The sequence below is a fragment of the Panicum virgatum genome, chromosome 8N (genome assembly GCF_016808335.1).
Source record: "Panicum virgatum strain AP13 chromosome 8N, P.virgatum_v5, whole genome shotgun sequence".
Classification (NCBI taxonomy): domain Eukaryota; kingdom Viridiplantae; phylum Streptophyta; class Magnoliopsida; order Poales; family Poaceae; genus Panicum; species Panicum virgatum.
Genome location: NC_053152.1, coordinates 9,245,891 through 9,316,905, shown reverse-complemented (window position 1 = coordinate 9,316,905; position 71,015 = coordinate 9,245,891). Strand labels below are relative to the sequence as shown.

Here is a 71,015-nt window from a genome sequence, read left to right as displayed (position 1 = left end):
TAAGGAGATTTGTTTTACTACATTTTGTTCCACAGGCTCAACTTATTTTGAAGTAGTTGGCCAGGTCTAAGATTTGGGTTTTCCTTCTGTACCTGCCGGTCCACTTATATCTGACAGCTTTCTAGTATGGAGATCTTATTCTTCGGCAGTAGCAAACTTTTCTCAAGACATTCTTGCTCAAGATGATTTAATGGAGTTGGTACATGTTTTGAGATAAATGCACACTAGTTCAATGTCATGATGTATGGTGGAGATGCCAACATGTCATGAGATTGATGATACACATTGACAACTTAAGATGCAGATAGGTTGCTCGCATTTAGTTTATACACTCATGGTATGGATGGGATGATGCAATGCAGGACGAGATGACCATACTTGAGATAGCGATGCATATGCTTGATGCATTTGTCCAATGCTAGTTGGTTGATGTGCGGGTCATGGTGTGTAACTGTTGATGCACATGGTTTAGATGCATGATGTGGCATATCTGTTTGGTAGGATGATCATGCATATGGGCATGGGGTGCTCAGGTTGTAATGTAGGTTAGCTACTGGAAGGTCAGGCAAGTACTCTTAATTTTTGTTGAACCAAAATAGAACTCAACAAATCAACACATTATTCAGGTTGCGAGAAAATAGATTGCCACGGAGTCGCTATCACAGACCAAGATACCAGCACGCACCTAGTAGCACAATCGTGTTGCGGTAGCACACACGAGGCCCTAGGTTCCGTCGCGGCACCTTAGGTTAGTGACGAACACCACGACAAGGTAAAAACATAGCAACCCAACTAATGCTCGTGGCAAGAAAGGGAGATGAAGAGCCAGATAATATTCACAATTCCTTCCCAGATGCATAAGTGGTTTAACCATGGAAATGCACTAACAATGCATCGGTAGTACTTTTGCTACAAGTATTGCATGAATGTTGCAGTCATGATTATGCATGAGATTCTAGCATTTTTGTGCACCTATTTTTAGTCTTCAAAAGACCCATTTGAGCAAGAAGAGAAATGAGAATTCCTTCAACTCGTCCAAGTAAATTCAGTCATCCCTTATGTCATTCTTCTTTTTGTTGAGCTATTGATAACCAGCATCCTGAGGTTGGAGAACATTGCGCTTCAACAATATGGAAGGGTTAACACCAGCAATATGGTCCCTAACAATGGTATGATTCAAAGGATAGATGGGCAGATGAGTAGAACTCGAAAGGCATGGTTAACTGAACATGCAGGAAGCTGCAGGTTACGAGAAAACTCATAACTCGCATTCCGTTCATCAAAATGCCTTGAAATTTTGAAAGGAGTTAGATAATTTCATGTGCTACAGCTTTGGTAGTCAACTCAGAGGCTAATTCTAAGAGTAAGATTGTCGAAAAAATTCCATTACTACACCTCTGGTTTTCTGAACAGAGTCTCTGTATTTAGGCCATAACTCCTACTATATAGATCTAATGAAGTTGAACTTTTGTAGGCATGTAGCTTAGGAAATTTGGAGCAACTTTGGTATTCAACCCCAAGGCTAAAACAATGGTTAAGATGGTTGAAATATTCAGTCTTTGTTTCTCTGTTCTGGCTGTTTTCAGCAGGCCGGGTGATAGTGTTTTCTTCACCAGGGACAATCTACTTGGTCAAAAATTCTCAATTTTTTTTCAGAAGATGCCCAAGGTAGTGAGGAACATTTCATCTAGTCAACACTAAGGCCAGTTAAGATCCTAACAACGTGATATGCTCAAGGTTTTGAAGTGATGTCAAACCCGAAAACAGATTGTCCAGAGAAAGAGTAATTTGACCATATCTACCAAACAACTGAACAAAGATAATTCAAAATTTTACAGTGAGTTCTTCATCAAGTTCCCTACGACTTTCGTGTTGAATGATTTTTCAGATAAACATCTAAAGGTGGTCGAAAAAAATTCAGTTTAGGCAGACTGCTCCGAGTGGACAGATTTGCAGAAGGCTATTATAAATTTAAAAACACTAAGGTGGGAAGCTTCAAAAATTCTTAAATTTTTACAGCAGTTTGGAATTTTGCGTAGCTACATTTTACCTTACAGACCAAACTCATTTTGAGGTAATCTTCATATTTTCAAAATTTGAGAAAACCAGAATTTCATATTTTTACAGATTACCTAGATGATCCTTAATGATGGATTTGTAACCTTTTTTATTGGGATTTCTTTTAAACATTTCTTTGCTAAAGGTTTAGGGATGAATGCAGATCCTAATCGTCCTCACCAAAGAAAATAATTGCCAAGTAATCTTGGTCTTACGCAATTGACTTTGGTGGCATACATATTACGTCTCTCACTATGTAGCTACTCGATATAGCTAGATAGCCTAAGATTCGATTTCGAGTTAGCGTACCTGCAGAAAATTGACAGTATATAAAATGAACCTTTCGTGCCAACACTCACGAAAGCATTTCGATACATTACCGATCACTATAGAACCGGCACCCATACAATTACCGCCGTATGGACAACGTTAAACATACGTTATCGAAACAACGTATTGACTGAGTACCGTCTTTGACGGGGAATTGAATTCCAATTTCGAACCATTACTCCCCATATAATCAACCGAAGTTGGTATATGGGCAGCAGCTCAAGTAGGCCACTGCTTGAGCTCCAGCGTTCGGCTCGCATCACCGACGAGAAGGTCAGACTCCCTCAGCTGTCTGAGTAAGCATACCTCTGCGGCGACGATGTAGTTGCAGAATTTAAATTACAGAATTTAAATACTGAAAAGTAATGTGCTGGAAGTTAGCCATACAAAATAAGCCACCTGATTATACCCATAAGATCCCCTAGGGCTTTAAGTCTAGACTTGTCCTTGGAGATCCTAAACTCTTTCAAAACTTTAGTAGTTTTGAAGTCAAGTTTTAATTTGTTGTTTTGAAAACCGAGGCTATCATCTCTGGTAGGCTGTCTGCGAGCTCTGATGCCAGCTGTGGCGGAACCACCCAAAACTACTGGGCCCGGGTGCACTGATCTTTGTTGCTAAGCAACTCTGACCCAAATTGGCACTCACCGGTAGTTCCTCGAGTGAAGCCTCGATAAAAGCCACGCTCTTCCAGGATCAGCAGACAACACTCACGCAAAGGTGAGCCCAGAGATTACAACACAGAACATTTCATACATCTCAGAGTGATTGCAGCGGAAAGTAAATTTATTACAAAACATGTTCAGAGTAGCGAAGCACTACAGAGTTCCAAACTACACAAATTATTCAAGTGTCATAGTCTCAGCGGAAGCAATAAAACATCTAACGAAAGGAAATGACGTATCGATAAAGCCCATACGAAACACGTCACTCAGCGGGAGGGTGGTCAGCACCAGCTGAAGGGCCATCCCACTCAACAGACCAGCCCGGAGGCAAGGTACACGGCCAAGTAAGACTTGCAAACAGGTCTTCTAAGTTAGTACCTGAAAAACAGTGCCACAAGCAAGGCTGAGTATACTAATACTCAGCAAGACTGACCCGTCACCGGATATAACATAGTCCGATAACTAGACATGCAAGGCTTTTTGGTTGGGGGGTTTGTTTTGCCAAAAACGCCACTAAATGTTGATCCTTATTTTCAGATTTTATTTAGCCATCTTCCAGTTGGATTAACCATTCTAAGTTTACATCTAACTCTACACAAACATGGTAGAGCAATCATTTAATCAACCAGCAGTATTATCATCATCATGTTCCACTTGTTACTCTGTGTGACCGAAAACATTAAGCAGTCTCATGCTGTGAGAGGCGAACGATTCTGAATCGAATTTCAACCTGGCCAGGGGAACCTAGACCACACGTATGGGAACCAAGTCACCCACACAACATTTCCCCTTTCTTTCCAGTCCGTGGATCCGGAACACCCTCCCCGACTACAGAGTCCGACCACTCTGCACCCGTATGTCGCGACAAAAATATAAACCCTACTTCTACCAGGAGGGTGCGAGATCGTTCCACTCGCCGGTCCAATCAGGTACTTAAGCTTACCGATTACCATATTTCTCGGTATGTAGCTAGTACTTTCAAACGCTTAACGAAATGAGCCACACACCGCGACCTTAGCCATTTTTGACTACACCAGCGGGGTATCACAACTACACAACCCCGCCCGTTGTCCTTATATTTTAGCAGGAATTAAAGGCAGTACAATTCCTATTTGCTCGCGAGAGGCAGGAAACCACTCGACTTCTACCGTACCTATTTAGCATGGCAACTAGGCGGTAAAAAGATCCGGTAGCATACATAGGTTCCTAGGGATCATGCGTCTAAGGTTTTCGATCAACGCCTAGAAAACTTAAATGCAGAAAGAAACTATTACAATACATCATAAATAGATAAATGAATAATAACTCGGAAAATAAGACATAATGCACCGGGGCTTGCCTTCTTGGGCACTGTTCAAAAGCAGCCTTGGGCTCTTCCGAACATTGGTTCGGGTCTTGATTCAAGTCAGTAATATTAAGAGAGACACTCTCCGGAGTGGTAGTATTCGCGGGCACCAACTTGTAATCACCGTCGAGTAGATTTACCGTTTCTATATGCGTGCAGAAATGATATTGTTACAATATGATATAAACATATTTCTTTCCTTCACTATAAAGTTGTAGTCCAGTATAGCATGTGTTTGTTGTGGTGGTCTTAGTCAACTTTATTTTCTGGGCAATCGTTTATAGAGTATTTCTTAAATTCACTTTACTTCATAAAAGAGCTGTGTGTTTTGGTTTTCATTTTTATCATTAAAATATAGCATGCTTTCACTATTTCATAACAACAAATCTACTCATGAGCTAGTGATGAAAAATTAAAGTAACACAGATCCCAAACTTTAACATCTATGGTATAAAATTCAGCATCTAACCATAAAACAATTTACCCCAACTATTCATGTAAGTAGATTACCCTAGTTGCTTCACCTTTTTGCACAGAACGTTTGACATGGGTTCTGGTGCTACAAATTTTACGGGAGCATCTACAAAGCATCTAATCAGTACTGTAATTTTTCCAGATTTTATATACTTATACATCAGAGGTGATAAAATGAACAAATTTGGTAAACCATTAACTAAGATTAATTCTACAGAGTGTTATACTAGAGATATAGCTCTCAAAATTTCATCAGAGCCTAACCATGGACTAAACATGCTTCAGTAAATTTTTCAGGCATTATTTCTAGAAGATGAATTACTCATGCATTAAACTAGATATGAACATGCATATTCATTTGGACTTCAATATAACCAGTACTGCATGTGAAACTTTTAGAATATCTAGTTCTCATTCTAACTAGTAACATATCCAAAGATGAAGACCAGATATGACAGATTTCTTCCATAACAAAAATAGCAAAACTAAGCATGATATCACAAGTATGATTTATAACTGTAGAAATATTCAGTAATTGGTGCTCAAACTTTGCAGACATATTTATATGACTAAATCAAGGTTTCAGAAATAAACCTAGATTTTTCTAAGCAAAGGAACTATATCACAAATAAAGCCTACTTATCAAACATTAACTCAAATATATAGTTAATTAGTTCAATAATTTCTCAAACTTGTACAACATTAATGATTTAGTAGCATTCATACACAGAAAAAGTTTCATACACATATCACTAACATTTCTACCAGAATTAATACATGAACAATACCAGTAGATTTAGGAATCTTGATCATTTGGGCAAGAAAACGATTTCAAACAGAGCTCATATTTTTACCAGGTTCTTCTAGAAGTAATAAGTTCAACATATCCAAAAATCAAGCATAGTTAATGAACCAAACTCCTAGAACATTTATGTGCCATTTAAACTAGTCTTTTTCTTAGATTAAAATAAATGAAAAATATGAACATGTGAATGTAACAAAAGTTGTAGTTCTTATTTCAAGGATTCCAAAACATTTTAGTTTGCATTTTTCTGATTTTTATACAATTTTCTAGGCATTTTTGAAGTTTGCTGTTTTGAGGTTCATTTGCAACTTTTCATTTGGACCCCTGAAACTTTTGTTTCTTCTCCAGGGAGGTCCCTGGCAGAAGTCAGGAACAGAGGAGGGTTTGGCGCGGCGGTTCCCGGCGAGGAGAGTCGCCAGCGGTGAGGGGAAAGTGGGGGAAAAGGGAGAGGGGTTCACGCCGCACCTAATGGTGGTCTTGGCTCTCCGGGAGGTGGACGGAGGAGGCGGGTCCGCGGAGAGGGGCGGCCGGCGGTGGCTCTGCTCGCCGGCGTCCATGCTCCGGTGGGGGAATGAGGGAGAGGATGGGTCGGAGAGCTTCAGGAGGGCGATGGGGTTCCATTTCAGGGGTTGGTTCGGGGCGTGGATGGCCAGAGTAAGGAGCTCCACGGTGAGCTGCGGCTCGCCGGAGTTACTGAACGGAGCGGCGGCGGTTTCTGCGCGCGAGGAGGGTCGTGTTGGCCTTTTATAGGCAAGGGAGGAGGGGGAGATCGAGTTGGGGGCGAATTTGCCGGGGAGGATGGTGCTGGGGGAGGCGCGCACGGCCGTGGCAGCTCGGCCGGCCATGGTGGTCGCCGTGGCGAGCACAGGAAGGGTGGGGGCGCGTGGCGAGCTCTTGTGGCGCCAGGAAGGTGGGTTGGGGCAATACCAGGGGCGCGGGAGCGGTTTGGAGCTGGGGCGCGATGCGTGGGCGGCCAGGTGGCGTCTGCGCCGGCGTACGGCGCCGCCGTGGGCGTGGTGCAGGGAGGCGAGAGGTAGGAGAAACGGTCAGTGGCAATTTCGTAATTAGACCAAAGTTCCAAAACTCAGTTCTGTAATTTCAATTTTTCTCCCTCTTTTTGGCCTCAGATGAAAAAGTGTTGAATACCACTTTTGCTCAGTTTTTCGAGATCTACAACTTTCGTTTTATGCACTTTTACATTCGAGCAATGGTTTGAGAGTTATTTAATTATTTCAAAAACTGCCATTTTAAGGTACTTATCATTTCATGTGAATTTTGGCACTTTTACTCCTAGGCTTCAACTAGGTTTTTGTTTAACATGACATGGTGAATATGCCTATTCATTTTCATATGCATGCTTGCATTGTTTTGAAAGTCATTTGAACTCCCATTTATTTGATTTGTTTAAATCTTGAATTTGCCAAAAAGTCTTTTTAAATTAAACTATGTGTCACAAAAAAAAATATGAGTGTGTTTTTATTCTATATTTTTGTGACAAGTTAAGCACAAATGTTTTAGGAAATTAAATGAACAAGGTTTATATCCTCACATACTCATATAGAAGGATGCATTCTTGTTTTCTATAATTCTTTGTTATCATGAGCCAATGAAATGTTTAACCTCTTGTTCACATTTTTATTTCATTTAAACTAGTAACTCTTCATAAATCAAATAATGGTTCCATTAATCATTTCCAAGCACATTATGAAATAAAAGTTTATAGCTCATTATGAAAGGTTTATTTTATTGCCTTATTACCACACATGTTAAGTCAAGTTTAAAAGTGTACCAAATATTGTTTTTCAAGCATTGCACTCCAACACATGCACACATACATTTACACACCAGTTTGCAAAAACTAGATATAGGGTTCTTATTTAAGTTTTCTTAGCTCATTTGTGTGTGAAGTTATGTTAATTGCCGGGCTTTGGTTAAACTGACACCAGAGGTGTCACACTATTCGGCTCGTACTGCTACGTTACTATGCCGTTCGGGCTTAAGAACGTGGGCACAACGTACCAACGTTGCATGCAAGCCTGTTTCTCCGACCAGAACAACCCGCCAATCGACCCCGACCGAGCGGATCCGCCTCGGGCAACGGTCGCGGTCTATGTCAATGACATCGTCGTCCAGACGCCGCGTGCGGACGACCTGCTCGCCACCCTGAGCGCCACATTCACCAATCTCAGAAGGTTTAACATCAAGTTAAACCCTGAGAAGTGTACGTTCGGGGTCCCCAAGGGCAAACTCCTCGGATATATGGTGTCCGAGCGTGGCATCGAGGCCAACCGCGACAAAATCGCGGCCATTACCAACATGGGTCCAATCCGCGGAGTCATGGGCGTCCAGAGGCTAACCGGGTGTCTAACAGCCCTTGGTCAGTTCATCGCTCGACTGGGTGAATGAGGATTGCCGCTGTACAAACTCCTCAAGAAGTCGGACACCTTCGTCTGGACAGAGGAGGCGTAGGCAGCCCTCGACCGACTAAAGAGTCTCCTGTCCTCTGCTCTGGTGCTCGTCACGCTGAATCCCTGTGAGCCCCTTTTGCTCTACCTGGCCGCCACCAACCACGTTGTCAGCGTCGCCTTGGTAGTAGAAAGGGAGCAGCCGGGACACGCCCACAAAGTCCAACGACCCATATACTTCGTCAGCGAGGTACTAACCGACACCAAGTCGCGGTACCCGCAAACACAAAAACTGCTCTACGCCGTCGTCATGGCGACCAAGAAGCTACAACACTACTTCACCAAGCATGGGGTATCGGTCGTCACCTTATTCCCGCTCGGCGAGGTGGTCCGCAATCGCGATGCCGTGGGACGAATCTCCAAGTGGGTGATCGAGCTAATGGGCTACGACACCAAGTTCATGCCACGCACGGCCCTGGCTCTGGCCGACTTCATCGCCGAGTGGACGGAAGTCCAAGCCCCGATGCCAGAAATCGCACATGAGTACTAGACCCTCTATTTCGATGGGTCGGTCATGGGACCCGGCGCGGGGGCCGGATGTCTTGGTCTCCCCGGAGGGAGGCAAGTTCTAGTATGCAGTTCACCTCCACTTCCCCGCTCCAACAACATCGCCGAATACGAGGCGCTCATCTGCGGCCTTCGTATAGCCATCGACATCGGGGCGACTCGTCTCAACGCCTACAGCGACTCAAAGCTGGTAGCCGACCAAGTCATGAAGAACTCTAAATGCGAGAGTCCTCTCATGGACGCGTATTGCCAGGAAGTCTGAAAGCTAGAAGGGAAGTTCCGGGGTTTGGAGCTTCACCACATCCCACGAAAGCAAAACCCCGATGCGGACGCTCTCGCAAAGATGGCCGCCGAGTGCCAGCCAGTGCCCAGTGGTGTTTTTGTCAACGACTTGAACACACCATCACTGCGAGTGATGCCGCCGGCCGCGGGCACTTCCCCAGCAGAAAAAACAGAGCATGTGGAGAAAGCAGAGCACGCCCCCACCAACCCAGCCCCCAACCCAGCACTAGGGGGCTCGCAATGCTTGGCCACTGGTCAGCCTGACCCTGACCAAGCAGACAACACAGACTGGAGAGCCGACCTACTGGCCTATCTCCTCCGGGAAGTCCTCCCCGAGAATCGCAACGCAGCTCTTCGGGTAGCCCGATGAGCCAAAACGTTCGTCGTAACCGACGGCGAGCTCTACAAGCGTAGCCCCTCTGAAACCGGCATTCTCATGAAGTGCATCTCTATTGCCCAAGGCAAAGAGCTTCTTCTTGAGATACATGCTGGGATCTGTGGACACCATGCTGCACCACGCTCCTTGGTTGGAAAAGCCTTCCGACAAGGCTTCTATTGGCCCACGGCCCTACGCAACATGGAAGAAATCATTCACGCATGCAAAGGCTGCCAGTTCTACGCGAAACAAACCCACCTGCCAGCCCAGGCCCTGCAAACTATCCCCATCACATGGCTGTTCGCGGTATGGGGCTTGGACATGGTCGGGCCGTTGCAAAAGGCACCAGGAGGGTTCACGCACCTACTTGTCGTAATCGACAAGTTCATCAAATGGATAGAGGCAAAACCAATCACTACGATCGATTCCAAGGAAGTCGTCATGTTCTTCTTGGACATCATCCACCGATTCGGTGTGCTCAATTCCATCATAACCGATAACGGAACCAACTTCACGGGCAAATACTTTCAAGACTTTGCGGAGGGTTACGGGATCCGGATCGATTGGGCATTGGTCGGACACCCGCGCACAAATGGGCAAGTAGAAAGAGCTAACAGCTTAATCCTCCAAGGGCTCAAACCGCGAATTTTTGACCAGCTCAAAAAATTTGCGGGTCGTTGAGTGGAAGAACTGTCGGCAGTGCTCTAGAGCTAGCGCACCACACCTAACCGCTCTACAGGTTTGGCCACCTTCTTCCTAACATACGATTCTGAGGCTGTACTCCCTTCCGACCTAGATTACGGCACGCCGAGAGTCAAAGCATTTGACTCAGAAACGGCAACCGCAGCCCAAAGGGATGCCATGGAGCTTTTAGAGGAAGCCTGGTTAGAGACACTAATCCGATCGGCCCGTTACCAACAAACTTTGAGCAGGTACCAAGAGAGAAGGATACGGGAGAGGATGTTATAGGTCGGAATTCTAGTCTTGCGACGAGTCATGTCGACGAAGGACAAGCACAAGCTCTCGCCGCCATGGGAGGGACCCTACACGATTGCAGAGATCATACGCCAAGGCACCTACAGACTAAAAGACTCCGACGGTAACACTCTGACCAACACTTGGAACATAGAGCAGTTCCGTTGTTTCTTTCCGTAAGAGCACAACGGATCGCTGTAGCGCCCCGACCCGGCCACTTCCGGCTCGGAGCGCTCGGGGGCCCAACACCTGTCGATTTTATCTCCCTGCACAGCACAACGGCCTCTTTCGGAGCCCCGACTCGGTCACTCCCGGTTCGGAAGCGCTCGGGGGCCGGTACATGTCTTTTACTTTTCGCAGCACACACGCCCTCTGGTTTCCAGCACCCCGACCCAACCGCACTTGGCTCGGAGCACTCGGGGGGCCAGACCATGGTCTTCGACCATCCTACTTCTCGTTGTTTCTGCCTCTGTAGCCCCTTGACCTGAGCATTCTCAGGCCAAGGCGCTCGCGGGCCCCACTGGGATGGACTGCGCAGCGCATGCGCATCGTTCCTCTTGTCACACGACACACAATTTTTTCCACCGCCTCGCGTTTCTATCCCACTCAAATGTTTTTCCCGAACTACCCGATCAATCGAATCCGTGTAAAGGTCTACGGTGACTAGCGACTGACGCCTCTGGGACAGCTCCCGGCTACATGTCGCAGCCTACGATCAGCACGCTATTTCGAGAGAAAGGATGCAGAGGGCAGGAGCATTAACGAGCAAATAGAAAAGCGAATGGAGGAACTCGTTTGGAAAAACAAAAACAGCGTAAGATAGGAAATAGAAATCAAACAAAAACCGAACGAGGATGAAAAATGGGGCGAGAATGAAGTAGCAAGCAAAATATTAACATAAGAAGGGCACCGCACACACGGCAAACTCCCTGATTGTCCATCCATGCCGCACGAACGGCTTGGGGCCCAACATTGACAATATTTATACAAAATAAAAGACGATCGCTGGCCGGCCTTGTGCTCCGCCTTCGCTCCATCAGGCCGGGCCATCCAGGGCGGGGTCCGCGGCATGCTACAGGATGTCGTCGACATCCATCTCCGCCACGACGACCCTCCCAAACCCGGCAAAGTTCAGCATGGCCGCCCGACGAACCGCCTCACTGGATATCACCGGGAAGCCGAGATCGAGCCCCCCCGAGGTGCATCCCGGTGCGAAGCTGGACAGAGGCCAACGCGGCGGCGGCACCGCGCCGAGCCCCCAGCCACGTGGACGACGTGGGGGAGGGCGTGGAGATGGTCGACCTGCATAGGCGCCCGCGGCTTCACCACGTGGAAGATGGCGACCGCACCATCCTCCAGCGCCTCGCGTTGGTCCTCGACATCGTCGAGGCGGCGCTGTAGATCCGTCACCTCGCGGCACACCATGCCCAGCTCCTCCTCCAACCCTACGAACAAAAATTATGAAATGCAGGAAAAATAGAGGATTGGAAACATGATCAAGAACAAAACTCACCGAAGGCGCGGGCCTGGGCGTCCGTGGTGGCAGCTCTCGCTGCATCCGCCTCCTCTTCGGCAGCGGCGTGAGCCACGTCAACCGACCGTAGGCTCTCCTGCAGGCGCTCGACTTCGACCGAGGTGGCCGAGAAGTGGCCACGCGCAAGGTCGCACTCACGTTGCAGGTCCACCACATCTGGATGAACCTCCGGAGGATTGGACTCCGAGAATGTGGCAGACGACGCGGTCGAGCCTGGCGTGATGGCGGCAGTAGGCGGTGCGGTGTCAACCTGTGCTGGAGGCGCAACGGATGACGAGACGGAGCCGCTAGCGGCAGCGGCAGATGGCCCGGCACCACCCGGTGCTGGGGGCGCGCCGGACGAAGAAGAGGAGCCGGAAGCAACGGCGGCACCCGACGGCCCGACGCCGCCTCGCGCCGCGATCCACTCACAGGGACCCGTCGACGCCACCCTATCATAACCGTCATGCAGGGACCATAAAGAATATGGCAGGCCCCGCGGCGAAGCACTGGACTCCTCGTCACGCGGATGCTTGCCGTCGGCCATCGGGAGAGCGCAGCAACGATGACAAAGGCGGTTAGCCCTTCCTTCTCTCCTTCCTCCTCTCGCGCCTTGCTCTCTTCCTCTTGCTTTCCTTCTACGAACTGGCAGGCGGCGGCATCGATGGAGATGAAGCGGCGAAAAGGGGGATAAATAGGCGCGCATCATCACTCTGCGGCGGTTCCCGAGCGAAGCGACGCCTCGGAGCACGAGCCAGGACACGGGACCCACTATGCGGCAACCGGCGTGACGCTTCATTTTACGGGTGCGTTGGGCTCTGAAATGTTCTGCATGACTTTTCTTAGATTTCTATCAGTTACCTGATCTCATAATGCCCTTGTGCTACATTGTCAAACAAGGATGCGACAAATCTGAAACTGAGTTTAACTAATGGCACCTATACGAATGCAGGTCAGACCGTTGATCAGATGGATAGCACCAAGATCTTGTTATGCCCCTGCCCGGAAGTGAAACCCGGGACCTTCTGCAGTTCGGATATAGAGCATGACAGTTTTCCATCAAGGGAAAAATGCAAACAACACTGCTGCAACAAGAAGGCATTCTCCCTTTCTGCCCCTTGAAACAATGTACCTTCCTGATATGGGGAAAGAACTAATGCGCTTAGAACTTCTTGGAATAAACTAATGGCCATGTGGCTTCATGTCTTGGTTGTTTTTATAATTGTTTTATATTTTGGAACTACTATGAACAGATTGTCGATAGCATACGGGTGAATGTACGCACTTACGTGACGTGTTTCAAAAAGAATAAAATATTTAGTAGAGCACAACACAATTGGTGGAAACATGAACAATGTTAAACTGCCACGATAACTTTTATCCACCGTAGGAAGGCACTATAACCCAAACCTCTACCTAGTGCTTCCTATCAAACTCCCTACTCCAACTTGGAAATCTCCACTGTTCATACTGCTATAAAAACACTAACTGCGAGAGTTTTTTTTTCCATGCGATCGTTGCCCCTTCCACCATCGTCAATCTACCGTGCGACACACCCCTCCGTCCTATCCGCTCGATCCCTCCGTTCTCATCAATCAGATGGTAGAAATCGCCCGCTACCCACGAGCCGCCATTCCGTGCCCCCACCACCACAACCACCACCTCCATCATCGATTTCTCATCCCCAAATGCTTGAAATTTGTTAGAGATAACTTAGTATAACTGGCAGCTACTCTAGACAAAGCACTATGGCTAGACCTACATGTGGATCACATGTCAAAAGCCAGACTCTGAAATTAAAACCTCACGTTCACACTATAAAATATTATCAAAATTGATTGAGATTTGTTACTATGAGATGCAAATCTACATTTCTAGAGAAGGAAAAGGTAGCTGTTATTATGAGATGGATACTGCATGATTTTTCTTTCTGTTATGATGGCATCGCTCTCTTCATTCTGAATTAAGATGTAATCTCTCCTGGGATCACTGCTTGGAACATAATTTGCCGACTTCAATAAAAAGGTTTCATCTTCGAAATGCACTCGTGTTCTGTCATTCAAGATGGAAGTCCATCCCTAACTAAGATTCGTGACCTCTTGGAAAAATAGATGGCCCCTCTACGATTCGCATCGAGTAAAAATAGTGTTAAATTCAGCTGGCTAGCTAGGCAACCCACAAGCATGTGAGCTTACTCTTTATCATACCGATGAACAAACAAGGGCATGTGGCCATCCACTAACTCTAATCCATTCATTTACTTCCGCTCCATCGGTCTACCACCGCTACACCGCGCTACCGGTCAATCCCTTGCATTTCTCAACTTTATTATGTATAGTTTTTCTATTATATGATTTGGGGAGAATATATATTCATTTCCTTGCAAAATGAGAGCGGTGGAGGATCTCGGTGGGCAGGGTCGGCAGGTGGCGCGAAGGGCCGTTGAGATTAGCGGAGGGCGGGGTAGTGGAGGTGGAAAAGAAGATGGGTTACCGGTGAGGTGATGCTGTAGTCACTGGCAGGGGTGGTGGTTCAATGTGCACGGGCAGGATGGGTGGATGCAAGGAATTAAGATGAAGAATATGAAGAGCATAACTCTTCGGTCATCGTGATCCCTAGCGGCGAACACGTGCCAACTAAGGTCAGGCTTAATATATGTTTTGTGGAGAGTTTCATGGCATTAAATTATATGACACATCATCAATTTTGCTGACATGGTGAGGAGAGAGAAGGATGAAATTTCATCCCCATGAAACTCAGCCGTTACGGTTACTTTTTTTTAGAATCACAGTTATCTACTCCCTCCGTCCCTAAATAACTGTGCTTTCGCTTCCCGAGAAATAACTTTGATTAATTTTATATAAAAAATATTAATATTTATGATACATAATTGATATCATTAGATAGATCTTTTAATCTAGTTTTTTAATAAATTTATTTGGAGATACAAATGTTGATCGTATTTTCTACAAATCAAGTCAAACTTGTGGCACGCACACCGTGGACGACACTTAAAAAGGGACAGAGGGAGTAGTTCTCAGTCTTGGTAGCTGTGTCATGAAACTGTGCATTAAGATTGGCCTAATGGGCCAGCTTCCAATCGAACCAGACGCAGCTGCACCAACACGCTGACCGCCGGATGAATGGATGATGCCCCATTTGTTTCATCTCCATTATTCCTAAATCAGGCATCAAAGAACATTGTTTGAAGCGCCTCCAGAAACCAGGTGTGGTGGTCTCCCCACATGGCGAACTCCATCTTCCTCCAATCCACTACTAGAAAACGGGCCTTGGGCACCGGCTGAGAAGGGCCAAAGGCACCGGTTTCCCAACCGGTGCCCCGCAACCGCAACCAATGGCCTCGCCTTAAGACACCGGGTTTTTCAACCGGTGCCTTAGGCTTCCATTGGTACCGGTTGTAAATATCAGCCGGTACCAAAGAGGCTGCCACGCTGACGTAAGGTGGCAGCCCCTTTAGTACCGGTTGGTATTTCCAACCGGTACCAATGACCTTTTCCTTTTTTTCCCAAATCCAGTTTTATTTGTTATATTTATTACTGTTTATTCTTTTATAATTGCTAAACGCACTCAAGCTCTACAGTACTCAAGCTCTACGCACTCATTGATCGTTCGTGTTTGTTTTCAGAGAATATTTGAAACTAACTAAAAGTGAAATGCGAGCATATAATTAAGCTAATTAGATGAACTAATATATTTACAAATTTACAAACATCAAGGCATAATATTTAAAAATATTTACAAATGTACAAGTCATGTTAGCAGTCCAACTACTAGTCCCCTCAGGAGGTCGATGGAAGTCCTCTATAGATGTGACCGTCGTGGTAGAACTCGCCTCTAGGATCCAAGATCTCGTTCAAAATGAATCTGGCCAGCTGCTCGCACACGGCGTTGATCCGATCAGTAGAGTAACATTCATCCCCCATTTGAGATATCTATCATTTAGGAAAAAAGGATTAATATCATGTGCGTTAGTACAATTATGAAAATATACTAGTGAACGGTTTGGACGTACTCTCGTTTCTTCATCAGTAGCCTTCCCGCATGGAGTCATGATGTGCAAGTAGTCGCATACGTAGTACCCGCACCAATCAGTTCCTTGTTGTTGTCTCGCACACTTAAGGAGAAACAAATAAATTAATCAATTTAGAACAATTTGGGATTATATACATAACTAGACAAATCTTTATGAATGAACATACCGGATAATCCGTATTAACATTCAGTTCGGGCCTCCATTGACCACGTCCTTTGTTATTTTTCACAATTTTTTTCCAAACCCTACGCTCAAAGTTAAGTTTGATATTCAGGAATTGTTATTAACAGAAAAAGGATTTGATTGTGCAAACTGAACTTACCTGTTCAAGGGGTCTATGATATGTTGGATTCCGGACTTTGAATTTCTCATTGAGTCAAAGACTATAAGATTGCCGGTCTCTACGAAAAGTATGAGCAAAATCCAATGATAACTGCAGATATAGATAGGATATATACATAAATGTATTAGACAACTTAGTATTTATTTAGTAATATAACAGAGGATTGAGTCGACCAAGGCTTACCCAAAGTTGTATGGTATGAATATATAGGATTTGTAATTTTGCCTAGTCAATGAATCATACATGTTTTGGCACGTTTCCTTGTAACTTTCATTGATCAATTTCTGGTTGACTAGCAAAGGAGACATGAAGCCGATCTGATGGTGCCACCCATGTTTTCGGCTTCTTTGGGTCTCCTGACTAAACGATGTAATAGAAATTTTATAATGCACACATATAATTATGTTCTTGTTAACAAAAAGTATTAATGTAGAGGTAAGTGATACTTACAAAACCCAAATGGTGATGATAGAGGCGTCGAGGGCTTGTCGATGGTAAATGTGATATAAATTTTGGAAGTACACCCAAAAGTCGTCCTCCCCGCGGAAGAAATCATGGTCATGATACTTGACTCCAAACATTTTCCCTTCCCATTCGCCATTCGCAGGTACAATCTATGCAAATTGAACATCTGCGTGCCTAGACTTTTCTCCTCTTCCTCAGTGACAAAAGGTTTTCCATGCTGGAATAGAGTAATAGCGCAAGCGACAGGGATTTTTTCCTCCACATGCCCCGTTGCCTCCTCTAGCGTTAATCCAGTTTCAGAAAGAAATATTGCGGCCTATAGGTCCACCTGGAGTTGTACGTCCGTCGGGTGTAGGAGTGGCAACCCTGGCACCCGGAGGGGCTCGAGTTCTTTTTGTTGTGTGCCAAGCTGAGGCATGGTCTTGCCACATTTTTTCTTCAGATTTCTCACCTTGTGTGCCTTTGTCAAAGTACGATCATAGTCCGAGGGTAAGCTTTTCGGTTTTGGTGGGTTGTCTAGGTTTGCGAGAAGCTTTTTCTCTAGTTCTAGAGGTACCTTTTCCCTCGGCGGGGGGACTTTAGGCTTCAATTGTTCTTTTATATATCGAGCAATCTCCTCTTCCAACTCCTCAGCGGTTTTCTCGTAGATTAATTGTCTTTCGACCATTTTCTGCTTCTTCTTTGAGGGTCCAGCCGCTGGGTGGGATGCTGTCTTTTTCTTTCCCTTTTCTGGTGCAGGAGGAGTTGGAGTACTCGTGGCCCTTTGCGCCGGCAGAGACGGTGGTGAAGGAGGTGGTAGTGGGGACGGCGGTGAGGTAGGCCGCGGAGACGGACGATCAGTCTGCATGGGAGCCGTTGTGCTTGCAGTAAGTTTGATGTCGGCCTTGCGCCATAGAACGACCCCGTGCAGTGCATCTCCCAATGTCTTCTCTCCATCCCCTCCAACGAAGTCGAGCTCAAGATCCTCATTGTTTCCAACTATCTGCTCAACTGTGACAGAGGTGTAGCCAGGGGGTATCGGCCTTCCATGAATTGTAGTAGAAGGATTCAGGGGCAGGGCTGACCCATATGCGACATGAATGGATATATTTCTTGCTCGCACATGAAGCTCGCACGGTGTCGGCATGGTGACATCATCCACTGGATACCTCTGGTCATCTACCGCCGTTGGCTCAATCTGGGGTTGCTGTTCCGCTTGTACGTCGGGCGACGCCGTGGATGCACAGCTACTGCGTCGCTGAGAGGCCGAGCTTATCACAACATCCGAGTGCGACCCAGCAGTGCCCCTTTGGCTCAGAGCTAGCTGCACCGCCTCATTGACCCTGGCGTCCATCTGAGATTCCAAGGACGCAACCTTCTTGTTCATCTTTTCTTCTATGATACAAAGTTTCTCTTCCTGTTCGGCTTTGCTCTTTCGGTGAGTCTTGTAAGAAGGATCTCTGGCCCAAGCAACTTTCCATGGGACCACGCCGATGCCGCGGGCTCGTCCAGGGTGTTTCGGATTCTTTAATGCCCTTGTCAGCTGATCATTCTCCCTTTGAGGATGGAATGTTCCTTGTTGAGTCTCATCTATTGCAGCGACTAGATCGCGGGACACTTCTTGCATATGCTCGGGCACGACCAAACTTCCATCCAACTGGTTTAGTGTCACGCCTTTAGCAAATAACCACCACTTGGATCTATCCGGCCAATCCCAAGTCGTCGGCCTGATGCCTCTATCCATAAGGTCCTACTCCATCTACTGCCATTTTTTAACTGACTTCTTGTACTCGGTAGCCCCAAGGTGGTGGCTGTACTTCTTATTTGCTGCATTCACCTTGGCTTGTTCGGATTTTTTTGGGCTTCCTCTGATAGTTTGTATTGTTTGAACTCCTCCCAGTATGGTTTAACCTGAGGAAGATCGTCCCAGTTCGGCTCCTTATCCTTCTTGATATAATTGGTGTACAACTTCTTCTTGAAAGTTGCAAAGGCAAGGGCCATCTTTCTCAAGGCACATTTCTTCACAAGTTCTTGGTCAACTCCTTTAGAAAGAGTGAACATATCCTTGAGTTCTGCCCATAGCATTTCCTTCTGATGTGCAGGCACAGCGTGTTGCTGTTCTTCGGGTTTGGTTGTTTTCCATAGTCTTGTGGTGATCGGAATTCTTGCCCGAACAATAACCCCACATTGGTTGACAAATTTTGTGCTAGCATCCTCTGGAGCACTTGGACAGCCCTCTGCGTCCACTTCTGTGACGACCTGTCTTCCCTCCATTTTCTTGGTTGGCCGGCGTCTCCCTTTTGACTAGCTCAACGAAGTCGATGCGGAGGTCGACTAAATTACAGAAAAGATATGTTAATCGCAAAACTAATCTACCGAAGTCACCATGCATATAGTTTTAAGATTCATACTGGAACATGCTGCTGTTGATTGGGCGGCGGCGCAAAGTCATCATCTTCTTCATCGGCATCTCCAGATATATTTAGGAATGAATCAGCTGTCCGAGAATCTTCTTCAGCGATTGGCTGGGTGGTGTTGGCCCTCGTATCTTCGTTTATTGCGTCCAACATGTATTGCCTGGCGGCCTGCTCATCACCGAAGGGGTCCATCCTTAACTGAAACCGTAAAAATGTGTTAGAGTATGTGTCCATCCTTAAATGAAGCAGGAGAATTCAATTCTTTGAATGAATATGCGTGTTTGAGAGAGAGTGTGTGTGTGTATGTTAGAGGGACAGAGAAAGAGAGAGAGTTAGGGAGTGTGTGTGTGAGTCAGTTTGTGTGTGTGTGTGTGTGTTAGTGTGAGTGTGTGTGTGTGTCTCGAGGGTCGATACTTTATACAATTGTGTTAGAGTGTGTTAGAGAGAGAGAGAGAGAGAGTGTGTGTGTGTGTGTGTTAGAGTGTATTAGACTGTGTGTGTGTGTGTGTCGTGGAACGGGGTCGAGGAACGGGGTTGAGGGTTGAGGGTCGAGGTCTAGAGTTGAGGGTCGAGGTCGAGAGTCGAGGGACGGGGTTGAGAGTCGGGGTCGAGGGTCGAGGGATGGCGAATGCGTGAGTTAGAGAGCGAATACGAAATTACTCGTCGTCGTTACTCATCGTTACTCGTCATCGTTACTCGTCGTTACTCGTCGTCGTTACACGAGTTACATGATAAATACATGAGTTACAGAAATACATGATAAATACATAAATACAAGCATTATTCACTCTCTATTTAAATACATGATTAAATAAAGTCTCTCTAATAACTAAATTCTATAACTAAATTATACACTATATATAATGAAAACATTGTACATTATTTGCAAGATGAAACATGGGTCAAAATGTTAAAGATATGGCTAAATACAAGTCTCTCTAATAAAGTCTCTCTAATAACTAAATACATGAGTCAAAATGTTAAAGATATGGCTAAAACAAGGTTCTAAGGGCTTATTTGTAAGAAACCAGGGGCTAGATCATAATTAAACCTTAGATTTGAGGACTAGATTGAAAAAAAGAGGGCTGGACGGCGGGTTCAAAACCTAGAAAGCTTAGGGTCCTAAACAGAAGAAAAAGAGCCTCTATGGAATTTTTGAACTGCAGTGTGGACCGCGGGTTAATTCGGGAAAAACCCGAGGGCTCTTTAGCAAAAAGACCGGTGAAGCGTTACGCTGGGTCTAATCTGGCGCGTCCGTTGCCGATCGGACGGCCCGGACCTACTCCGCGCGCGGGAGCAGCGGAGCTCTCCCGCCGGCGGCTCTGTCCGCGGCGGCGCGGAGCGGGGCTCGCCGGAGATGGCCGAACTCGGCCCTCCGGGGGTCTAGATGAGCGGGGCTTGGCATGGGAGTGAGTTCGTGCGACGGCGAACTCGTCTAGGCAAACGGGGTGGTGGATTAGGGTTTGGCCGAGGCTTGCCACGGCGAGGGGCGGCTCTGCTTGACGGGGCTCGCCGGCGCGCACGGGTTCCGGCGGTTCTGGGCAAGAGCGTGGGTTCAAACGTATACGTGAGCGCGCACGGTGCTAAGGCAGATCGGAGCGGGGTGCGAGCGTGGCCATGCGGTGCTGCTGGGCATCTGCCATGGCGAAGCTTTGGCGGCGGAACGCCGGCGAAGGTGTTCCGTCCTAGGTGAGGGTTCCCGTGCCAAGATAACTAGCGCAGGGGGCAGAGAGGGTTGCGTGAATGCTCACTGAGACTTGGATTCAAGCGGGGAGGCTGTGCAGGGTCGACGGCGTCGAGGTCCGGCGGCGGCGTGCGCGACGGAGCTCGCGGAGGTGGCGTTGCGGGGGAGAAGCGGGCGGACGACGCAACGGGCCGAGCGCACAGGAGAAGCGGTGGTGCGCGCGGACTATGCGACGGTGCGCGCGCGGAGAATGGAGGAAGAAGGTAACAGATTTATACCCTTGGCCAAGGGTACCGGGTCAAAAACTCAACCGGTACCTATGTAGGCCTTAGGTACTGGTTGTATCTCCAACCGGTGCCTTAGGCGAGGCCTTAGGTACCGGGTCTCCGCACAATCGGTGCCTAAGGGCCCAACGGGCGGGAAATGAAAAGACCCTATGGTACCGGGTGGATATCCAAAACCGGTACCTTAGGCCATTTAAAGTTCACTTTTCACGACTCTTTGACCCAGTTTGAACGGAATTCTTCAGTATCTCAATGGTAACGCTCGGTAATTTGGGCTCCGCGGCCACGGTTTGACTCCCGCGCAACGCCCCACTTTTTTTTTTTTACACAAATAGGACCCTAAGGTACCGGTTGGATTTTCCAATCGGTACCAAAGGTTCTCTTTTCTTTTCCCTTTTCTTTTTCTCTTGTAAATCTATTAATTGCCTCATAATTCATAATAAATCTGATATTTGCATTATAAATCTGATAATTGCCTAGAAAATCTAATAATTATCTAATAATTTAAATAATTGTTTAATAGTTAAAATAATTGTCTAATAAATTTGTTATTTGCTCAATAAATTTATTAACTGCCTAGTAAATCATTCAACTAAGAAAATATTAACTATGGTTTTAGGTGCACAATAATAAATCATTTAAATGCACAATAATTTTAATTACTACATAATAAATCATTTAGGTGCATAACTAATTATTTTAATTTCATAATAAATCAAATAATTGCATAATAAATTATTTAAATGCAAAATAATTCTAAATACTACTTGATAAATCATTTAGGTGCATAACTAATCATTTTAATTGCATAATAAATCATAATAAATCATAATAAATCAAATAATTGCATAATAAATCATTTAATTGTCCAATAAATCAATTCATTGCATAAGAAATCTAATAATGTTCACAGAAAATATTACAAGACATAATCATTCAACTAAGGGAATATTAACGATGGTTCACTTTACAATCGTCCCTTCATTATGATCATGACGTGCGTATGAAGCCTCCTCTTCGGCTAAAAGAATACTTGTGTCAACCTCCACTGCGAACGGAGTCATATCTTCAACCTTATTGTATTCTTCTTCATCTGTGACATCGTTGACTCCCACAATTTTTCTTTTTCCTGCAAGAACAATATGGCGCTTTGCCTCATCTCCGGCACCTACAAAACTTGATTTATTCCTAGACTTGTCGTTTCTCGGTTTGCTAGACATGTCCTGCACGTAGAAAACTTGAGTGATATCTTTAGCTAGGACGAATGGTTCGTCTCGATAGCCAAGCTCTTTGAGGTCTACCGTTGTCATTCCGTACTCGTCGATATTGACACCTTTTCCTGTGAGTTTAACCCATTGACAACGAAATAGAGGTATCTTCAACGGCCCATAGTCGAGTTCCCAGATCTCTTCAATGTAACCAAATATGAGTTCATTTGGCCACTAGAGTCGGTGGCATCTATACGGACACCACTATTTTGATTGGTGCTCTTGTTATCTTGGGCTCTTGTATAAAATGTGTAACCATTAATTTCATATCCTTGATACATCAGGATTGAATTTGCTGGACCCCTGGCCAGCCAAGCTAGCTACTCATGAATTTGATCGTTGGCCATGACTTCCTTCTGCAACCAGGTGGCGAATGTATCATTATGATGTTTTGTAATCCATGTCTCAGACTTCAAAGGGTATATACTTCGCACAATTTGCATGTGCTCCTCCATGTATGGAGCCACCAAGGCTGATTGTTGCAGAACTGTGAGATGTGCTTTGCTCAACGTGGCATGATCTGTGGCATTTACTGATTTTCTTCCAAGTGTGCCCTTTCCAATTAGCCGCCCCTCATGACGTGATACTGGAATCCCAATTGGGCAGAGTTCTTCCACATAGTCAACACAAAATTCAATGACCTCCTCTGTGACGTAACTCTTCGCAATGCTTCCTTCTGGACAAGCCCGATTACGAACGTATTTCTTTAGGACTGCAAAGTATCGTTCAAAAGGGAACATATTATGAAGGAAAACGGGACCGAGAATACCAATCTCTTTGACCAGGTGAACTAGTAGATGCGTCATAATATTGAAGAATGATGGAGGAAATATCATTTCAAGACTGACTAAACTTTGGACAACATCCTCTTGTAGCCTGCTTAAACTCGATGGATCGATTGCCTTCTGAGAAATTGTGTTGAGAAATGCGCATAGCTTTATGATTGTTGCTCGAACATTAGCTGGTAGAATACCTCTAAGTGCAACTGGAATCAATTGCGTCATCAACACGTGACAGTCATGGGACTTTACGTGTGCGAATTTCTTCTCTTTCAAATTCAGTAGCCTCTTTATATTCGAAGAGTAGCCTGATGGGACCTTGATACTGTTCAAACAGTCGAGCATACTTTGCTTCTCTTCCTTACTAAGAGTGTAGCACGCATGACCTAGATAATGACATCCTTTATCCCTTTTTTTTGGATGTAGGGCGGCCCGTTGTTTCATACGTTGAAGATCTTGCCGCGCTTCCAATGTATCCTTTGGCTTACCATAGACACCAAGGAAGCCTAGAAGGTTCACACAAAGATTTTTTGTTAGGTGCATCACATCAATTCTAAGACTTCCCAATAAGATAACTCCCAAAAAATACTCTTCTTCTTCCACATAGGTGCACGTCTGTCATCACTCTGCACTGATCTGCTGTTGGGTACTTTTCCGAATACTACTTTTATATCTTTGACCATTTCAAACACCATTTTCCCGCAACGGTGCCTAGGCTTGGTACGATGATCTACCTTTCCATCGTAGTGAGCATGCCTCCTCCTTAATGGGTGCTTGATCGGAAGAAATCGACAATGACCCATATACACGATCTTCCTACAGTGCTTGAGGTACATGCTGTCGGTTTCTTCTAAACAATGGGTGCATGCCCTATAACCCTTATTGGATTGTCCGGAGAGGTTACTTAGTGCTGGCCAATCGTTGGTGGTTACGAAAAGCAATGCACGCAGGTTAAAATGATCCTCTGTGTGCGCATCCCACATACGAACACCCTCATCTTTCCACAACAATAGAAGATCCTCAATCAGTGGTTTCAGATACACATCTATATCGTTACCGGGTTGCTTCGGGCCGGGGATAAGCACTGGCATCATAATGAATTTCCGCTTCATACACAACCAGGGAGGAATGTTGTATATACAGAGTGTCACAGGCCAGGTACTATGGCCACTGCTCTGCTCACCGAAAGGATTCATGCGATCCGTACTTAAGCCGAACCTTATATTCCTCCCATCATTTGCAAATGTTGGGAATGTTCTGTCCACTTTTCTCCACTGCGACCCATCAGCGGGGTGTCTCAACATATTGTCTTGCTTATGTTCTTCTTTGTGCCATCGCATCAATTTAGCATTCGTTTTGTTCATGAACAAACGTTTCAGACGTGGTATTAGAGGAAAATACCACATCACCTTGGCAGGCACCCTCTTCTTGACACGCATCCCCTCAACGTCGCCTGGATCATCTCGAGGGATCTTATACCGGCATGCGTTGCATACAGGGCATGAATCCAAATTTTCATACTCACCTCGATATAGGATGCAGTCATTAGGATAAGCATGTATCTTCTGTGCCTCTAATCCTAAAGGACAAACAACTTTTTTTGCCTCGTATGTTGTCTCCGGCAAGGTGTTACCCTCAGGGAGTAAGTTTTTTATAAGTTTCAGTAACTCCTCAAATCCCTTGTCAGACAAACCATTTGATGCCTTCCATTGCAATAATTCCAATGTGGTACCCAACTTCTTTTGGTTTTGTTTACAATCAGGGTACAACAATGTTATGTAGTCCTCCAACATACGCTTCAGATCTCTCGATTCCTTTTCTGTTTCGCAACCTTCCTCAGCTTCGCGCAGCATCTGACCAAGATCATCTTCTACAACGTATCCTTCAGTATCTTCTTCAGGCTCACCCATTGCAGTGTCATTGAAAAAAGGAATTATAATTGGCTGCAAAGTCAGGAATCCTGTCCTCTTCTTCTACATTATTATCCAGCACAATTCCTCTTTCGCCATGCTTGGTCCAAACATAGTAGTTCGGCGTGAAACCACTAATGAACAAGTGACTATGGATGGTTCTTGATGATGAGTAATCCTTCTCATTCTTACAGAATTTGCATGGACAACGAACGAAACCGCCATACTTGTGTTTCTCGGCCGCTTCTATGAATTCATGCACGCCATCCATGAACTTCTTTGAACGCCGGTCGGCAATGTACATCCATTGACAACTCATCTGGGTCTACAATACATTTATATACATCATTGTACTGTACAAATAGTTCATTCATACTACCAATTTATAACAATATATTTATATAATTGATAATGCATATAACTATAATAAATAGATACTATTCACTTATCAAATAAATTGAAAAAACATATAAATACAATAATTTGATAGTATTCAAATATCAAATAAATTGATAACGTATATAACTACAACAAGATGCTACAAATAAAAATAATTATCACATATATAAACTAAATCAAGTAATAATTGTTTCTAAAAATTAATTGCTAAGTTATAAAGAAAAATAACTAACCTTTTTTTCAAAAAAAACAAAAATTCGCCTCCCCTCACCCCACTCAGCTGCCATGAACAGTGAGTTCACGGCAGCTTGAGAGGGGGAGGGGCTGGGGTATTTATAGGCTCAGGCCAAAGTCACCGGTTGATTTCAATGACCCGGTGCTAAAATTAATTCAATAGCACCGGGTCAAGGCACCAACCGGTGCCTTAGGCCCGAGCTCCTGGCAGCTGCCACATTTCATTACCATAGGAACCGGTTATTCCTATAAACCGGTGCCTTTAGCTCCGCCTTCATTTGGTACCGGGTGGTGGTTCAGACCGGTTCCTATGGTGACGCATTGGAACCGGTTGGAACCACCACCCGGTGCCAATTGCCCTCCACTAGGTCGGTCGATGGCCAAAGGTACCAGCTGCTGTTGCAGCCGGTACCGATGGGTACCATCGGTACCGGCTACAACAGCAGCTGGTACCTTTGGCCAGGACTGATGGCCCGTTTTCTAGTAGTGATCTGATCTGCTGGGTTTATACCTCCCTCTAGTTGTCTGCTGTGAGACGTCCGGTTAGACATGTGGCAGCATCGGTTCCCTCCACTAGTTGATAGAATGAACGTGTGCAAGGCCTCTCCAAATTTTGAAATATTTTTAAAAAAAATTATTTGGAAATCCTGCTTTTGGTACCATTTGGTAATATTAGACGGTACTTAAGATATTTTTAGTAATGGGTCATGAATCTGAAACTGATGCGGCCTTACGACTTGATACTGATGGTCCATTCTCGTAGTGGCAGCCTCTCGGTACTGAAAATCCTTGCATTTGGGGTGGTTCATGTTTTGGTCCACCCATAAACATCATGGTGATTTACATTCTGTGGTCCGCCCTAGAAACCTATTTACAAGGGCGGTTCAGCCACACTGTCCGCCTCTAATTAAAAAGCTATTTTGAGAGACGAGATGTGTGCTACAGTGCCATTATTAATATTAGGCCAGTCTCACTGGAAGATTCATGAAGAATTTCATGGAATTATATATCATCAATTTTGCTGACATGGTAAGCAGAGAGAAGATGGAGTTTCATAGGATGTGAGGAGAGTTTCATCACCATGAAACTCATCTGGCAGTTACCTAGTTTCTAGTCTAGATAACTGTGTCATGAAACTGTGCACTGAGACTTGTCTTAGGTGTGGATCAACTTCTTAACCGCTCCTAAAAGAGCTGAACGCTAGCTCCTAATCATTTCTATAGTAGTGCATGAAACATGCTTTGATTTGGGCTTGAAAGGAACTGCCCGTTCTTTTGTCGTCATTTGTGAAACTGAGTGTGATTGTATTGTGTTTTTCTTTGTGTCCACAGGATGGTGACTGTGTTGTTGAAATATCATGTGTGAAACACACCTTCACAAATATAAATTTAACAGAACAGCTTTAGTAGAGGCATTATTTGGAGATCCCTCACATCTTCGCTATCTATTATCGTAATATCTGAGTGTTAGAGAAGCCAGCTCATTCACTCTGAAAGGACAAAAAAGCACAATGTCTAACAGAGAGGGAAAAATGATCTATACAATTTATTGTTGTGGCCATTAGATAGTAGATTACTCATAAGATCTATTATCAAATATAACTAATAATAAAACTAGAATAAACAATATATGCAATTGACTATTGTCATGTCCATATCCAGTCTTCTAGATTAATCTGAATATTTTATAATAGAATATAACCAAGAATGAAAAAGAAACATCTACAATGATCATATAATGGTCTGGCACCATCCAATAATACAACTAAAAAGTATTACAATTTGGAGAAAAATATGTATAATAGCAAGCATAAGTAAAGATGAATGAGGTCATTACACATTAGGTTTTCTCTAAAGGGCCATGTTAGTTAAGAAAAAAAGATCTACACCGTTGACTATTATGATTGAATAGTCTATATCAATTGAAGTATTTCATATGAACTACAAGTCTACAACTAATAGAAACAGAAAAAAATCAACATTGTTTACTATTATAAGATTAAGTTGCATAATTCATCTGCAAATTATTCTTAGGCTGAGTCTTGTAGTAAGACTGGGTGATGCATCCTATTCAAGCCCGGGTGATGCATCCTATTCAAAGAAAATGATCAATTCACCTGTCATTTTACGAGGAACTGTCATTTTCTCAATGAAAGTGATTTTTCAGAAGTGCCAAAAGACCGGGTGATGCATCCTATTCAAGCCCAAATCAAGTCATGCTTCACGTGCGCAAATGAGACAATCCACCTGGTATTGATGTGCAGTAAGATGGCAAGCACTCATTTTGAATTTTGTGGCAAAGGACCACAAACCATAACAAACGTGCACAAGATTCATACGAGGTAGTTTTCATATTTTGTTGCTTGTATGAGGTGGTCGGTCAGTAGATGTACCGGAGATCCAGAATATAATTCAGGATCGATGTTCTGTGGACAAAACAAAAGCTGGAATTGGAAGAACTGATTTACTAATAACTCCTCTAACCATGGCAAAGATTTACCACGAGTGCCACGCACGGCCAGGAGCAGGAGCCTATTTATAGCAACGACTTCATAGATGGGCCAGCAACACAAACAGCTACCCAGATAGAGAGCAACTAGCTAGCACATCCATCCAGCCAATGGCATCCCTCACAGCGAACGCATTGTGCGTCGTCCCCACCATGGCGGCGGCAGCTGCACCGCGCCGCCACCGCAGCCTCGTCGTGGCCAGAGCTTCTGCTGCCAAGGTTGATGACGCCGCCGGTGGGCGGCGCCAAGCCATGGTGTTGCTCGCCGCCGTGGCGGCCACCACTGCCTCGACAGCAGCCGCCGGCCGGTCCGCGAGAGCCGCTGTGTCCACGAAGACCGGGCAGTGGGCGGAAATAGAGAACGTGACGGACCCTTACGTGCAGGATCTCGGCAAATGGGCTGTTACGGAGCACAACAAGCAGTCTGGGGAGGGTTTGGAGTTTGGTAAGGTCGTCAGAGGCAGGCAGCAAGTCGTCGCGGGCATGAACTACAGTCTCGAGATCGAAACGAAGGGACCGGCCTCCCGTTTCTACGAGGCGGGTCTGTTTGTTTCCCTGCCGCCGGAGAAGCGTCAGCTCAAGTCCTTCACGCCCTTGCTTGGGTGATGGGAACAGGTTGCTGCAAGCTGAGGACGGCCATTGCATGCTCTGAGTCTCTCTGATGTGTGTGTTTGGGACTTGCTACTGCTCCCCAATGTGCGAGTCGTATGTGGTGTTCTCCTAATAATTTGGTTTTGCAGAATGAAGGGAACAAATTACAGGTGGTTCGTGTTTTTCTTTTTCAAATAACTGTCTATGTTTTCGTGCATGCATGCAAGCACATGGCGCCGAGAAAGGTTTCATGAAAATAAGGTCAAGTACCAATAATTGAACATGCCAAGTACAGATTTCGAATTATTTAGACTAATTCAGTTAAATTGTCGATAGATGTTCATAACGGCTTAATAAAAAGTATACAGGACTGTCAGCTACTCCCTTTGGCTTAAAAAGAGTGCAATTCTAGCTTTTTCTTCGAACAGATCATTGTTGGTTTGAAACAACCTCCATGCCTTTATTCTTTTTACTGCATGCAATAACTAACCAAACTTCTAAAACTTATGGATATGAGACATTTCGACATGCAAAAAAGATTTAACCACTAAATTAGGTAAGTTGTTGTTCAATTTCTAGGATTTCACTCTTTGGTGTGACTTTTTTTTCCAAATACTATGATTGTACTTTTCATAGAACGGATGGACTAGGAGTGAATATACATCTTCATGTTGATACGGAGGAAAACAAATTAACACCTGTCTAAACAAATTTTCTGAAAATTACTAGTTCAACGACGGTCTCAGCCTTGTTTAGATGGTGTAAAGTTTTGGCGTAAAGTATCACATCGGATATTCCAGCACACATTTGAAGTATTAAATGCGGACTAATTACAAAATAAATTACATAATCCATCTATAAACTACGAGACAAATTTATTAAGCCTAATTAATCCATCATTAGAGTATGTGTTATGGTAACAGTTTAGTACCTAATCACGGCCTAATTAGGCTCATTGATTCGGGAGCTTGAATTTGGAGAAGGGGCCCAACTGGTTCTTACTGGTGAGGAGAAGGCGGATGGGGTGCAGCACCCTAGCTGCTCCTGGCCATGCTAGGCCAGCCAGCAGTTTTCGTGGTGCCACCACCCCCGCTGCCATATCCATGGGCGAGCAGGCATGGGAGAAGGGGAAGGTGGGGCTGACATGCAGGCCTAGGCGAGGGGAAGGGGAAATGGTGGTTCAAATTCAAAATTTGAAAACAAAATCTTCTCAAGCTTCAAAAACCACCAAACTTTTATAGGACCAAGATCACTCTGCAATAATAAGCACTCAAAAATCTATTTTAGAATATTCACATCAAAACAAACAATATTGTTGTTTTTGAAACTTCCAAGCATTTTATGACTCGGGTTAGCTGACACAAAAAATCTGCAAAAATATTGCAAAATCATAATTTAGGTCTAGTATTGTAACACTACATCAAAACAGTGCCTTGGCAGCAAAAAACCGCCAAGGAAAATACCAAAACCGCCAAGAAAATAATCCTTGGCGGCCAGTCCGCCTAGAATAGAGAGCCAAGGAAATCAAATTACCTTGGCTGCCAGCCGCCAAGGATCATTGTCTTGGCAGTTTGGCCGCCAAGTAAAATAGGCACGCATCAAAATTGCAAACAAGCCAAGAAAATGTTACAGCCGCCAAGGATACAACTTTCCTTGGCGGGCGTTGACAGCCACGGAAAGCTATTTACTTGGCGGGCGCCAACCGCCAAGAAATATTCTTTACTTGGCAGGCATCTACCGCCAAGTAAATGTATACTGCCAACAAAGAAAATTAATAAATCATCAGCTTACATAATAACATTTACACCCACAGGTAATCGAAATTGCATCCAACAAGCATACAATCTATGACAGGTTCCACTTAGCAACTTGTCATTATTCTTCCGGTCCAAAAATGTTACAGGAACAAAATATGGCAAACAAAATAAATGGATTGCATCTGATATGCAGCAACTTTACTAAGGAGCAAATATTTATTGATATTCCAATAGCATTGCAACAAATCCTGTAATACATGAAATGACTGAAAAATCCAGCACCAGATTAGCCTTATAGATCAACTTGCTCGAATGACTTAGCACTAGCTGAAGTTTTGCATCCATCACAACTGATTATTTGCAGACCTGCACATGGTATAGCACATGGTGAGTTCAACTGGTACAATGCTTCGCATGTGTAACATAGACTAGAAGATATGTGCAAACTGTAAACACTACATGTATGCAATTTCACGTGTAATACAAGCTCGAGCATATCATGTTAGTACTGTTTGCATGATTGCTGACATACTATTGTACTTGAAAGCATAGAGCTGCATAAAAACAAGGAGCTCCCCAATTCATAGATGTAGCAATGCAAAGTTATATATTAAGGAGCAATTTCCTTATCATATATTAAGGATTTATACAACAAATTGCACATGAGTTCTTTGCATTGTACAGCATAGCAAATTAGCTATATTGCAATCAGTTAACTAATCTGTACAAGGAGCAAATAGCCATAGCCATATACCATTCAGAGCTTAAAAGATGGAACTTGCAGCTCAATTTACATACTCATTTTAATGTAAGTTGAATTGTCCTAGTTACCATATCTGGGTGGACCATCATAGGCACAGAGCCGCAAACAAAAAGGAACGGTTAGAGGCTTCAAGGGACAGGGTCAACTCAAATTAGAATACCCACAGGGTAGTATCTTCTATCAATATGCATTGTGCATCATTTTGTTATAACAAAATTCAAATCCTACATAATTCTGCTTTGCTCAAAGGCTTATTTAATTTCATATTTGACAGATAAAGTTTGGCATTAGAAACCTGTAAACCTATCTAAATTATCTGCAGAAACATGCACAAGATTCTTTGGGGCAAAACATTCTAACCTCAAATGCTTTCACAAAAGCAAGATGGCATTCATCCAACACAAAACGTGCTGCAGGCTCCCACGACAACAACCTTGTCCAAAGCTAGCTCCCCCTCCAACCCATGCACATTCAGAACAATAATCCTGAAAAATAGGAGGGCATCTGTTGCACAAACTTATTAGTATCTCAGCCAGCCAACCAACCAATGCACAGGAGGGCGCCAATACTAACAAATCTGATAGGTGTATTTTGTCAAACACGTGATAAGCGTTCTGCAGTCAAAAATTTCTAGCTCGGCTACCCATGTTAATTGGAAAAGATAGCAATTGCAACTACAATGACATAGTGTAATCTAGAGATCCACAAAGCATAGTGCACGGAGACAAAACGCTGCAGATCTAGATCTCGTGGCAGGCTTACCTAGCCATGGTGGTCGGCGTCCTCGATGCATCGTTGCCGCCGGAAGACGAGCAACTTGTGGCCGTCGTGGAGCTCGTGGTCGTCGCCGTCTCTATTTCCATGGAGCTCAAGGCTGCCGCCGCCGCCGCTACAGGGAAGCCATCCCCGCGTTGCCGCAAGAGAGCAAAGCTCTAGAGAAGCCGGTTCTCGCGTTGTCGCATGCCGGCGCCGCCCCATCTGAGCCCGTCCTCTCTCTCTCTCTCTCTCTCTCTCTCTCTCTCTCTCTCTCTCTCTCTCTCTCGTGTGGGAAGTGTAGCCACCGCAGCCAACGGAGGTGGGAGAGAAGGGGGCTTAGGGTTTCACGAGTGGTCAACCAGATATATATTTATTCAACATCGGCGCGATCCGAACCGTTAGATTAGGAATGGATGATCAGAAAAAGTTGGGCTATCCCGGGGCGCCAAAAACAATGGCCCAGGCCTAGCTTTTCGGCCCATTTAACAAAATTTAACACGTTTTATTAATACTTATAAGTATCAATATAATCAAATTCTGAATAAGGTTTACTATTCCATAAAGATTATATTTAGATTACTTTCATGAGCAAACATACGAGATCATTGTTACATTAGATTTTTATATGCAAAAGATAAACTAGACATCGATTGCCTTCAAACTTGCTAGAGAGGGGAGATTTGCCAATAAACATATAGGCTAAAATGAACTTGAGATGAAGCAAACCGTTAACTCCATTTGAGTTTCTTGGCTAAACTTTTTTTAGGATGCAACATGGATGTATTTTTGGTCCCCATCCAAATTTTGAAATCTTCTAAAAAATAAAACTAAATCAAAAAAAGTATATTATTGCGTAAAATGTAGTTAAATTATTTTCTTACTGAAACTTTATTTGGAATGTTACTTTGATGATGTATTTTAATCCCCAAAATTCTAAGGATGGTATGTGTGTGTGCATACACACGTGCTATTCTACACTCTAGGTGTAACTACACACACCCACACCAAAAAGGATGTATATGGAAACAAGCGTCATATAAGTCTTAAGTTGATATGTGCATAATTGAACTTAACAAATCAAAGTGTCATATGCGGGTGAGTGAACTTAACAGGATACAAATATTTACCATATATGTTTAAGTAAAAACAAGCAACATAACATGTGTTCTTGATATGCATTTTCTTGGCTACCAACCACCAAGAAAACATATCATTTCCTTGGCTGCCCAATAAAACGGCCAAGGAAATGCTCATTTCCTTGGCGGTCTATCAAAATAACCAAGGAAATGAGCAAATTCCTTGGCGGTTCTTATCATCCGCCAAAAAATATATATTTCCTTGGCTGTTAAACACTACCACCAAGAAAATCATATTTTTCTTGGCGGCTTCATTTTAGCCGCCAAGGAAAGTCATGGCCGCCAAGGTAATTCCAGTTTGGTGTAGTGTAACAAAATTTTTGGGGCATAGTTGCATAACAAAATTTCAACTTGCTTCACAAGCATCCATTTAAACAAGGCACAAACATTAAATAAATCATGCAAACACATGTACATGATGCTCCATTATGCTTTTATGATGCTCATGATGATTTCGCTTAGGTGTTAAATATGTTTATGACATTTGGGTCCTGACATCTGTGATACGCTTGCATGCAGTCCTGCACATGGCTGCTACCAGCCCCACTTCCTCCTCGTCGATCTACTGGCACCAGTGGCTCCTTTGGTGAATATGTGAGAGAAGAAAGCGCACTTTGGTGTTAAGGTCTCAAAGGCCGGCGTGGTGTCCTATTGCGCTGGCATTAGGGCAGACGGGGGCATCTATTTTTTGTTTCGCGAGTGCGAGCCGAGCCATCACAAGCGCCCCTCTCCCCACTACCGGACATCTTCTCCTTCTCTGGTGGCTCCCGCCGTTGGATCCACCAGCCTGTGCAGCCACTGTGACACCCCATCTAATTTGGATGTGGCCCTGTAGTGGCCTATGAATGCTATGAGCACACGTTTAGTACCACCTTGCTAGTTAAATAAGGGTGGAGCCAACTAATAAGCTTTTCTCCTCCAGCCATAGCACATTCAGGTTGACCTTTTCACCTGAAGCGAGGACGAAAGAGTGAGCAGGATGCTATGTGTATGCGAGCCCTTCCCTCGGAAGCGCTGGGCGGTGTGGCTTTGGAGGATAGGCTTTGATAAACTTGGTGGTCAGCGGTGTCGATGAACTCGCACTACTACAGAACTGGCCTTTGATCCAAGCCAATTGTCCCGGGTCCAACGGCTAGCCGGGCCAGCGGGGGGAGGGGCCTTTTGTCCCGGTTAGTGGCTCCATCCGGGACAAAAGGCCCAACCCTTTAGTCCCGGTTGGTAACACCAACCCGGACTAAAGGGTGACCCTTTTGTCCCGGACTAAAGGGTGACCCTTTTGTCCCGGTTGGTGGCACCAACCCGGACTAAAGGCCCCTCCACGTGATAGTTCAAAAGAAAGTTATTCTATAGTAAGTCACATGTACTACTTAGGTGAGTTGGTAAGGAAACCATGTGTTAGGCAAGAGGTCTTGGGATCGAATCCCGCGGGGCGCAAAAATTATTTTAGCGTCAAGGACATTTGGTCCCGGTTCTGCCACCCGAGACTAAAGCCTCGAGGCTTTTGTCCTGGAAGCCGAGTCCCGGTTCCAAAACCGGATGGCCCGTCTTTTAGTGGCAAGTCATCATTGTCTAGTTGGTGGCTTAATGGCTCAGCTTCCCATACTCAGTAACAGATTAGGACTCGACTGATTAAAAATTAAAATAGTCACTAAAATGTCTAAGAATACATCGTGAGAAGCATGAACAATTAATTAGCACCTCTAATTAGACACCGCCTTACATAAGAATTTGTTGGACCTTTTTATGGAATTTAATAAGTAAAGATCTTAAATTAATAATTTATTCTTACTAAAGATATGCCATCAACACCAAAATCTACACTATAAAAGTTATTCAATTTTAAAATATATGCCAGCATGCACCTGCAAATCAAATCGTCGTCCTTCTAAAAGTAGATGCTCTTGCTCCTCTATATAAGCCACCTACGAATTCTGGTGTCAGACGCACATACAGAGCAAGGAATACGAGAAAGCGCACGATGGAGACAAGCAAGGTGGCCATGTTTTCGATCCGCATCCTTGGGTGCTTCATGTTTACTTCAAACTGTAAGTACATCGTAGGCAAACAGGTGAATTCAATCTTGAAGAAGCCATTGCGTTGGGCTCTGAAATGTTCTGCATGACTTTTCTTAGATTTCTATCAGTTACGTGATCTCATAATGCCCTTGTGCTACATTGTCAAACAAGAATGCGACAAATCTGAAACTGAGTTCAACTAATGGCACCTATACTACGAATGCATGTCAAACCGTTGATCAGATATGGATAGCACTAAGATCTTGTTATGCCCCTGCCCGGAAGTGAAACCCGGGACCTTCTGCTGTTCGGATATAGAGCATGACTGTTTTCCATCAAGGGCAAAATGCAAACAAAACTGCTGCAAGAAGAAGGCATTCTCCCTTTCTGCCCCTTGAAACAATGTACCTTCCTGATATGGGAAAAAAAATTATGAGATGGATACTGCATGATTTTTCTTTCTGCTATGATGGCATCACTCTCTTCATTCTGAATTAAGATGTAATCTCTCCAGGAATCAATGCATGGAACTTAATTTGCCGACTTCAATAAAAAGGTCTCATGCACTCGTGTTCTGTCATTCAAGATGGAAGTCCATCCCTAACTAAGACTCGCGACCTCTTGGAAAAATAGCTGGCCCCTCTACGGTTTACATTGAGTAAAAATATCAGTGTTGAATTCAGCTGGGCTAGCTAGGCAACCCACAAGCATGTGAGCATACTCTTTAGCATACCGATGAACAAACAAGGGCATGTGGCCATCCACTAACTCTAATCCATTCATGTACTTCCTCTCCATCGGTCTATCCGGACACATCCAAGCTAGCTAGGATGAACATCACCACGGCTGCACCGCGCTACCGGTCAATCCCTTGCATTTCTCAACCTTATTATGTATAGTTTTTCTGTTATATGATTTGGGGAGAATATATATTCATTTCCTTGCAAAATGAGAGCGGTGGAGGATCTTGGTGGGTAGTTTCGGCAGGTGGCGCGAAGGGCCGTTGAGATTAGCTTAGGGTGGGGTAGTGGAGGTGGAAAAGGAGATGGGTTATCGGTGAGGTGACGCTGTAGTCACTAGCAGGGGTGGTTGGTTGAATCTGCACGGGCAAGATGGGTGGATGCAAGGAATTATGATGAAGAATATGAAGAGCATAACTCTTCGGTCATCATGATCCCTAGCGGCGAACACGTGCCAATTAAGGTCAATCTCAATGTATGTTTTATGGAGAGTTTTATAGCGTTAAAATATATGACACATCATCAGTTTTGCTGACATGGTGAGGAGAGAGAAGGGTGGAGTTTCATCCCCATGAAACTCAGCCGATACGGTTACTTTTTTTTAAAATCACAGTCACCTAGTTCTCAATCTTGGTAGCTTTACCATGAAACTATGCACTGAGATTGGCCTAATGGGTCAGCTTCCAATCGAACCAGTCGTAGCTGAACCTACACGCTGACCACCGGATGAATGGATGATGCCCCATTTGTTTCATCTCCGTTCCTAAATCAGGCATCAAAGAACATTGTTTGAAGCGCCTCCGGCAACCAGGTGAGGTGGTCTCCCCACATGGCGAAGTCGATCTTCCTCCAATCTGATCTGCTGGGTTTATACCTCCCTCTAGTTGTCTGCTGTGAGACGTGCAGCTAGACATGTGGCATCAACGGTTCCCTCCACTAGTTGATAGAATGCACGTGTGCAGGGCCTCTCCAAATTTTGAAATATTTTTTTAAAATTTATTTGGAAATCCTGCTTTTGGTACCGTTTGGTAATATTAGACGGTACTTAAGATTTTTTTTAGTACTGATGGTCCATTCTCGTAGTGGCAGCCTCTCGGTACTGAAAATCCTTGCATTAGGGGTGTGGTTCATGTTTTGGTCCACCCATAAACATCATTGTGACTTACGGTCTGTGGTCCGCCCTAGAAACCTATTTACAAGGGCGGTTCAGCCACACTGTCCGCTTCTAATTTAAAAGCTATTTTGAGAGATGGGATGGGTGCTACAGTGCCATTGTTAATATTAGGTGTGGATCAACTTCTTAACCGCTCCTAAAAGAACATAATGCTAGCTCCTAATCATTTCTATAGTAGTGCATGAAACATGCCTTGATTTGGGCTTGAAAAGAACTGCCCGTTCTTTTGTCGTCATTTGTGAAACTGAATGTGATTGTATTGTGTTTTTCTTTGTGTCCACAGGATGGTGACTGTGTTGTTGAAATATCATGTGTGAAACACGCCTTCACAAATATAAATTTAACAAAACAGCTTTAGTAGAGGCATTATTTGGAGATCCACCACATCTTCGCTATCTATTATCGTAATATCTGAGTGTTAGAAGAAGCCAGCTCATTCACTATGAAAGGACAAAAGCACAATGTCTAACAGAGAGGGGACAAAATGATCTATACAATTTATTGTTATGGCCATTAGATAGTAGATTAGTCATAACATCTCATATCAAATATAACTAATAATAATAGAATGAACAACATATACAATTGATTATCGTCATGTCCATATCCAACCTTCTAGATTAATTTGAATATTTTGTTATAGAGTATAACCAATAATAAAAAGAAACATCTACAATGATCGTATAATAATAGTCTATATCAATTATATTGAAGTATTTCATATGAACTACAAGTCAACAACTAATAGAAACAGAAAAAAAATCAACATTGTTTACTATTATAAGATTAAGTTGCACAATTCATCTGCAAATTATTCTTAGGCTGAGTCTTGTAGTAAGACTGGGTGATGCATCCTATTCAAAGAAAATGATCGATTCACCTGTCATTTTATGAGGAACTGTCATTTTCTCAAAGAAAATGATTTTTCAGAAGTGCCAAAAGACCGGGTGATGCATCCTATTCAAGTCCAAATCAAGTCATGTTTCACGTGTGCAAAAGGAAACAATCCACCAGGTATTGACGTGCAGCAAGATGGCAAGCCCTCATTTTGAATTTTGTGGCAAAGGAGCAGAAACCATAACAAACGTGCACAAGATTCATACAAGGTAGTTTTCATATTTTGTTGCTTGTATGAGGTGGTCGGTCAGTTGATGTACGGGAGATCCAGAATATGATTCAGGCTCGATGTTCTGTGGACAAAACAAAAGTTGCCAAGTACAGGTTTCGAATTATTTAGACTAGTTCAGTTAAATTGTCGATAGATGTTCATATCGGCTTAATAAAAAGTATATAGGACTGTCAGCTACTCCCTTCGGTCTATAACGAGTGCAATTCTAACTTTTTCTTCGAAGAGATCATTGTTGGTTTGAAACGACTTTCATGTCTTTATTGTTTTTAAGGAAAAAAATCTGGTTTACACCCTTGAACTATCGCAAAAATCTGATTTTCAACCTTAAACAACAAAACTAGATAAGATAGGCCATTAAACTACCGAAACTGGGCAAATTGGGCACTTAGGGTGGTTTTGAAGATGGTTTTGTATTTTAAAAAAATCAAAAATTCTAATGAGATCTATAAAATCAAAGCTAATTTATTTTAAAATAGAAAATATCAAACTAGTATCAAATTTTTTCTTAAAATGTAATCTATCTATTATTGCTCTATTTGAATCTTATTTATTAGAAAATAATAGGCATAACTATAAGCAACCAAATACTATGAACATAAAAAAATAAATTCGAATAAATGACAAGTACAATGCCAATAGATAGGTTAAATTTTTAGAAAACTTTTTTAAATATGATTTCTTACTTTTATTTAAAATGAATAATTATGATTTTTTAGTTTAAATTTAAATATTTTAATTTTTTCATAAAATGAACCCCCCCTCCCCCCCAAGGGTCAAAAATGTGCCCGATTTCGATAGTTGGATGATCTATCTTATTCGATTTTATAGTTTAAGGTTGAAAGATTTTTAGATAGTTAAAATGTGTAAATTGGACTTTTCTCTTTTTCTATTGCATGCAATAACTAACCAAACTTTTAAAAGTTATGGATAGAAGACATTTCGACATGAAAAAAGATCTAACCATTAAATTAGGTAGTTGTTCAATTTCTAGGATTGCACTATTTGGTGTGACTTTTTTTTTACCAAATACTATGATTGTACTTTTCGTAGAACGGATGGACTAGTAGTGAATATACACCTTCATGTTGATACGGAGGAAAACAAATTAGATACCTGTCTAAACAAAATTTCTGAAAATTACTAGTTCAACAACAGTCTCAGCCTTGTTTAGATTGTGCAAAGTTTTGGTGTAATGTATCACATCGGATATTTCAGCACATATTTAAAGTAATAAACGTGGATTAATTACAAGAAAATCACATATTTCGTCTGTAAACTATGAGACAAATTTATTAAGCCTAATTAGTCCATTATTAGAGCATATGTTACTGTAGCAGTTTAGTATCTAATCTAGACTCATTAGATTCGTCTTGCAATTTACAACCAAACTGTGCAATTAGTTTTATATTTATCTATATTTAATTCTCCGTACATGTGTGTACCTCGATATTCGATGTGAGACTTTTATAAATTTGAATTTTGAATCTAAACAATACTTGCATGTACGGACGGCTTCGACGGCCTAAGCACGAGTCCGCGGGCCCATTTTTGTGCCGGGCCGACCCGAAAAGCACGCAAACTCCACGTGTCGTGTCGTCCGCCGCCGCGCGCTCTCGATGGAGGCCACCGCCCGCCGGCTCCTGCGCCTGCTGCCACGGTCAACCGCCACCGCTTGCGCGTGCCGACGCCACCACGCCCGCCGGGCGCCGGCCATGCCTAAGCACAGCCCGCGCCCACTGCCGTCGCTGGCGCTCTGCCCGCCGACCTTCCCTACCGCAATGCCCGCGACCGCCGGCCGTTGCTCTGGCCGCCGGCCATGCCTGGAGCGCTTCCCGCGCTGTGCACGGTCGCAGGCCTTGCCACTTTGCCTGTCGCGCTGGCCATCGGCCTTGCAGCGACACTTTCCGCGCCCGCCAGCCGCCGCGCGGGCCGCTTGCCGCGCTCCCAGCACCGGCCGGCCGCCCGCCTTGCTTCTCGCGTGCTCCATGGGCCGACCGGCCTTGCTGCTCACGCCGGTGCTCTGCAAGCACGGAGTACCGGGCCGTGCTGACCCGAGCACGATGAATATCGGGCTAAAAAAAACCATGGCTCGTGCCGGGCTGTTCGGCCTTATATATATATATATATATATATATCGGGAGTGTTATTTCTTCTTAAAAAAAGTGCCGGGAGAATCTATGTACGAGAAAACCTACACCTCGCCCAGAGGCCCACTGTCATCCAAACACACTGCCACTTCACTCCTTCCGGATCACCTTCACCCCTGCCGCTCTGAGCGCGCCGGAGCTCCCCGCCTCCACCAGCCCGCCCGCGGGCCGCGGCTGCCGGATCTCCCGCGGTATGGCGATTCGCCCACTCCACCGCTCCCCCCTAGCTTCCTTCCCTCCATAGCGAGGCCGAGCTTGAACTCCGGCCACGGGCGCCCCGCCCGTCATCTCAGATCTGTGCCTGGCCGGCGTCACCGGGCCACCCACCGCCGGTCTTCTCCGGCCCTGACTGGCCGCGGGAGACCCCGAAACTGACCGCGTCCGGGTTGCGAAGCTGAGGCGAAGGTAAGCAGGCTCGGCCTCCCTAATTTCCCCTTCCGCTGTTCCACGTTCCTCAGAATCGCGTTTGTTCCAAATTTCCAATCCCGCAGCATTCGGTACCCGACGCGTGACGCGTGCTCGACGAAATGTCGGGCCGCCGGAGCAAGAAAGCGTCGAGTGCGGACGGCGGCGACCGGATCAGCGGCCTGCCGGACGAGGTCCTCCACCGCGTGCTGTCGCACCTGCCGGCGCCCGAGGCCGCGCGGACGAGCGTGCTAGCCAGGCGCTGGCGGGACCTCTGGAAGTCGAACCGTCGCCTGAGCGTCGTTTTTCCTTGGACGTCCATGACTGTCAGCAGGACCGAGAGGCTCGCGAGGTTAATATCCCAGCACGGGCTCCGCCGCAGCCGCAGCCTCCGCCGGCCTCGGTTGAGTATTGCACGCCTGCTGAGTGTCACTGGGGATAGGACTGCGCTGGCTGTTGACAGGCTGAACAGGATGGTGAACCGCCTGCTTCTGCTCCGCGACCCCGTGCCGCTCGATGTCTGCAGCTTCAGCTTTGATGGTTTTCCGCGTGTGGACGGTGCCGAAGTCGACGTCTGGATCCGCCACGTGCTGTCCTGGCAAGTTCCGGTGCTCATAGCCCGGCTTGGCACCAACGTTCACACGCAACTTGGGAACCATTCTCTTGCCTCAGAGCACCTGAAGAGGCTAGAGCTTAGTGAGGTGAAGTTGAAAGGGAGTTTTCTTGATTTCTCATCATGTACGGCGTTGGTGTATCTGAGGATGCATGCTTGCATTATTGGTGTTGAGAAGATCATCTCCGAATCACTCATAAGCCTCAAAATCACACACTGCAACTTCGACTTTGTTGCCGTAACGACTATTTCTGTCCCAAGTCTTCTTTTTCTTGTCTTAGCTTATTGTGAAGGTCAAACTCCTATGCTTGAAGTCATGCCACAGTTGATAAACGCATCGATCAAGCTTGGATGGTTTGATGAGGATCGGTGTGGTAAAGATACCAACGAGGATCACTGTGGTGAAGGTACTGATGAGGTTCATTATGGTGAAGGTACCGATGAGGATTATCATAAGCTTTGCAGGAACTGCTGCGGTGTATGTGCAAACTGTTGTGGTAATGACAGCAACCGTGACTGTGTGCTTCTAGGGGGTTTGTCAAATGTTAAATGCTTAAGGTTGGATCCTTCCTATCAAATGGTATGTCTATTCAATCATATACTCTTGTTCACTTGACTACCATCGTAAACTATACTCCAAAGTAACCTTTAACTGCCTTCTTGCACTTTCTACAGTTCACTATCAAAAGGGATTTGCAATGCTGCCCCAAGTTTTTCAATTTAAGGACTTTGGTACTTGATAACTGGCGTTTGAACATTGGCTTGGAAGCACTACTCTGTTTTCTTCAACACACACCACTCCTGGAGAAGCTTATTATTCATGTGCCAAAGGTGCGGAAACACACACACACACACACACACACACACACACACACACACACACACACACACACACACACACACACACACACACACACACATCCCATCCACCCACCCACCCACACCATCAAGATATGAAATTTATCATGCATGTTTGACCTCTGGGGTTTTGCTTGCTCAGGAACGTGATCAGTGCAATATCGTGGACAATGAATTTTGCAATTTCATTGAAAAATACGTTCATCTGCCATATCTTAGTGTTGTTGAAGTTAGATACAGAAAGGATGGTTACAAGATTTGCCATTGGGAACTTTTGAAAATCTTGGAAGTCTCTGCAGAAAATCTGAAGCAATTCAATATCATCAGAGATTGGTACGTACCAAACTACTGATATAATTAATGAAGAAAGTTCCTCCTCTTCCCATGAAGTATGTTTCAAAAATCTGACTAAAATATGTGTTAGGACATAGTTTAGGTTTGCATTGGCAAGTGCATACATGAACCAATCGTAGATACGCACACCTTCTTTGTTGCAGACTTGCAGTATGCTGCAAATGCTCATGCAGACCTAAGTTTAGTGAAGAATATTTAACAAGAATCCTGGACAAATATTTCTAACAAGAATCCTTGGTTAGGTCATTAGCCAAATACCCATCCAAATTTGCAATAATTACACCAATTTTGTGGTTGATTGATCAGCTGCATAGAGTAACACTGATTCTTGTATTGCATTCGAGATCTGTAACCAAGGGGCTAGAATTTGTTCATGTTTGTACTGGTTCAATCATGCAGAGAACCGTTGGAGTGTTGAAGTCTCGAGGATGGTGGGACTGGTGGCAACTATCCGGGGAGGTGTGTGGATGAAGTTTGTGGCCTTGGTGTTTGTGTCACCATGTTTTGTAGTTCTCAGATGAACCTTTACCTGGTTTAAATGGCCCCTCACCCCCCTTGCAATTTGGTTCATGTATAGCTTTGCAAAGACTAGGGTACGTTACTCAAGTATGTGGTCACCAAATTTCTAATGTTTGAAATTTGAAGAACCAACTGTTAGGATATATAATGTTTGGTATATGGTGCTCATAGCTTAGAAAAGGATCTGTGAAGGCTTTTGCCCCTCAGCTCCAAGCACTTGACGAGGCTTCATCTTAATGATGTGTTCTTAAATCTTAAAGGACGAGTACCGTAGCTTCTCGAGCTGTCTGGCATTGGAAATGCTGGAGATATTACTGACCGTTACATCCTTTAATTTTGTGGCAATTATAAGCAATTATCTCGTGTCGGTCCTTAAAACACCAGTCACCAGAGCATTACCACCATGTCGCCAAGGGGGGCATGGTGGATATATAGTCGAAGCTTCTTGGCTGACCGTGTCCTGTTCCTGAGGCGCCCTAGCTGCTTGGCAGTGGATGCACCACAGCTTGGCATGGATGGCGGCTGCGCCTACTTTGTCGACAAGAGGCTGCTCTGCCTCTATGGGAGCAAGTTACCACTTTCAGGTATAGCTTCGAATAGTTGCGACAAGTCTGAGTTTGTGGAGCGCCTGTCTGATGACGATTGGAATAACGATGGCTATATGTGGAACACGCCACAACCTGCCATTTCTCTCCAACTGAGGTAACAGTAGATCATGCCCCTTACTTCCATTTCTCCAACAGAGCTAAATATTTGTTTATGGCAAACCCAAACATATTATTGCGCATTCAATATACCTTATAGATTCTGTAATTGATACATTTACTTTAATTAATGTCGGTACATATATACACTTGATCAGCAACTCATAATAAGTTCAGGGAGCTTAGGAGCAACTTTATTATTTTCCCACACTATATTGCACTATTGCTAGCCATCCTTTTCAAAATGATCCAACTTTATTTTCGAACAAGTAACAGTCAAAGCCTGAAAGGTACGCTGCGGTTGACAACTCAAATTGCCCTGTTTGCAAGAGAAATGAAAAATCTCGCAATACAATGTACTTTTCACTAGTTGGTAGTTAATCGCACTATATTCTCCAAGAGATGTTCCTCAAATTCCTATCTTCTATTAATTGGAATATCATCCACCTTATTAAACAACCTTCCTTTCAATACATATGCAGAAAATTCAGGGGAACACTTGAGGCTTCAAACTGAAAAAGCCTGCAGGGCTTCCACCACAGTTTGGGGCATATTTCAAGATCTATGTGGTGGAAATCTACCACAAAACATAGATAGCTACTGACTGCATTAAGGGTGCAAATTGGTGACTCTTAGGTGTACCTCCAACCCTCTTTAGTTTAAAATTTTATACTAATTAACTCTCCAAAATGAGATCTCAATTTGAAAAATTAGTACAAAATTTTGAATTAAAAAGGGTTGAAGGGGCCCCTAAGGGTCAGCAATTGACACTTCTAGACTGCATGCATGCAGCAACTCATCATCTAGCTTGGCAAGGTTGCAGATGCGAGGGTTATGTGCCACAGAGGAACTGGCCGTTCACAAGGGTTCGGGTTCGTTACCACAGCAGCCACAGACCACAGTGAGTGATGAACCTGCTCAGCTCCATGGACTCTATAGTACTTGATACTAGACTGCAAATAGTTGTTGTATAGTTCTAATAAAATTTAATCAATCACATCCCTGAGTTTGATTGGGCAAAAGTGCTCCAGTTGATGGCCACAGCCGCTGTCTCGCAGTCGACCACAGTAGGAACACGGATCCGCCGCCGAGGCTTGGAGGCACTTCGAAATGGTCTTCTCTGACTTGGGTCTTGGGTAAAATTGCTGATGAATGTAATTCAATAATTACCAACGGTAAAATACTGATTAAATACAATGACTATGTTCGGCTGGCTGTGGTTGGTACTGATTTATTGTGAGAAAAAAGTACGGCTAGCTAGCTGGTGCTGATTTAGTGTGAGAGAAAAACAGTGCTGGCTAGTTAGCTCACAAACCAGCTGAACAGAGTCGGTATTTTTCAAAAACAATCAGAAGAGATTAAAATTGTAAACGATTTTGATTTTGGCTTTTATTGTTTTCAGATTTTTTTAGTAACCAATATCATTTTCATCTCGCTCTAAAATCCAATAAAATCTTGAAAATGGCTCCGGTAATCAGAAATTACCGGTTTTTTTTCATCCCTAACCAAAGATAGCTCCTGATTCAGCCTGTTGCTAACACATCCTAATTTCATCCCCATTCAAATAATATAATTTTCTGAATCTTGTGTGACTTATTGTCTACTATATTTCAATCTCCAGAAAGATTTCCTAACAGACATGGTCAGGAGTACATTAGCATACATCACAGCTACGAGTCACAAAAGTAATACAGCAATGGAACAACAGGAGAGTGATATTGCATTAGCAATTCTAAAACTGGGAAATTGCACGAATCTAAGTTACAAGGCTGCAAAACCAACATAGCAAGTTAAAGAAGGCCTAACCTACTAGATGACTCAAACAACTAACTACAGACTCCCAACCTTTTGATATGAGTGAAACTGAAAGGGTTCACATAGACAGGGAAAAGAACATCATCCTTGTTAGCCTTTGCTCCCTATGATAGAGTCCGGTCTTCCATTTCTTGTTATACCAATTAGTGTAGCTTATTTGTCTTCGGTTCAAACCTTCTACCCCTGAGGACTGAACCTTAGACTGGATGGCTAGTAGTGATTGTGTGTAGGCGGCCCACGTAGTTTCAATATCTCTGCGAATTGCAACCTGCATGTCTCACTTTCTGCTACTCAAAACTGGAACCTGTACGAATCTAAAAGCAGTAGTTTACAAGGAGTGTCAGAAATAAAATAAAACAAAGGCAAATAACTTGAGTACAATAATAGACTTAAGCACTAAAGAAGCTTACTTTCCCAAATTGCAGAATATCAAATTATTCCAAATATTTTACAGATGTTTACTAAAACTGGAAGTTTAACTAAAAAGCCATGCGGGACATCTAGGCTGTCTTTGACAAGTATCTTTCAAAAATGTATTTCCATCAAAAAAATATTATGGTATCATTCTGCATGGACTGTCTATATATAACTTTGCACATTGATGGCGAAAGCTAAGAACTTTTGTTGCATATTTCCTACAATAAAAATATGTAATATGTTTCTGCACGATGGTAGTATTACATTAGTTTTGAGCAATGGCATCCAATAACCTCCACACCAATAGCAAGAATCAGAATATCAGATGACTAGTATTACATAATTCTAGCCAAGGATATGGGTATGTAAGACAACAAGTAAACAGAGGAAGCCAAATGAAACTGTTATACCATTGAAACTGTTATACCATCAGCAGTTTTTACAAATTGAGTTGCATTTTTTTCAAATGTTCAATGAGTGGAAATAAGGAAAATCAAATGCAATGACTGAGCATGTCGCAATAAAGACATCGAAGCATAGAGGAGCAACAATGAAAAAAATCATGTAAAACACTCATACACAAGTTTGAGAACACAGAAGACTCAATAACAAATGGAGCAAGGACCAGGGGCGACACTATGTTGTCGTTGCCTGATGCACATGCACCATGGTGAAAAAGAAAATTCCTACTAGTTGGCTAAATTTTACCATGTAAATTACTTAGATTCCTTCCATCCAATGGAGAGTACACTAGGGTTAATTCTAACCTAGCTTTGGCAAAGACAGATAGAACACTGATGCCTATATAACCACATACATACTAGATTCTGAAGTTAACGCTGGCCCTTGTCCTATAACTCATAAAGTTTGGAATACCTAGTTCTGTTCTTGAAAGGATTTAACAGACTCTGTGCAAACAAATTCAAAACTCTGATCACCATTCTGCACAAAAATATCTAAATTTACCGGATAAAAACTGTATTAGTAGATTTATCACAAATAAGATGTTTTCAAATTGTTATACTACTAGTAATTTATAGTAAGATATATTCAAGCAATGTAACAATAAAATATAGTATATTGGAGACTATGGGACTAAAAAAAGGACAAGTTAAAAAGGAAGGAGAATTGAAGAAATCAACACATTGTGTCACAGCTTAAGTGTTGAACACACATTTTGTGTTACGACTCAACAAATCCGCAATCTGACAAGTAACATTGCCGCTACAGAACTACTTAATTCAACAGGTTGTGTTACGACTCAACAAATCCTTAAGCTGACAAGTAACATTACCGCTACAAGACTATTAAATTCAACAGGTTAACGTATAATGGAATAGGATTCACTTAGACTCCCACATCCATTTTGTTTTCTACTTTCCTTTTCCACAAATTAAATGTAGAACGGCAGAAGGCTTTTATATCTCTGCAAGTGGCCCAGTATTGACTAATACTAATGATCTTAGGAATTTCCTCATAACTTGGTTTCCTATCCCATATGTCAAAGCAAACTTTAGAAATACAGAAAGTGTGAACAATGATGTTAGAGCTTACATATGCCAAGTTTATTCAGGAACTTCAGAACATTTAGCACTTTGGCATCAACCACTTCACATTTGATTTCCACTGTTTTAAGATGCTCTGATATCACATTTGATCTCTCTGTTGGATCAGGGCTTCCTTTCATTTGTACATTACTTTTGGGTCCCTACAAAGTATATGAAGATATTTGAAAGTTGAAACATCAAACAACAATCTACAACAATTTTAAAATATAGCTGCTGTATATCTAGAAAATGTATACCTTGGAAAATAGTTGAAGAGTGAGCTTCTCTAAAACCGGTGAATGTTCAAGGATACATGTAAGAGCACTGAAGTCATCAGGCACACACCAGTATTCATTGAGTGACAAAGCCTTCAAGTTACTAAATATTGGGCAACATTTCAAATCCCTTCTGAAGATAAACTGGGTATGCAAAGATGATCAAACCCACATATTAAACATGATTAATTTAAAAAAGGGGGAAAGTGAAGAAACAAACTTAACATAATTTTATGATGTCAAGCATAGCATACCATTTTAGTGTCAGAGATTAGCACCAAACTCTGAGCCTCTGATAAACTCTGGAGAAGCACGCAGCCAGTATCACCATCTACCCCATAACAACCAGGACAGTCCTTATCCTCACAGTCCCCAGAGTCAGCATGATGACAGAAGTCACCATCCATACCATCAATTCTGACAACTGCCTCCACTAGGGATGGCATTCTGTCAAGAAAAGGAACCCTGCCATAAAAGACCTCAAGCCACAATGAAACAAGATTTGGGGCATAAACATGAATGCGATGATCCTCATTGAAACCACAGTAGCCAGTGATACTTAGAGACTTCAGGGATCGCGACGATATCCTATCGAGGTCAAGTATGTCACATTCTTTTATCTGAATGACTTCCAACGCCGGGCAGCTAGAGAAGTCAACGAAGCTCTGATTGAGATGTAGAGCAGAAAGCTCTAACCTCTTCAGGTGTTGGGAGACGAGAGGCAGGTCATCCATATAAAACCGTGTTCTCCAACAGTCCATATTAAATCTGATATCGAGGCTGAGCACCCGAACTCTACACAACAGAACATGCCGGATCCAGAGGTGTATTTTGCACATGTCATCATTGTCATCGTTTATATGAAGCAAGGTAAACTGGCACGTGTCGAGAGGCGAGCCTCCACGGAGGAGGAACAGATGGTCCACAAAATTCCGGAGCTTCTTCGCTGATACCGCCTCATTCTCAGCGTTGCACGAGATACGGAGGCCCGTGGCATACCTCCAGAGGTGGCGCCAACGCAGGGCCAACACGCACGTTCGCACGGCCTCCTGCGCTGGCAGGAAAGACAACACGTGGTGAAGGACTTCGTCTGGGAGCACGTCGATGCTGACGCGGCCGCCCCCCAGAGGCGCCGCCCTCCTGCCCTTTCCGGCCTTCCTCCTCGGAGGCATTCCGTCGAACGGATGGCGGGCGTCGATGTTGCTGGTACAGGGAACAACCAAGAAACGCTCAGATGACGCAAGGTGTTCGAGGCTGTTGACAGCCAAATTTGGCGACTCAGAGGCCGATCGGTCTGACCGGTCTAGTCCGAGTAGGAGTTGTTTTATTTGTGGAAATTTTGTGGAATCTGACTTGGAGAAGCGGTACGACTTCCCCGGCCTATAAATATAAAGACTAAGGCCGATTGAGGTATTCCCAATCAAATCAATACAAAATACATCTACTTTTTGTTCCTCTCAAACCCTAGCTTTTCCAAACCCTAATTCTATTCTTCTTGTGTCTCGACGGCGTTCCTCTCAAACCCTAGCTTTTCCAAACCTCAGAGCAACCCTAGCTGCGCGAGCTCCGACGGGGTCCCTCCCGAGCTCGCGTTCCTAGGTCTACGCGGCGTTCTGCACCCGACCGGTCAGACCGGTCGGCGGAACCGGTCAGACCGGTCCGCCCAGGGCACTGCTGGTGTTGATCGTTTTGATGATCGTTCGTGCGTTCTAGCTCATTCGAGTGTGTTGGCGCGATTCTGTGTCAACATACTTTTTGGCGACTCCACTGCGGAAAGATTAATCTAGTTTTAAAACCGATCTAATCTACTCCTTGAAGAAGATGAGCTCTTCAGAGATCGACAAGAAAAACATCATCATGGCTACAATGGAGGAGCTCACCGAAGAGGAGTGCAAGGCCTTCCTTCTTGTGGAGGAGCACATCAAGGCTCAATTCTTGAAAGGCTTCAAGAAGGATCGTGGTGGCCTTGTCAGGAGGGTGGAGGAGTTCGTACTGCCGTCTCTCAAGCTTAGCAAGGATAAGATTGAAGAGATACTCAATGTAAGCCTCTCTCCCTCTGATATGTTTAATAAGATATCATCCATGATGGATCAAAAGATTGTTGCTGCACAAGCCGCTACAGGTGACATTTTAATTAAACCGAGTAGTGATATTGATGAACTTAAAGGCAAAAAACCTATGTCAGATCCTAACTCATCAGATCCAAGTTCGGCTACCCCTAAGTTCACATCCGAACCAATGTATGGTATGCTGCCGAACTCCTTTGTAGGGCAAACCCCGCCACCGTCGACCGTGTGCACTACACCTACCGGACCGGTCCCACTGACCTGTCAGACCGGTCCGACCGGTCAGACCGGTTACCAGACTGGTCAGACCGGTTACTCAATGTCGTCGCCGACGCCTCTCGAGACAATTCTAGGTTCGGCTGTCCCTGGGCGAACTAATGAGTTGTCACTGTATACACCGCCTCGCACCACTACTGTAGCAGGCGGGTCACGAGGATCTGGACATAACCAAGGACCGATCCCAACTTCCTCACAGGCGCTGCCACATGGAAATCCTAATACACATCGTCAATTTTCTGAGTTTTATACCAGCCAGCACTATCAAGCCGATCTCCTTAAGTTCAAAGAAGATCTGGCTAATGCAATTAAGAGTAAGCTTGGGGTGGATATGGGTTCTACGCGTTTATATCAAAAACCTTATCCCGCCGAGTTTGATTTTATTTCTTTTCCTGCTGGTTGGCGTATTCCCGAGTTTACTAAATTTAATGGTGATGATTCTCATACAACTTGGGAACATGTTAGTCAATATGTCTTGCAGTTGGGAGAAGCTGGTTTCAATGATGCTTTGCGTGTGTGTTTATTTTCTTTATCTTTGACTGGAACGGCTTTTTTTTGTTTTCCTCGCTTGCTCCTAATTCTATTCGCAATTGGGCTCAGTTGGAGCATAAGTTTCATGATCACTTCTTTAGTGGGGAAACCGAAGCGAAATTGTTGGACTTAACATCGATTAAGCAAGGCTGTGATGAGTCTGCTTCGGATTATTTTAAAAGGTTTAAAGAAATTAAAAATCAGTGTTTTAGTTTGACGATTTCTGAGAAAGATTTGGCGGATTTGGCATTTAATGGCTTGCATTCTTATTTGAAAGAAAAACTTGAGGGCTTTGAGTATCATACGGTGAATTTCTTGCAAGTCAAAGTCATGGGTTTAGAGTTTAAGCTTAAAAATGCCAAGGATACTTTCAAGCCTCATCGGTCCAACACGCATATTCTTGATCATGATTCGGATAGTTCGGACGATGATAGCAAGGAAGTATACGCTGCTGAATTTGTTTGGCCATCAAAGGCCAAATCCGGATCAGTTCCGTCTCTCAAGCCGATTCAAAAGAATCGGCAAGAGGAGCTGAAATTTACGTTTGATATTTCTAAGTGTGATCGGATTTTTGATGAATTGCTTAAGAATGGTAACATCCGATTGTCGCATGCTATTCCAACTCCTGACGAGCTTAAACGACATGCATATTGTAAGTGTCACAACTCTATATCTCATGCTACTAATGATTGTAATGTTTTCCGTCGACGGGTACAATCGGCCATTAATGAAGGACGATTGGTACTTTCTGAGATGCAAATTGATAAAGCCCCTTTCCCTATTCATACATTGGAGTTGAACAATCCAAAGGTGCTCATTCGGCCGGAACAAGCCGAAGGAGCTAAGGGGAAGAATGTTATCATCGGTGATCCAAGACCGATGAATACAAGTGACAAAATTCTTGCTCGGGAAGTTATCAAGGAAAAGACTGATGATGGCAAGGATACTCTGAAGATCATCAGAAACCCAAGGCTCGAGGGGCAAGGAAGCTCTCAACTAGAGAATCGGTTTGCTGCTTAGGCACGACCGGTCCGACCGGTGTCTCCGACCGGTCAGATCGGTCTGGTGACCGTTCCCGAACTTTCAAGCCAAAGCGTCCGGAAGTGGGTACTTGGAAGACCAACGAGGTGAAGGTGCAGGGAAGAGCTGCTAATCAGAAGCCCACCTTCAACCAGTTGTTGAACAAGTACACAAAGGCCGTTCAGAAAGATCGGCCACTAAAAAAGAGACCGCGATCACCACCACGCCATGATCATCCAGCGTCCCCAAGGAGGGAATCCAGCAGGCGCAGAGGTGATGTTGTCACATTGTATCCTCTCTAGAAGATGTATGCCACCATGCCATGGGTGCCACCAGCGTCAAATGCAACAAATCTGACGTGGGAGCATGAGGGTATATGGATGCAGTGTTTCCCGATGCCATATCATCCGCATTATCAAGGGGAAAGCTCCAGAGTACCTGTGCATGACCGATTGGGACCACGCCAATCTGGTCCAGTGCAGCAGACTGCACCGGTCAGACTGGTTGCCACCGACCAGTCAGACCGGTCTCATTAGAGATCGGGTCAAGCTCCTGTTCCAAGGTTCGAGTATCGCATCAAGGAGAAGAAGGGAGGAGCAGAAGCTTGTTGTTGATCCAGAGAAGCCTAAAACTGATGTTGTTGTTCAAATCGGTGAAATTGAGGTGCCCATATAGGATACGGGCAAAAAACCGATGGACATAGAGAAATCGGTTGATGTTCCTTCGCAAAAGCTGGTCATGGCCAATGATCATGAGGCCGGTAGCAGCCAGAGCGCAGCAGACAAGTACCATCAGCCTAGGTAGTGCCCGCGGGTTTGACTCATACACAGAAGAGGAAGCTGCAACGCCTTCGCAACAAAGAAAAGAAGGAGTAGGAGGAAGAGAAGAAGAGGGATGAGGACTTCAACAGATACAGACCCATGTTCCCTCAATGCAAGGTTTGGAAGATCAAGACGACTGATCAGCCAGCCAGACCGGTCGGACCGCTGGAGCCGACCGATCAGACCGGTCAGACCGCTCTGACCAACCGGTCAGACCGGTTGAGCCCAGTGCAGATGAAACCCCAACAGTTCCTCCAACAGCAGAAGACGAGGAATTGGTGGATTACGAGGCATCTCCGGAGCATACCAACTTGGAAGTCAATGTGGTGCACTTATCTTCAGATTACTTTGTGGTTCCGGAGGAGGACATGGCTCATCTTCAGTTTGGGCCCCGTGAGGCTGTGTTCCAGAAGCCAAGCAAAAAGGATAATCACCTTAAGGCTCTTTACATGAGGGGACACATCAACGGGAAGCCGGTAACTCGCAAGCTAGTAGATGGTGTAGCCATTGTAAATCTTATGCCCTACTCATTGTACAAGAAGCTCGGCGGCCAAGACGAAGACTTGATCAATACGAATATGACGGTCAGTGGCGTCGGTGGAAGCGAGCCCCTTAGCGCCAAAGGAGTTACTTCCATGGAGCTCACTATTGGAAGCAAAACGCTTGCTACGGCCTTCTTCGTCGCGGAGGTGCAAGGTAACTACAACTTAATTCTTGGAAGGGATTGGATTCATGCAAATCAGTGCGTTCCTTCTACCTTGCATCAGTTTCTTGTTCAGTGGATCGGCGATGAGGTTGAGGTAGTCCATGGAGACACTTCATCTTTTGTTGCTTTGGTCGATTCCAATTCTATTAGTGCACATGACAACGTTAAGTGTTTATCGGGCGTGGATCTGTCCGATTATGATTTGATCAGTTGCACTAAGGATGGTTTTGTTTCTGTTGTACTAAAGCCGATGGATAATCGGCTGAATCATTTAATATAAATCAGATGGGTACAACAAAGACTACAGAAGCGACCGGTCAGACCGGTCTAGTCCCGTTCAGCGCACAGGGCCGACCGGTCATACCGGACCCTCCGACCGGTCAGACCAGTCCAACGCAGAATGGCTGCAGCAGAGGCTAGATCAATATCGGGCGCGTACGAATGATATATGTGAAGACATTAAAAACTCTGATGATCTAGACAAGCTGGGACAAGGGTTTACTTCGGCCGATCCTTTAGAAAAGGTAGACAATGGTGATGGAACTATTCCTAGGCCGACCTTTGTAAACAAAAATTTATCGGTTGAATATAAAGCCAATTTGGTTAATTTGTTGAAAGAATATGTTGATTGTTTTTCTTAGGAGTATCATGAAATATCTGGTTTAAGTTGTGATCTTGTTGAGCATCGTTTACCGATTAAAGCCGGTTTTAGACCTTATAAGCAACCGGTTAGGCATTTCAATCCTATTATTTATGACCGAATTAAAGCTGAAATTAATCGTTTACTTGATGCTGGATTTATTCGGTCTTGTCGTTATGCTGATTGGATCTCTAATATTGTGCCCATTGAGAAAAAGGATTCAGAGAAAATTTGAGTGTGCATTGATTTTAGAGATCTTAATAAAGCTACTCTCAAAGATGAATATCCTATGCCTATAGCCGATATATTGATCAATGAGGCCTCCGGACATCGTGTTATTAGTTTTCTTGATGGTAATGCCGGTTACAATCAAATATTTATGTCCGAAGAAGATATATCTAAAACGGCCTTTAGATGTCCGGGATTTGTCGGCTTGTTTGAGTGGGTTGTTATGACTTTTGGTTTCAAAAATGCGGTTGCTACTTATCAAAGAGCTATGAATTTAATCTTCCATGATTTGCTTGATGTCATCTTGGAAGTGTACATTGATGATATTGTTATTAAATCGGCTGGTTTGGATCATCATTTAGCCGATTTGAGACTTGCTCTTGAGAGGATGTGCCGGTATGGTTTGAAAATGAATCCACTCAAATGTGCTTTTGGATTATCGGGTGGAAAGTTTCTTGGCTTTATTATTCATGAGAAGGGAGTACAAAATGATCCTAAGAGAATTGAAGCCATGAAGAAGGTTGAAGCTCCTACATGCAAGAAGGACTTGCAGAATTTTTTGGGCAAGGTAAATTTCTTAAGAAGGTTTATATCAAACTTGTCCGGGAAGATCGATGCTTTTACTCCTATTCTTCGGTTAAAAGATGAAACCGAATTTACTTGTGGGACAAAACAGCAAGAAGCATTTGAGAAGATCAAGATTTATTTATCTTCACCACCCGTGCTCAAAGCGCCTAGGAGAGGAGTACCTTTCAGACTTTATGTGGCTGCTGAAGACAAGATTATTGGGGTTATTTTGACTCAAGAGACCGAAGGGAAGGAGTACATCATTATATATTTAAGCTGACGACTTATTGATGCGGAAACAAGATATACATTTATTGAGAAGTTATGTTTGTCTCTTTATTATTCGTGTACCAAATTGAGGCATTACCTACTATCTAGTGCTTGCATAATAGTATGTCAAACCGATGTCATCAAACATATGTTACAAAAGCCGATTTTGAGTGGTCGAATCGGCAAGTGGGCTTATGTTTTGGTTGAATATGATTTGGCTTGTGAATCTTTAAAATCTATGAGAGGTCAAATTGTAGCGGATTTTATTATTGAGCATCGGATTAATGACAAGCATGATCTAGAAGTCGGCTATATTACTTGCACACCATGGAGGTTGTACTTTGATGGATCGGTTTGTGATGATGGTCAAAAAATTAGTGCTGCTCTTATTTCTCCGAGTAGTGCTGTTTTTGAATTTTCAAACCGATTGGAAGAGGAATGCACAAATCACCAAGTCGAATATGAAGTGCTTCTATTTGGCTTGGAATTTTTACAATCCATGGCGTGAAGCATGTTGAAGCCTTTGGAGATTCTCTTCTGGTGGTGCATCAAGTATCCAAGGTATGCCAATGCTATAATGGTTCTCTAAATGCGTATCTTGATAAATGTCTTGATATTATTTCTTCCTTCGATGAATTTATTATTAAACATATTCCGAGGGAAGAGAATGGAAAGGCAAATACTCTGGCTCAGCAAGCATCTGACTATAATTTTACGAAAATTTATTTCAACATTCGCAAGCCGATGCAAACGAAAGCCGAGTTTCTGGTTCTGGACGCACCGGTCCGACCGGTCAGTAAGACCGGTTTGACTGCCCAGACCGGTCTGACCGTTCCAGAGATCAGTCTGACCGGTGATGCTGCCGTTGGTTTTGGTTCGGCCAAAAAGGATAATTCAGTTGTCTCGGCCGAAGCCCAGGATTGGAAGGTCCCTCTTATATCATATTTGAGAAATCCTGGTCGTGGTGCAGAGAGAAATATTCGGCGTTTGGCTTTCAAGTATGTTTTAATAGATGATGAGCTTTATCGTCGAACTGTCGAATATTTACTTCTCAAATGTTTAGACTCGGATCAGGCCCGAGTTGCTATGGGTGAGGTTCATGAAGGTATTTGTGGTACTCATCAATCGGCTCCCAAGATGAAGTGGTTACTTAGAAGAGCCGGTTTTTATTGGCCCACCATGATGCCAGATTATTTCAAGTACTATAAAGGATGTGAAGAATGTCAGCGGTTTGGTGATTTGTAATTGGTGCCTGCTGCGTTGATGCATCCTATTATTAAACCATGGCCGTTCCGAGGTTGGGAGTTGATTTTATTGGACAAATTAATCATCCATCTTCAAAGGGGCATCGCTTTGTGTTGGTTGCTACAGATTATTTCACTAAATGGACCGAAGCAGTTCCTTTGAAGAACATGACACATAAGGAGGTAATTGAGTTTATTACTGAGCATATTATTCATAGATTCGGCATTGCACAAATTTTGACAACGGATCAAGGTTCTTCATTTATATCAAAAGAGGTGCGTGCCTTTGCCGAATCTTACAAGATTAAGTTACTCAATTCATCTCCATACTATGCTCAGGCCAATGGGCAGGCCGAGTCTAGTAATAAGATTTTGATCAAACTTGTCAAGAAGAAGATAGAAGAAAATCCTAGGAGGTGGCATGAAGTGTTATCCGAAGCATTGTGGGCTCATCGTATATCTAGACATGGTGCTACTAAGGTTACTCCTTTTGAGCTTGTGTATGGTCAAGAGGCCGTTTTGCCCGTTGAGGTAAATCTGGACGCTTATAGACTAGCGAAACAAAATGACCTTTTCTGCTGTTGATTACCATGATTTGATGATGGATAATATTGATGAGGTGACCGACAAGCGTTTGAAGGCTTTGAAGAAAATTGAGAAAGACAAGCTTCGGGTGGCTAGAGCTTACAACAAAAAGGTAAAACTTAAATCTTTTCAGGTTGGAGATCTGGTTTGGAAGACAATTTTGCCTCTTGGGATGAAAAGCAATAAGTTTGGCAAATGGTCGCCAAGTTGGGAGGGTCCATACAAGATTATCAAGGTCATCTCCGGTAATTCATATATGAAGGAGACGATGCAAGGTGAGGGTCTACCTAGAGCTATCAATGGGAGATATTTGAAGAAGTTTTATCCTAGCGTGTGGCAAAGTGCGTGAAGACGAAGATGGTCAGTATTAGATATCGCCCTTAGTTTTATTTTTAGACTTATATGCTCTGTGTAAAATATGTATATCAGGATAGTTCTTGCTTTTTGGCTTGTGAAACTCACCAAAAAGTAGGGGGCATATGTTGATAGCCAAATTTAGCAAGTCAGAGGCCGACTGGTCAGCCCAGTTTTAGTCCAAGTAGGAGTTGTTTTATTTGTGGAAATTTTGTGTAATCCGACTTGGAGAAGGGGTACGACTTCCCCGGCCTATAAATATAAAGGCTAAGACCGATTGAGGTATTCTCAATCGAATCAATACAAAATACATCTACTTTTTGTTCCTCTCAAACCCTAGTTTTTCCAAACCCTAATTCTATTCTTCTTGCGTCTCGACGACGTTTGAAGGCATTCTGAGTGGCCTGCCAACCTCATAGCAACCCTAACTGCGCGAGCTCCAACGGGATCCCTTCCGAGCTCGCGTTCCTAGGTCTACGCGGCGTTCTGCACCCGACCGGTCAGACCGGTCGGCGGAACCGGTCAGACCGGTCCGCCCAGTGCACTGCTGGTGTTAATCGTTTTGACAATCGTTCGTGCGTTCTAGCACATTCGAGTGTGTTGGCGTAATTCTGTGTCAACAGAGGCGTATTGGAAAAGTGAAGATACAGCCTTTTCGATGGGTGGGCAGCACCTCACCTTGCCTGGCCGGCGGCGGCTTCACCGGCGGCCGCAGCAACGACGCTGAAGACGGGGGGCGCAGGGTCAGGGCTCTGGTTAGTCCGCGCGAACCAGATGGGCGGATCTCGCGGGTTGGAGAGCCCAGTGTGCGGAGTTGAAAAGACAGGGCCACAGGGGCCTGGGTGCGGAAGAGCGGCACGAATTTCAGGTCGCCATGAGCCGCGGCATTCGATGGCGTTGATGGCGACAGTGGTGGGGGATGGAAACGAGCCAATAGGGGAATTTGCGGGCATCGACGAGTGGGCCCCACGGTAACGTTCATCGGATACACCGACCCCATCTGTACGCCCAGTTACACTCGGTTCGGATTGCTCGCTAGCCAACTAGCCACTAGTATTTTTCTCTCGTACCAAATCAGCATCAGCCAGTAGTGTTTTTCTCTCGTACCAAATCAGAACCAGTTATCAGCGACCAGTCAACTAGCAGTACTTTTTTTTACAATAAATCAGCACCAGCCACCAGCAGGGAAAAAAAATTCGACCGGTAAATCCGGTTTACCGGAAAATTTACCGTTACCGGTAGTGTCCGAGAAACGGATTTCGGTGATATTTCGCATTTACCGGTTTCAAATTTGAAAATTTCAAAAAAATTTATATAAAATAGGGTAAAAATCTAATAACAAACTAGACATTTTTATGAGTTATTTTCACCAGTTGTCATTGAAATCTAACATCAAATACCTCACGAAAAAAATTAATAAACGCCTGACCCATTAGTTAATGAGTAAACCCGTTAAGATTTTGGGTCACCCGTTAACCCGTTAAGAGTTTTTAACCCCCACCCCATTCCCCCACCACTCTGGACACGCCGTGGCCGTCTTATCCACTCACACCGAGCAGTCTCAGCTCCTCCCCCACGCAGCTCACCTTGGAAGGTCTTCGCGCAGGAGATTTCGGCCTGTTAGCGCCGGAATCCGGTCACCGCGCGCCGATTTTCGACCGGTAGGAGCGGATTCCGCCTCCCCCGCATGCCGAGGCAGCGGGCCGTGCGGATTCCGGTGTTTTCCGCCCGGTTTCCGGAGATTTTCGAGCGAGAAACCGAGTTTCCCGAGTGGAAGCCGCTGCGGGCCGACCGGATCCATGGGTTTGGTGAGTTGATTTTGTGTTTAGATGATTGTTCTTGTGGATCCAAGTAGTTAATGACATGTAGTGTTTATTTGATATGTACTCAGTTCATATTTGTTCATAGTTTATGACATATATTATTTTTCCCATGTATTTGGTACAAGGAAAAGTATTTCGGACGGAAAATACCGGTTTCCGGTAAAATTTACCGTTTCCGGTCGGTTCGGGGAAACGGTTTTAGCGACGGAATCCGGTCATAGCTCACCGAGTTTCGACCGGTAGGAGCGGATTCCGCCTCCCCGCGCGCCGAGGCTGCGGGCCGTGCGGATTCCGGTGTTTTCCGCCCGGTTTCCGGAGATTTTCGAGTGAGAAACCGAGCTTCCCGAGTGGAATCCGCTGCGGGCCGACCGGATCCGTGGGTTTGGTGAGTTGATTTTGTGTTTATTTGATATGTACTCAGTGCTTCTGACAATACCAACTGTGAGCATTGAATTGTTTTGCACCGTTGCAGGTAAATGGTTGACCCTGTTTGGGAGCATGGAGAAAAAAGGGGATCGGGTTTCAAGTGCAAGTATTGTGGCACGTCAAAGAGCGGTGGAGGGGCAACACGGTTCAAGGACCACTTGGCACATAGAGGTCATGATGTTATTGATTGCCCTTCGGTTCCCCCCGTGGTGAAGAACTTTTTCATTAGCGAGTTGGACAAGATAAAGGCGAAGAAGTATGAAAGACAGCAAGATAGACGTAGGAGAGATGCTGCAGCACGAAGTACTCGATATGTTGACTTGGAAGGTGAGGAAGAAGAAGAAGAGCAGGATGATGAGTTGCAGCAAGCTTTGAGGCATTCACGAGAAGAGTATGAGTTTAGGCAAAGGGCTGGTCCAAGGTATGAGAGGGGTGGTGGTTCTGGATCAGGCCAGGCACGGGATCCAGATGGTGGCTCTAGACCAATTGGGAGGATGTTTTCTAGGAGTCGGTCACATATCCCCGAGCGGGCAAGGGACTATAACCTTGCTACTGCTTCCGGACCGAGGCAGCAGAGGATTGATACGGGGCCTTGGACGTCTAAGGGGAGGACTGCGAGAGAGTTGCTGGGTAGGGCGTGGTCAAAGGCTTGCCACTCCGTTGGTATTCCTGGACGGAAGGTAGATGACCCTTACTTTAGGGCGGCCATCATAGAGACACAGAAACAAGGTAAATAATCATTTATTATTGCATGCCAATTTGTATTGTACATCCCGGATCATATGTGATTATTGCATGCAGGTACTGGGGTCACGATCCCAACTGGGAGGGACATTGATGGAAAATATCTTTCAGAGAACGTGGAGGAGATAAAGAAGGAGATCAACAAGTGGAAGCAAGAGTTCCCTAAGTATGGTGCCACTATCATATGTGATTCATGGACCGGTATTTCTCGCAATAGCGTAATCAACTTCTTGGTATATTGCAATGGAATGATGTACTTCTGGAAGTCTATTGATGTAACTGGAAAAATACAAGATCATCAGCTCATACTTAAGGTAATCATTTGTATTTTTCTAATGGATCATGACATTTGTAAGAATTTGTAGTTTTCTAATGGATTTCAACAACTTGCAGGAGATAACAATTGTTCTGAACGATATAGGGCCAGAAGATGTGATTCAGATAGTCACTGATAATGGCAGCAACTTTAAGAAGGCTTGCAAGCTGTTGGCAGAGGAGTACCCTCACATTGTGTGGCAGCCATGCCTTGCCCACACGATCAACCTCATTCTCAAAGATATTGGAAAGTGGGATGATCACAAGGCCATGATTCAGAGTGCCCAATATATTTGTCAATGGTTATACAATTCTAATAGTGTGCACTCCATGTTTAAGAGTGCCACTGGTGGGGAGCTAGTTAAATGGAATGCAACAAGATTTGGCACTAACTATATGTTTCTGGAGAGTTTTATGAAGAAGAAAGATCAATTTATGGTATGGATGATGTCAACTGAATATAGATCATCACGCCACTACAAGACTGAAGCAGGCAAGTATGCATTCGAATGCATGACCTCTGTTCAGTGGTGGGCAAACATGCAGTATGTTATTAATGATGTGGAGCCTCTCTATTCTTTTTTGCGATTTGCTGATCAAGACAAGACTCCAACTTTGGGTGAAGTTCTTATGGAGTACGGCAGCCTCAAGCGTACATATCATACCCGGTTCCATTCAGATATGGCAAGGTGTGACAGGATCATGGAAATTGTTGACAGAAGGTTGGCTAGTGTGTTCGAAGGTACGTATGCGCACACTGCTTGTGCCGTACACCCATATGCTTGTTATGCGTTTGGAATATCAGAAAATGTCTTTGGAGACCTTCGGAAAGGGCTGGAGAAACTTTTTGACATCGACAGAGCAGCACGTGCACTACAAGAGTATGAGCTCTTTCGTCGAAAACTTGGAGAATTCTCATCTGACCTTGCTGCGAGGATGGCAAAAGATAGAGGCACTTCTCCAGCTAGTTGGTGGGCTATGTTTGGTTCAGAAACACCACATCTTCAGATAGCAGCTAAGCGACTACTCTCTCAATGCGCATCATCAAGTGGATGTGAAAGGAATTGGAGTTCCTTTGCCTTTATTCACACAAAGCTTCGCAACAAGTTAAGCAGCATGAAGCTCCATAATTTGGTATATGTGCACTACAACCTTCGGCTTCGTATTCAGCGTGCAACAGCTACAGTTGAGGCAAGTGAATTCGATCCTGCTACTAGCTTCATGGATATCTCCATATGGAAATCCTCACATGTACTATCAGGAATATCCCCCAGAGCAAGATCCCTCCGAATGAGTACCTAAATATGTAGGTAACACATCTTATTTTCTCACTTGCATTCATTTCTTTTACATCTTCTCACCCATTTTATTTATTCCTTTTTATAGGATTCGACGTTACAATGGGAGTCATCAACAATTTCCGGTCGGTCGTAAGGTTTTCCTATGGGAAAACACCGAAATAAAAATTTTAGAGTATATTATGTGTTAACTATTTGAGACTTGTATTATTTGAACCTATATTTTATTTGAACCTATAAATTGTGTTAACAAGTTGAACCTATATTTTATTGCATTTGGATTGTGGTTTGTATTGATATACATATGTTTTACGTCAATTCTATTAATATTTGCTTTGTAAGAAAATCATTATGCATATTGAACTATTATATATAAGAATTAGATATAATTCTCTGAAAATATTACACTTCTCTTAACACAATTTGTTGTTTTCTACCGTGGTCAACATTTTTCGGTAATTATGCAGCCTATTCCACCGAAATTACAACGGAAACCGGTCGAAAAATACGAAATTCGGTGGTTTCAAATTTGAATTGGTTTACCGACCGGTAAATCCGGTAAACCGCCGGTTTTCGGTAATTTTCCGTTACCGGTGCGGTCCGGTAAATGGCTTACCGCCGGTAAGTTTTTCCTTGGCCACCAGTCACAACTAGCCAAACAGAGTGCAAAACATGTAATCAGTGAATTTTAAACTGGAAGTTAGGCACCACAGGTACAGCTGAAAAACTAGCTTGTCAGCAACTTTTAACTTGATCCAACAAGTGAAACTGCGCACAATCCTACACAGGCTCGTGTGATCGCACGGGACCCCCAAATTTTAGGAGCTCAAAATATAATGAGTATACTAAGTATAATTATATAGTAGGCTTTGTTTTAGTTGTCTTTTGGCACAACACGAGGCAAATTGTGGCCCAATATGTCACAGAATAGGAATATTGTCTTTCGATCCAACCTGCAGACCGCAGCACCATCATTTCCGCTTCCGACGTCACCGCTCGCTAGGCCCGACGTGAGTCGCCGGTCGCAATATCCGGACTTAGTTGGGCACTCGCAGCCCGCAGCAACCGAGCGGCAATAGAGCGACTTAGCGCTTAGGCGTCCTGCTTGCGTGGCCTGGTGCCCTGGCTGGTGCGGTGGTTGTGTCTGCCAGCGTCAGTTGGATTGAGAAGGCAAGCCGCAAGGCGCAAGCAAGAGTTGTCCGTTGGATTGAGGTAATTTTTTATAGTAGCTATTACTAGGCTACTAGGGTTTAGTTTATAATTTCGCACAGGATTTCCGAATTTGCCGGTACAACCCTTGATCCTACACATAGAAATGTATCATTCTTAGGTCCTGTCGTTTAAGCTTCTTGAAGCCCCACTTATCCCAAAAGCTAGAAGTTGGAAAGCTAATGACAAGGTGCTTCTAGCTTCTGATTTTTAAGGGTATTTGACTTCATCTTGAAAGTTAATGATCCAAAAATACCCGGAAGCTGAAACAAACAGAATTTATTGATACCATATTGCGCTTCCGCTAATGCAGCTTTGTTTCCTCGTAGAATTAAGTGGCACGGATTCTGGCTACAGAGGCCACAACGGTAACATGTATTACATTAATTAGCTCAGACGTTTTATCACAATTTAAGTGGTACAAAGATTCTGTTCGGATCAACATGTAGTACCTCGGTGAGTATACACTGGATAGACGTGCAGCAGCCGATCTGCGTGAATGCTCCCAACTGGTCACCTGGCTGGATCAGAAACATAGATGCTGGTCGTGCAGCTGCCTTTTATGTAATGAAGTAGTATATTGGCTTAAATCCTTTTCGGTTTTCGCAATTTGTGCATCCTAATCATGTTGATTTCATTTTTAATCAATCTTGAAATTTGCAAAATGATCTTTTTTGTGGTAAAATTTGAAAAATGATCTGGGAAACAGGAAGCGACATGCGCACACATAACTCCAAATTTTCAATCCCAACATCATTGGCCACCACTTGCGCATCACGAATGAAGTACCAGGTCAGCAACAAAACTGGAACAGACTTCCTACCGAACCGTAACTAGCAGGTGTCACTGAAACGCAATCCCAGCAACTAAATTGGCGTGTCTAATTTCCTGGTTATATCAGTGCTTCGCCTGAAAGAAACATACCATGTCCAGCTAGATAATCGAGAAGGCCAAACTCTTAACTGGGTCAACAAGTGGAACAGAAAACAATCCCACAGGCAAAGCGCGGCGTTCTTCAGTTGTCAGTGCTTCCGCTGATGCAACTAGTTTTTGAACAGAATCAAGTGGTAGAAGTTTTGCCTCCTGCTTTCCGCTTCTTCCCATTGAAACTGAAACCTGTACAGGCATAAAAGCAGAAATGATTTAGGCAAAAATAAAAGGCAAGTGAATGAAGAATAGAGTATAACAGTTTCACTTGACCAAACTGCAGCCTACGTTGCACCGATTCCAACACATGTATCGGACACGTCGATACGTCATATTCCCCAAAATGCTGATACGGCGACACGGAAATATAGTTTAATAGTAATTAATATTTATAATCACCCAGACAAATAAAAAGCAAATAAGAACTCATGAAGTATTCTGGGTGGACTCAACAACGAGTACCGAAGGGATGGGGAAGCTGGAGCAGCAGAAAAAGAAAAGGAACTCACATGTCACGTTGACTGGAAGGAGCAACACCAGTGGTGGCGCAGGCTCGTGGATCCGAGCTGAGGAGCAGCCATGCCGTGCTGGCGGTGCATGGACCTGAGGAGCAGCAACAGCACAACGTGAGGGAAGAGGCGGCTGCGAGTTCTAAGGGAGTCAGGGTTGGGGGCTCCTCGCCCACGGGCTTGCAACGGCAGCGCTCGGGGCCTCCTGCCCTAAGGGCGAGCGGCAGCGGCGCCTCGGCCTCCTTCCACGCAGGCGAGCGGCGGCGGCGCCCTGGACCTCCTTCCACACAGGCGAGTGGCGGCAGTGCCCCCGGCGCCCCGGACCTCCGCTGGCGCGTGAGCTCGGGCGCGCGATGAGGAGGTCCCTCTCCCTGTTGGTCTCCTGTCGGCTGTGCCGACGCCATGCCTCCCACCGTGCTGCGCGCGAGGTAAAGGCCCGCGCAGGGGAGGCCGGCGTGGAGGACAACGGGTGGCAGAGGGTTATCGAGGGAGGGGCTGCTTTGGTGGGCTGGGCCGTATCGTGTATCGACACTGCTTCGACACGTATCGGTGTCGGACACGGTGTCCGACACCGACACGTGACTTCAGCGGCATGTCGATGCAACAGAGACTGCAGCATACTGGAATGTTCCAAAGCTGCAGTAGTGATATACAACTAAATGGAGCTACAATAGGAACTTTCAATCAATTACTCCAGTTCAATTCAGGACATTGGCGGTGTTTGACATGCAACTTTGAAATTCACATAAAAAAGTATGTTCGTACATAAAACTCCCGGAATTTTTGACATGAAACTCTGAGTGTGGTAAGCTTTTAAATAAACTATGTTGGTACAAACTTGTAAAACTATCAACCAATCTAAACAGTATTTTATATATCTCTAGATGTATGCATGGTTTTCTTTTTACAATACATGAGCAGGAAACAAACTACTGATCAAATGAGCTCAATGAATTGGGTTACCTACAGAAGGCCAAGGGAAAGAAAGCCAACAAAGTGGTGAGACCAGAAAGCTTTTGGAAAAATGTTGACATGGCAGTTAATTTCTTTGAGCCATTGGCTAATGTGCTAAGGAGAATGGACATTGATGTACCAGCAATGGGATTCTTCCATGGATTAATGCTTGAGGCAAAGAAAGAAATTTCTGAGAGGTTTGACAATGATGAGAGTTCTACAAAGTTGCTTGGGATATTATTGATAAAAGGTGGGACAACAAGCTCAAGACTCCATTACACTTGGCTGGGTACTATTTGAACCCCCACTTCTATTATCCAAGGAAGCAAGAGATTGAGCATGATGGATCATTCAGAGCAGGTGTGATTGAATGTATTACAAAGATGGTTGAGGATGAAGCAACCCAAGACAATATAATTGAAGAACTCAACATGTATCAGGATCAGCAAGGGACATTTGGAAATGAAGTTGCAATAAGGCAGAGGAAAAACAAGAATTTCAATCCAGGTAAATAACTGAATAATTGAATGTTGAATATTATCTCTTTGCTTTCACCATTATTTAACTTACAATTATTAACTTGTTTATGCAGCAAAGTGGTGGCTGAACCATGGCACAGATACACCAAATCTGAGAATATTGGCATCAAGGATTCTGAATCTCACCTGCAGCTCCTCGGCTTGTGAGAGGAACTGGTCAGTTTTTGAACAGGTAAAGTAAAAAATAGTCACTTGTCTGTTTACTAATTCATATATGCTTAATGTGATGTACCAGTCCTCTAACAAATTCTAGTGCACTCACATATTCATACCAAAAAACGCAACAAGCTACTTCATGACAGGATGAGAGAATTGGTATTTGTGAAGTTTAACTCAAAACTGAGGAACAAGAAACAGAACAAAGACAGAGATCCTATTGAGAAGGATGTAGAAGATGTCCAAGCAGATAATGACAATGAGTTCATTACGGGTGCTGTTTATGTGCCAAGTGAACATGCTGAACCGGAGCCACAACATGGAGCATCACATGGACAAGAATCAGCATCACAAGCACAAGGAAAAAGGAAGAGGCCAGTGCATCGTAGAAAAAAAAGTTAGGAGCCTGGAGTCTTTGATACATCAAGTTTCTGTGCAGTCTGGAGTTCCTCGAGCCCTGTCATCTGACTCAGAAGATGGAGATGGTGACACTCAAATGCATTCTTCTGATTCTGATAAGTCTCCTGGCGCCTCTGATTCTAATGAGTAGAAATTCAGTAGAGTATACAGTGGAGACTGGATTTTGTTGTGTTGTCTCCTGACGACTGATCTGAACTCTGTGTTGTTCTTTTGCTAATAGTCCTGGACAGGAGCAATGTTCCTGTGGGCAAGTGTCATGTATATATGCACTATGAAATGCTTATGTTGTCAAGTGTTCTCTGTCTTGTAATGACTATTGGAAATGTTAACTTTTAAGTTCCTTTATGGTCTTGGTCTCCAGGACTTGATGTTATGGTCATTTATTCCTGTATGACATAGGTGTTTATTTCCAAATTTTCCAAAACAGCTAAATGGCTTAGCTGTAGCTATAGCCAGCTATAGCTTTCCTTAGCTGCTGCAAATGCTGGCAGCTAAGAGGCTTAGCCGGAGATTTAAAACATTGGGTATACCCAAGTCACTGCTTTGGTAACTAATATGGAGTTCTTTCATTCCCTGCCACCTCAATTTTTACTACATGTTCAGCCAGACAGCAAAAATATATAGAGCGCGAAAGTGTTGCACCAAAAAAAAAACATACTGATGTTAAGTTTACTCAGGAACTCCAAAACTTTAAGAACTCTTCTGTCAACTGTTGCGCATCGGACTTTAACACTCTTAAGGTGTGGTGATATAGTGGATGGGAGCTCAGTTGGATTGAACCTTCCACTCATTTTCACATTACCTTTGAATCCCTGCAGTATCATAAAGGTTTCACCAAGATCAACAAACAATCAACATAAAGCTGTACAATGCAATAGTTATTCATTTTGAAATGAAACTGTTTACCTTGTTGAATACAAGAAGATAAAGCTTGAGGCTCTCTAAAACTGGTGAATGTTTAAGAATACATGATAGTGCATGTACGTAGTGCTCAGTGAGTTTCAAAGTCTTTAACCGACTAAAAATAGGGCACCATTTCAAGTCCCTCCTGAAAATAAACTGGACAAGTAGCAAGCATAGATCAATAAATATTTACAATAATCCGCATGATGTTTCAAACAAGAAGAGCAAGAACATGATTATTTGAGGTGTAAGCATACCACTTCAGCACCTGCTCCCAACTCCAATGATTTTGCTTGTGAGATACCATGCAAAAACACAGACGAAGTGTCTTTTAGTATGCAACCTATGCAATTTTCATCATCACAGTCACCATTGTTAGAACGTCTGCAACAGTCACAAGTTTCTGCGATTTCTACACCTGCCGAAACCAACAAGGGCATGCTCTCAATTTTAGGAATTCTTCCTCCAGTGACTACTAGCTCCAGTGAAGCAAGATTTGGGGTGTGAATTCGGGTGCGGGAACTCTCGTTGAACATGCCTGTAATGTTTAGACGCTTTAAGGACAAGGATGAGATCCTTTCAGCATGCATGAAGCTGCTGTCTTTGATCTTAAGGTCTTGCAACACGGGGCATCTCGAGAAGTCAAGAAAATCGTTGTTAAACACCAGGCCACGAAGCACTATTTTGGTCAGGTGTCTGGAGGCGAGGGCCGGGTCCTCCAACCGAAGGAAAGCAGGGGCTTCCCCATGGACCTTGAGCCGGAGCACCTGGGCGTTGCACATCGTGCCGTACCTGACCCAGAGCCGCAAGTGGCGAACGTCGACGACGTCTCCCGCGACCCTGATCTCGAATGTCTCAAGAGGCGAGCGTCCGCGGAGGAGCAGGAGGCTGTCCACGAACTCCCGGACCTCCCCGAAGGGGGCCGGCTCCTTGCCGTCGGCGCCGACGATGCGCAGGCCGGTGGCGGACTTCCAGAGGTCAAGCCAGCGCCGGGCGAGCACGCAGGTCTGCACGGCCTGCTGCGCGGGGAGGAAGGAGAGGACACGGTGCAGGATCTCGTCCGGGAGGGCGCCGATGCGGTCGCCGCCGCTCCCCGGAGCTGCGGCCGGCGCTCCCCTGCGCGATTTACCCGCAGGCATTCCGCCGCCCGCGGCAGGATGCCTAGGTCCGAAGGGCAGGAGGCGACGGGGCAAGCTGCGAGATTTGGGGGAGGGGCAGGTTTGGGTTTCGTCGGTGGCGGCGCAGCGGAATTGGGGGACAGCGGAGGAAGCTGGCGGCGGCGGTGGAGGTAGGAGATGACCAACGGGCCAGGCCGGCACGGCCCGTTAGTGCTCGGACCGTTACGAGCCGGGCCGCTGCGCGGTTCGTGTATGGTCTTCGGCCTAGGCACCGCCGTTTTTTGCGTTCTTTTTTTTATATTAAAAAAATCAAAATTTCAAAAACATATGTCTGTTTTGAAAAATTTCAAAACTACCCCCGGTCGCCCTATGGGGGGCGACAGCCCCTAGATATAATTTTTTTCTTCAAATTTGCAACGAGGTCCATGGCCGAAAAAAAATGAAAGGGGGCCTGTCGCCCCCCTCCTCGGACGACCGGTGGCCCCCGCCCACAGGCGCGACAAGGGGGCCTGTCGCCTCCCCAGCGGGCGACCGGGCCATGCCCCTCTATATAAGCATCCGACCCTATTCCCTCCTCATTTGAGCCCGAAAATTCCACCAAAAATCCAGAAAAAAAGATAGGCGTGAGGAGAAGGAAAGCGGCTAAGCCCTGCCGGATTCCGCACTTGTGATCTGCAGGTTATTACATTTAGTTTATGTATTTTTTCATTGGTATTGTAGAGTAATTTAATTTAATTAGTGCTATAGTAGAACTATTTAAGTAGGAGTTTAATGATACTTTAGTTACGTAGTAGTAAATTAGTTTAGAAAATTAGTACTACGCATTTATTATTACAATTGCAGTACTATTACAGACGTGTTTATAAATTAATTACGATTTAGAATAGAATTTGGCATATGCAGTATAGAATTTGAGTGTCATCACGTAGTTATGAATACTTATACGTTGTAGTTGAATTTCATACTTAGTTTTTACGGATTATTGAATAAAGTAGTGAAGTAAAGAGTATAACTCGATAAGTATTCTATGATATACAGATATGTCGAGCAAGATGCAGTTTTAAGTATTTTATGGTGACTACAATGTTTTGTATGGGCCAAATGGAGTAGACCTTTTTGCATTTAATTGCACATCTAGCGCCATAGATAAACCTCTGGAAAGGAGTTTTGGTTCCATATATAAGTAGCTGCAGCGTGGGTTCCGTGTTGATCCGTTGACACATGTGATGACCGTCCAGTCTCTTATTAATTAGGAGGTAGAAAGTGATTTATGGAAATTGATGATGATACACAGCACTGATGACTGGCAGAAGTACATGTAAGCAGCTCTAGAGCGTGGGTGACCTCTGGCCATTCTTGTTCAAATCCGGGAGAAGACACAAAATGAAATCCAACATGGTGCAGATCAAGCAACTCCGAGTATTCGAAGAGAGACCAATTATGTTGAGCAAGATGAGTCATAAGAGATAGAGAACCAAAACATGGGACCACAGAGCCTTGCTGATGAGGGAGAGAGGATACATAGCATTGTGGACGAGATGGAGGCAGAAGACCAAACCGCAATAGAGATGGAAGAATATGAGGGCTCATCTGATGACGAGCAGTACTCATTGCCAAAAGAGTGGAAGGAGCATAGTTTTGGCAGTCATGCCGCAGAAGACGTACAAAATCAGGAGTGGGAGTACAGAGGGATTGAGGTAGTGCAAGGTGTAACATATCCAAACATTGAAGCCGTAAAAGATGTTGTGAGACTATGGGCAATATCATTGAAACGAGAATTCAGAGTCGTAAAGTCTGGCAGTAAAGAATATGAGGTGAAGTGTGTGAATGATGGATGTCCATGACGAGTACATGCATTCAAGGAAAAATGGAAGTCGAACTGGAAATGTTCCATTGTGATAGAGCACACTTGTTTGTTGTCAGAAGTTCTTCCCTCGCATCGCAATATATCATGCGACTTTGTTGCAAAGAAAATATATGGGTTGATTATGGACAACCTAAATTATGAGCCAAAAATGATTGTTCGACACATTGAGCAGACTTACCAGTACACCATTAGTTATTTGAAGGCATGACGGGCTAAACAAAGGGTGTTCGAGATGCGGTTCGGCACATACGAGGCATCATATGATAACCTACCTCGTATGTTATCCCAGATTGCTGCTAGAAATCCTGGAAGCTTTTATGACACATACCTCGTACTAGCCGTGACTAGGGGGTAAAAAATTATGCAACGAGCCTTCTTTTGCATAGGTGCTTGTGTTAGAGCATTTCAGTGTTGTCTTCCGGTGATCTGCATTGATGGCACATTTCTGACTGGAAGGTATAAAGGTCAGATACTCACCGCAATCGGGGTAGATTGCAACAACCAAATAGTTCCGCTCACATTTGCATTTGTTGAGAATGAGAACTTCGACAGTTGGTATTGGTTCTTTGAACGAGTGAAGATTCATGTTGTTGCTGCACGTCCAGATGTGTGCCTTATTAGTGATAGGTATGCAGGTCTGCTGCAATCAATACTAAAATTGCAATGTG

At 44.2% G+C, this 71,015-nt stretch overlaps 5 protein-coding genes and 1 long non-coding RNA gene across 13 annotated transcripts; 3 read left to right on the top strand and 3 right to left on the bottom strand.

Annotated features, from left to right (window-relative positions):
• The first annotated feature begins 28,162 nt into the window (after nucleotides 1–28,162).
• Nucleotides 28,163–29,013, top strand: LOC120685940 (cysteine proteinase inhibitor 8-like). Its single transcript, XM_039968081.1, has one exon. The coding sequence runs from the start codon at nucleotides 28,228–28,230 to the stop codon at nucleotides 28,720–28,722; it is 495 nt and encodes a 164-aa protein (XP_039824015.1). The 5' UTR covers nucleotides 28,163–28,227; the 3' UTR covers nucleotides 28,723–29,013.
• A 1,465-nt stretch (nucleotides 29,014–30,478) lies between these two features.
• LOC120685941 lies at nucleotides 30,479–32,403 on the bottom strand. The gene is made up of 3 exons (XR_005679894.1): nucleotides 31,990–32,403; nucleotides 31,588–31,731; nucleotides 30,479–30,830 (listed from the first exon to the last, which is right to left on the bottom strand). It is a non-coding gene; the product is annotated as an uncharacterized LOC120685941 (long non-coding RNA).
• A 7,979-nt stretch (nucleotides 32,404–40,382) lies between these two features.
• Nucleotides 40,383–43,355, top strand: LOC120686125 (putative F-box protein At1g58310). Of its 4 annotated transcripts, none has more exons than XM_039968290.1 (5): nucleotides 40,385–40,716; nucleotides 40,814–41,922; nucleotides 42,018–42,173; nucleotides 42,343–42,533; nucleotides 42,954–43,355. In XM_039968290.1, coding segments are annotated over exons 2-5 (1,419 nt in total). In that variant the 5' UTR covers nucleotides 40,385–40,716; nucleotides 40,814–40,851; the 3' UTR covers nucleotides 42,955–43,355. The 4 variants fall into 4 exon arrangements, with proteins under 4 accessions (XP_039824225.1, XP_039824226.1, XP_039824224.1 ...); XM_039968289.1 differs by having other exon boundaries at nucleotides 40,385–40,729; nucleotides 40,816–41,922; XM_039968291.1 differs by lacking the exon at nucleotides 42,343–42,533 and having other exon boundaries at nucleotides 40,383–40,729; nucleotides 40,816–41,922.
• A 4,715-nt stretch (nucleotides 43,356–48,070) lies between these two features.
• Nucleotides 48,071–49,026, bottom strand: LOC120684754 (F-box/LRR-repeat protein At4g14103-like). Its single transcript, XM_039966637.1, has one exon. It carries the CDS (start codon nucleotides 49,001–49,003, stop codon nucleotides 48,071–48,073), a length of 933 nt encoding a protein of 310 aa, XP_039822571.1. The 5' UTR covers nucleotides 49,004–49,026.
• A 10,288-nt stretch (nucleotides 49,027–59,314) lies between these two features.
• On the top strand, nucleotides 59,315–61,749 carry LOC120684753. The gene is made up of 3 exons (XM_039966636.1): nucleotides 59,315–60,117; nucleotides 60,190–60,446; nucleotides 60,526–61,749. Exons 1-3 carry the CDS (start codon nucleotides 59,439–59,441, stop codon nucleotides 61,747–61,749), a joined length of 2,160 nt encoding a protein of 719 aa, XP_039822570.1. The 5' UTR covers nucleotides 59,315–59,438.
• A 1,907-nt stretch (nucleotides 61,750–63,656) lies between these two features.
• On the bottom strand, nucleotides 63,657–68,685 carry LOC120685805 (F-box/LRR-repeat protein At4g14103-like). Of its 5 annotated transcripts, none has more exons than XM_039967901.1 (6): nucleotides 67,620–68,685; nucleotides 67,366–67,518; nucleotides 67,118–67,271; nucleotides 64,391–64,484; nucleotides 64,155–64,227; nucleotides 63,657–64,070 (listed from the first exon to the last, which is right to left on the bottom strand). In XM_039967901.1, the coding sequence occupies exons 1-6, from the start codon at nucleotides 68,499–68,501 to the stop codon at nucleotides 63,888–63,890; spliced, it is 1,539 nt and encodes a 512-aa protein (XP_039823835.1). In that variant the 5' UTR covers nucleotides 68,502–68,685; the 3' UTR covers nucleotides 63,657–63,887. The 5 variants fall into 5 exon arrangements, with proteins under 5 accessions (XP_039823835.1, XP_039823836.1, XP_039823837.1 ...); XM_039967902.1 differs by having other exon boundaries at nucleotides 64,170–64,227; XM_039967903.1 differs by having other exon boundaries at nucleotides 64,150–64,227; nucleotides 67,620–68,612.
• Nucleotides 68,686–71,015: the final 2,330 nt, after the last annotated feature.

Coding starts and splice junctions, on each gene's coding strand:
- LOC120686125 (XM_039968290.1), top strand. CDS start 40,852: ATGTCGGGCCGCCGGAGCAAGAAAGCGTCGAGTGCGGACGGCGGCGAC. Junction 41,923..42,017: donor TGGATCCTTCCTATCAAATG/GTATGTCTATTC, acceptor CACTTTCTACAG/TTCACTATCAAAAGGGATTT. Junction 42,174..42,342: donor TTATTATTCATGTGCCAAAG/GTGCGGAAACAC, acceptor TTGCTTGCTCAG/GAACGTGATCAGTGCAATAT.
- LOC120684753 (XM_039966636.1), top strand. CDS start 59,439: ATGGTTGACCCTGTTTGGGAGCATGGAGAAAAAAGGGGATCGGGTTTC. Junction 60,118..60,189: donor CATAGAGACACAGAAACAAG/GTAAATAATCAT, acceptor TATTGCATGCAG/GTACTGGGGTCACGATCCCA. Junction 60,447..60,525: donor ATCATCAGCTCATACTTAAG/GTAATCATTTGT, acceptor AACAACTTGCAG/GAGATAACAATTGTTCTGAA.
- LOC120685805 (XM_039967901.1), bottom strand. CDS start 68,501: ATGCCTGCGGGTAAATCGCGCAGGGGAGCGCCGGCCGCAGCTCCGGGG. Junction 67,519..67,619: donor TGGGAGCAGGTGCTGAAGTG/GTATGCTTACAC, acceptor CTACTTGTCCAG/TTTATTTTCAGGAGGGACTT. Junction 64,071..64,154: donor GCAACGTAGGCTGCAGTTTG/GTCAAGTGAAAC, acceptor ATGCCTGTACAG/GTTTCAGTTTCAATGGGAAG.
- LOC120684754 (XM_039966637.1), bottom strand. CDS start 49,003: ATGCCTCCGAGGAGGAAGGCCGGAAAGGGCAGGAGGGCGGCGCCTCTG.
- LOC120685940 (XM_039968081.1), top strand. CDS start 28,228: ATGGCATCCCTCACAGCGAACGCATTGTGCGTCGTCCCCACCATGGCG.